We start from the raw sequence: 60,948 nt of genomic DNA on the forward strand, positions 1-60,948 counted from the left end.
TGTGCGGTAGAAAGGTTTTTAATAAAAATTCACGTCATCATTTTAGCAATTAATAGTTAATGACATAAACTATTCGGATTGATTAATGCCATTATAAAAGTAGACAGAGGATCAAATTATGTCAAATTAAAATATAAAGACTAAATCCTAAGTGTGAGCATAGTAGAGGGATCAAAATTGAAATTTTACCATTACCTTATAATGACTAAAATGATGGAAAAAAGAGTTATTTTATTAGTTAGTCCAAAACATTCTTAATGATTTATATAACTGACAATTTTATCATTATAAGACAAAAAGTGCCATCAATTAGCCCAAAAGTGGAAAAATTAAATTTTTAGTTAATTATATACTATTATAATTTTTATCAAATAGATTTATTATTATTTTACATCTATTTTTTTTATAAATTATTGTTCTTTTAGTCACGTGAACAGAGAGAGTGAAGTAATTCAAATTTGGTGTGCGAAATTGCAAAGACTTGGTGTTTAAGTAATTAATAAAGAAAATTAAAAAGAATAATAATATTTATTATTTAAATAACTACAAATAATGAAAAATAAAAATATAAAATGTACATTAATAAGTTTAATTTGCTCATGCGAGTTGAAAAACAGCTTCACATGACTCGTGGAATACATCCCAAGGAGGCCTTTGTCGCTGTGCTGAAGAGATTGGGTCTACATCTCAAAGGCTTTAACAGGCTCCAACGATGACCTCTCTTGCCACCGGCATTGCAACCGTCACCGGTGTCCACCACCGCCATATCACCGTTGGCCATGGGTGGAAACATGGGTAATGGGTGGTTTCTTCTGCTTTGTCTTTTCTTCATATCACTTAACTCCATCTTTGGTTCTATCTTTGTTATCCCTATTAAAGCCTTGTGTTTTCTTAAACAAGAATAGCTTTGAGACCTAAAACCTTTGGTTGGTAAACAAGAATTTGGCTTTGAATTCAATAAATAAAAAGAACCCAAATCATTTTTGTTGTTGAATTTCTTGGTTGAAGAAGATAAATGGAAAAGATACCTGCTTTGATCACCATCACCATCACCACCAACAAACTCCTTCTCCTTGATCAGTTTACCACCAAAAACTATGTCGTTTGCTTTGTTGTTGTTGTTGTTTAAGGGAGTGTTTGGGATGAAGGGAAACTCAAAAATATCATGGCCATAAGAAGGAGAGTTTGGTGAGTGGTGAGAAGTATCATCAAGGTCTTGATCATTTTCAAGTGAAAGATCACAAAAGGAGAGAGTTTCTTCAAGCTCTTCTTGGTTGATGTTATAAGTATTCTTCCTATCCATTTTTTCTCTGGGGAGGGGGGGGGGGGTTTGAGAGTAAAATGATGGGTTTTTCTTTGAGAAAGAAATATGGGTGGTGTACTTTTGTAGAGTTTGGCAGGTCAATTTAGGTTTATATACATGTATGGTTTGGCATCTAGATGGGGTGAGGTGGATAAAAATAAGGGGTTGCATAGTTTATTATAATTGCTTTCAAAGGAAGGCTTCTAGAGGGACAAAAGATCAAATCTAGACGTAGTAGTGGCAGAAGACTTACTGGATTGAATGGTAATAAGCAATGAAAAGGAGAAGTATTGACTAAAAGTTGCTAGAATACAACAATACAAATTACAAATAATAGTATAAAATCAAAAGGGTAAATTACATTCATGGTAACTAAACTATTAGTAAATTTTCACTTTTATCACTCAACTTTAAAAAGTTACAAAATGGTAACTAAACTATTCAAAAGATTTTATTTAAGTTACTGAGCTGTTAAAATTATCACTATATGACCTTCTTCGTTCTCATCTTTGGCTCCAAGCAAAAGGGTAAACTTTCCCTTCTATTCTACAGATTAGTTTTTTTATGAAACAACTTCAAACATCATAAATTTGTGAATTAAAATCCGAATAGTTTTCTTCTTCAATCTACAACACCAACCATCGAATTAAACTTGGATCTAAGGAATGTTTTTCTATTTGTCTATGGGTATTGTTCTATCGTACTAATCGTCGAATCATCTCTCAAAGCTCGCCAACCGAATACTAAAAAAAGACTTAACAATCTAATGATTTAAATGAAAACATTAGAATAGTTCAGTTACTATTTTAGAATTTTTTAAAGTTGAAAGACCAAAATCTAAATTTATGTAGTTCACCTAAATCAAAACTTATTTAGGAAGAAAGATAAAGGTAAGGCTGACAATGGAGTGGGGCGGCGACAAATATTGCTAAAATCCATCACCGCTCCATCTGCCTCACTCTACTATGAATGTATAATTTTAAAAACCACTAACATCTCATTAATAGATGTTGGGTATTTGCCCCACCCTACTCCGCTTCAATTTAAATTTTACCACTCATTTTTAATATTAAAAAAATATTTTTTCTATATTATGTAATTACATTTTTACCATTTTAATAAATTATACATATATAGCCGCTCAATACTTACCATCAAAATTGAGGGATTCAAATCATTAGGACAGCAGCCAAATAAGAAGTCAACAAAATAAAATGATCGCATACGCGCGCGTATGTCACACTCGATCCATACTAAAATTTTCTTGTGGTTGAATTAAATATCGCTACCCTTTTTGCCAGTAGAAACCATTTGGATTAATATACATAACTTGATTTTAAGGTTTAAGTTAAGTATGTAAAGCTTTATTTTGGTCCAATTAAGTGTTTGAATTTAGTTTTAAGATTTAATTTAGTATTCGAATTTAGTTTATTGATTTAAATTAATAATTGAACTTAGTTTTTCGATTCAATTAGTCTAAATAGTTAATATCGATAATTTTTAATTAAAATATTACATGATTATATATAAATTAAATATCCTAAGAGTCTTAGAAATAACACGGCTTCTCATTTTTTTAGGTTTTTTTATATTGAAAGACAATAATCAAATTTCAATTTTGGTCCATATACTACTAAAACTTGAGATTTAATCATATGCTTTAAATTTTGTCGTAATTTGGTCTCTCTACTTTTATAATGTTACTAGTTAGTCTAAACAATTAATATTGTTAACCATTTCAATCAAAACTTGAAATTTTAAATATGAGAAGTAGAGGGATTAAATTCTTCAAAATAAAAGTAAGGGACTAACTTCCAAACGTGCGAAGTATATAGGAACTTAGAGCATACTTTAACCATAATTTGACAAAAACAAATAATCAACTCAAACACTAAATTGAGTTGGAAATCATAGTAGTTTTAATTTATACTATGGTACAAAAATTGGGTTTTAGGTTTAACTACGTTCAAGGTCACTAAGCTATTAGTAAGTTTACGTTTTGGTCACTCAATTTTAAAAAATTACAAAATGGTCATTAAATTATTCAAAAGCTTTCATTTAAGTCACCGAACTATTCGAAAGTTTTTATTTAAGTAACTGAGTTGCTTTCCTTGTTAGAAAAAATTAGTTCGGCCAGTGAGCTCCAAACGACGATTTAACGATTAGTACGGTGAATTAATATCCATCGATGAGTAAAAGACATACCTTTGTTCTTTTAGTCACGTGGAAGGGAGTGAAATAATTCAAATTTGGTGTGCAAAATTGCAAAGAAGAGATTAGTAAAAAATTTAAAAATAATAATATCACAATAACTACAAATAATAAAACATACACATATATAAAATGTGATTAGTTTGCTCGTACGAGCAAGAAGACAACTTCACACGCGTGGAATGCATCTCAAAGAGGTCTTTGCCAATGCACTGAAGAGATTAGGTCTACCCCTCAAACACCTCAACAGATTCCAACGACGGCCTCTTTTCTCTCCGGAATCCGAAACGTCATTGGCTTCCACTATCGCCATATCACCGGTGGCCATCGGAGGAAACATGGGTAATGGGTGGTTTCTTCTACTTTGTCTTTTCTTCATATCACCCAACTCCATCTTTGGTTCTATCTTTGTTATCCCTATTAAAGCCTTGTGTTTTCTTAAACCAGAATAGCTTTGAGACCTAAAACCTTTGGTTGATAAACAAGAAATTGGCTTCGAATTCAATAAATAAAAAGAACCCAAATCCTTTTCGTTGTTGTTGAATTGCCTGACTGAAGATAAACGGAAAACAGACCTGCTTTGATCACCATCACCATCACCATCAACAAACCCTTGATCATTGATGAGTTTACCACAAAAAGCGAAGCCGTTTGCTTTGTTGATGTTTAAGGGAGTGTTTGGAACGATGGGAAACTCAAAATGTTGATGATCATGAGAAGGAGAACTTAGTGAGTGGTGAGAAATATCATCAATGTCTTGGTAATCTTCAAGTGAAAGATCACAAAAGGAGAGAGTTTCTTCAAGATCCTCATGACTGATCTTGTAAGTATTCTTTGTATCCATTTTTCTTTTTTGAGAGTAAAGAAATGGGCTTTTTGAGAAAGAAATATGGGAGGGTATGGTTTTGAAAAGTTCGGTAAGGTAATTTTGGTTTATATACATGTATGGTTTGGGGTTCTAGAGGGTGAGATGGCTAAAATTGCTTTGAAAGGAAGGCTTGTGGTGAGGGAGAGGGACAGAAGGTCAAATATAAATAAAGTAGTGGGAGAAGACTTACTAGAATCAATGTTTATTCATGAAGACTTACTAGGAAACAGATATTTTTGACTAATTGTTACTAGGAATGCAAATATAGGCTTGCACGTATTTGAGGAGCCCCCTGAGTTGGTGCGGTCTATCATCCTTCTAGATATCACTGGAGCCCATCTCCAAGAAGGTGTTACATAAGTTCTTTTATTTCCAAATAAAAAATCAAAATTAATCTAGAAAGAAAGATGAAGAGGAGACTTCATTCTTCATATCTTCACCATTACTAAAAGAATAACAGTATGTTGCTTCCGTGCATATATATTTGGGTTGCATCATCTGACACCAACAGCAGCTATGCATATGCATATGCCTATGTCACACTCAATCTATAATCAAATTTTTTTGTCTACAATACACATCCTATCTGCCACATGGCCGAAACGTGTAAGCATTTGTATAATCAAAAGAATCCACATGTCAAACATATATTTTGATGGGAGACAACGGAAGTACTTGAATATTCATCTGCAAAAGCAGTAGTAGTTTACAGATAACCAAGCACTGTCTTCCACACTAAAACTAGGTTTAGAGTAGAAACTAAAAAGATGCAGTCAATGATGGAAGCAGTAGCCGATGCGGGGAAGGCCTCCATACAGGAAAAGGTTTCATAATCATTTCATGCCATTTTGCATTGATCATATATTAAGATTTTTCTTTCTCTAAAATGCATGATTAGTAACTAGTATGTTGCTTATTAAAACATGATGTAAATTAATGAAGTGGAAATGGTTATTCAATTAGGTGAAGAAGAGCAGAGAACCTACTGAGAAAGAGATGGGGAGAGAGAGGAAAGAAGAGACCCTCAATCAAAAGGCAACTGCTTGGCAAGCGGGTTTTGCTGCAGGTGGTCTCGACGGAGGCGACGTCAACCGTGAGAAGACTGGGTAAATTCACAGTTATCACAGTTAATCTATAATCAAACTTTCTGGGACGATCTGCTTTTTCTTTTTTTTTAGAATGTATAAAATTATTCATAACTCATTCCTAATTCTTCTTAAGATAATGTGATTCGATGAACTCGAATCTAATTCTTTTTTCACCGAAAACAATACTGAATCTAAACGAGCAAAGAATCGCATTTGTTATACTAATATCTTAAATAAGAATCTAATTCATATACGATGTAAATCCTTTAAATTTGTTGAGAGTGAATTTTAAGGGGGCTTTCCAGTAACAGCTGCTTCAGTCAATTTTGGTTCTATTACAAGAGACTCAGATGGTAGAGTACTGGGCTCCTGTTTAATGAAAGAATACTCGCATACCAAATGCTTTAGCTGCGAAAGCCATGGTTGCGGTTTAGGCTTTTCGATTTGCGGAGGACTTGAGATTTTTTCAGATCGAACTAGAAGGGGATTCAAAAACTGTCATGACAAAGCTCTCCTGCAAATCACAAGAGGTAATTGTATTTAAGTTGTTCGATCGAATCTGACCAGAAAGAAGAAACAAATAAATTTAAAAAGCAAGAAAGCAAAGATTCAAAATATAGATAAATAAAGTTGGAAATGATAGTGGAAGAAAGATGAATAAACCTATGCGTATGATAAATAGATTTCATTATTGATGGTGTCTTAGCTCAAGTGACATGGTATTCTTGCCAATGCAAGAGGGCGTCGGTTTGAATGTGTTAAATCGAATTATTCTTTTATTTGTGAGTTGAGGAGCGGCTATGGATAATTTTAGTTATTGTGTTAAAAAGAACATATATGATTAGAACTTGTAATGAGATTATTCAAGAAAAAAAAGAAAGAAAGAATAGATTCAGTTAAATTAAAAACTTTATTAATGAATAATCAATTGATGCCTTTAATAAACAATTAAGAGATGTTTATGTAAGCAGGCTAATACCATCGAAATCCTAATTAAGAGAAGTTTTAGTAAAACTGAACTTTCTTGTTGATTAAGAAACATAAAATTCTGAAACAACTTTAAATACTTAAAATTATCTTAAAATTCAGAATAAATAAATAATAAATAAAACCTAATAAGTATAATATTGGGCTCATATGTGTTCAAATAATTTGTTACCTTATTAATTGTGTCGGATAGAGTCAAATATATTTGGTATGTCATAAGATTAGTGTACGAGAATTACTTTGAATTATAGTGATGAGGCACAGAGTGCAATTTATACTTTAGACGTTTCGATGAGGCGTGGAGCACACATTACTTCGATTTATACCAATGAGGCACAAAACACAATTTATACTTTAAACATTCTCATGAGGCATTGGGTGCCAAATATATTGGTGCGTTGGTTGGATAATCTGTGTATCCGTCTTGTGTCCATGTCCAATTAATAGCCAATTAATAGGGATAATAAAACATAGATTTTGCCTAATGACATATGATATGTGAAACTAATAGCTAATAATGGTGAGATTTGCATCTATGTGACAAAAGATAGCATGTGAAAGATCATGTGAACCGATTTAAAATGAGCCTTGAGGGTCGATATGGATATGAAACGAATCAATAAATTCGAGAAAAAAATGAGATAAAGAAATGAATAAGTGATACGTTATGAAATAAAAGTGAATGTGATATGATGATAGAAAACAGAGTATGATATATTCATATGTGGTTATCAAATGAGATATGGCATAAATTTTGATGCATGAGACATGAATGGTAAATTGAATTGTTGAAAACTAATCATATTTTGATTGTATTTGTGACATGCTATGTTTATTATATTATTAATTTAAATCATGAAAGTATCACTGAATCCTATCGCTCATCGTACAATTTATTTATCTCGTGCGTAGGTGTCAATAGATCTCGAGGATTTGAGGAGTGAATCAATATTCAGAACTCAACTGACGACTTAGCAAACTTAAGCATTTTGTTATGTTATTAGTAGATAGCTTTTGCCTATGGTTGAGTTAGAATTTTAAGCTCAAATTGTTTTTTGATATATATGATGAAATGGGTATATTTTGGGTGTGATCAAATATGTCGATGATAAGTATGTAGGAACATTTAGTGAGTAATGTCCAATTGCCATTAAGTCAGGTTGCATTCATGATTGAATTGTCTCTTGTTAGCTAAGTAACTTAATAAAATACGTTCCTGAAATATGGATAGATGTTTGATTCATTAGGGATGTTAATACGACATTTGAACTAATGCCTAAATTGCACTGCTACTTAGTTTCTAGGTCACTTAGATCATTTGGTATTAAGATCTGGTAGATTGAATTGATTGATGCAAAGATCGGGGATAATTGCCTTCGAAGTCGCAAAACTACCCCTTTTAATGTCGCGACATCGAGCTTTTGTCTTTAAAGTCGTGATTCTCCCTTGTTGCGGTCGTGCATTGAATCCCCCAGTCCTCCAGGTCACAACGTCCCCTATTGAAGTTGCGATGTCAATCTCTTGTCTTCAAGGTCGCGACTCATCTTGATCGAAGTCGTGATGTCGAGCTTCTACCTTCAATGTCGCGACATGATTTCTCTCATGGTCGTGACGTGAAAATTTTACAGTTTAGTCCGTCAATCATTATCATATTTATATAAGAACTTTCGTAAGCTTGTTTAAACCTTGAATTGAATAAATAATGTATTTCATTAAGTTTTGCTGATCTATTTTCTTGTATGAATAGTTGATCAGATATTGAAATGAAATCAAAGTTGCTTTGGTAACGAATATGACATCTCACATTTCGAATCTGGCGATCGGGTCAGCTGTGGGGTGTTAAACCCTCCACTGTCGATTGAAAATTGCTATTGAAGTTCTAAACAATCCATTCAGGTAAGGATAAGGAAAAGAAAAGAAAACAAACCTCGTGGGGAACAATTATGTATCGAATTCTCTTTGGAAAGTAATACTCTCGTTACATTGAACCTACTCTCCTATGAAACCCCACATTGAGCGCAGTGACTTCCCTCTGTCATCCCATACTGTTGTTGCTCACCATTAATTAGTTAGTAATCTATCATGAATAATACTTGTGTTTTATACGAAGTGGTTAAGTCGATCTTGGCTTCTAACTGATTGACTGTCTTCTCTTTCCTTGAATCCCGAATTGTCTAAAGTGTAGGCTCGAACAATGTAAATCAAATCAGAAGATGAAAACGTTTAATTAAATTCAATAAAAAATTTAATTTCTCTCTATAACGGTAATTACATGTGTTAAAAAATAGAATTTACTCTGTGAAATAAATTTTCACTATATTCTAACAAATTACAACGTTTAAGTGTTCTAAATTGTTTAACCGGTAATTCCTATTTATAGAGAAAAGTATAAGAGTTATTTTTAAATATTTTAATAGAAAATGCAATTCTAGATTTCTACTATAATTTAATGTAATGTCAAAGAGATGATATCATTTACTCTAATTGAGCTATGAATTTCATTGTTGTAGAAGTCATATAACTAAGGCACTAACTTTCGGTTCCTTATTTATTTTAACTCAGATTTTCATTTACATTAAATTATACAAGTCAAGTATACATAGTTCATCATCCACTCAGAATTAAGATATGTCACACTTTGAACATGATAAGTGAATAGATCCATAAACATATGTAAAATCTATTCTACTTGAATCCTATCTGATGTACTGTAAATTCAGTCAGTCATATCTATGTCTTTATCTCTAGAGGTCATCCGCTCTGATATTTAAGATAATATATCTCCCTAATTAGATTTGATAGATGACATATTAGATTTTCGATCGATTTGCTCAATTTCGATTAGACTAAGGACGTGTTTAGATTATCTATTAATATAAGTTGTCTTTCTGTATTACGATCTGATCACGTTATATCGCTTCAAATGCAAAAACAATTGAAGATAATATACGAAGATATCAATGAAATTGATGATTATTTTGTTCGAAAAATACAAATACATATAAATTAAAAAGCTTTAATATTTTACTACCAGTCGTTTCCTATTTTCTTTATTACTTTTAAAGTGTTATTTAATTCTCTTGATAATTTTTTAAAGTTGATACCCTGTAGACCTGTTCATGGGCCGGGCGGCCCGGCCCGACCCGACGGCTCGCCCGAAATATAGGAGGATTCGGGTAAAAATATAGGCCCGAAATATGGGCTTGGGCAAAAAAATGAGGCCCGTTTAAAAAATGGGCCGGGCCTCGGGCACCACTTTTTTGGCCTAGGCCCGGCCCGAATATAATAAATATATATTTTTTATTTTTATTTTTTAATTTTAAAATATTTTTAAAATATTTTTAAAATATTTTTAAAATAATTTTTTAATATTTATTAAAAATGAGCAGAGCCGGGCCGGGCTCGGGCTTATGATATTTTTCCCGGGCCGGGCCTGGAAAAAAATTTTAGGCCCATATTTTGGGCCGGGCCCGGGCTTAGGATGCGGGCCAAAAAATTTTTCCAGGCCCGTCTCGGCCCATGGACAGGTCTAATACCCTGTTACTATAAATTATATTAATTTAATATAAAAAATTTTATTTAATAAATGATATTAAAGATCTTTTGGATATTTGCCGCCAGTGCGGGCTCTAAACCGATCAACATGTTCCTATCTCGAAGGATTGGCATTGAGAAAAGGGATTCAACAGTCTACAGGTAATTATTACATCATACTAATCATACCCATCAAGGTCCAGCCATGGCATAGCTGTTTGACGTTGCAAGCCAACCATATTACGTAGACATTCATTCTTGGAATATCATGTCTTGAAGGCACAACAATCAGGGACCATTTACAACCATATCCCAATCTTTTTCTATTTTACTCTTTCAAATTGACCATAACAAAATTTAACAATTTAAGCTCATTAAACTTAAAAAATAACCGAATAAAAAAATAGTCCAATTCAAAAAATTTACTAACAAACTCAAAGATGGCCCGACCCAAAGGCCCGCTCGAATAGTAAGAGGGTTTGGATAAAAATATAAGCCTTAAGAATAGACTTGGACAGAAAAAATAAGACCTGTTTAGAAAACGAGTCGGGCCTCGAGTAGGACTTTTTGGCCCGAGCTTGGCCCAACCGGCAAAAAAAACTACTGCTTTTTTTTTACTGTTCCTGTTGTTTTTGTTTTGCTATTTTCTTATTATTTTTTTTCCACTATTTTGCTACCATTTCACTACTATGTTGCTACTATTTTGTTGTTATTGTTTGGATATTGTATAACTTTTGTTTTATTGTTAATTTTGTTACTATTTTAGAAACATTTGCTCGTTAAATTGCACCTATCTTAGTGTTATTTAAGTGTACATATTGTTTTTAATTTATTTTCAATTTGCTGAGAAACATTTATTTTTAATGTTTTTAGTATTTTTGATGTATTACATTTTTTTTAAAAAAATTATATAAAAAATGAATATTGTCGGGCCCGAGTTTCAACATTTTTATCTGGGATGGGCTTAGACAAAATTTTAGGCCCATTTTTCAGATCAGGCCTGGGCTTAGCAAACATGCCTAAAATTTTAGTTGGGCCCGGCCTATGGACACCTCTACTAAAATCCCTAAACTTATAATTAAACGAAAGTAAAAGATTAGGGTAAGCTATACCATTATTCATTAAACTATGGGTAAATTTCGTTTTGGTCACAACTATTTAAAATTTTTTATTTAAGTCAGTGGACTATTAAAATCTATATTATTGTTTAGATTGACAATACATTTGATAAGACCCAAATTGAATTAATCCTAGATTTGTTTATTAATTCACTCACTTGTGACATTCATAGTGTGACTTATCTAAATCCCAAGTACCTAAATGACCATGTTTGTGTAACTCATGTGCTTTGATATAGTGAAAATATGCGCTGATGATAGTGGATTGGAAGTTGGTATGTTAGGTACATTACTTATGCATGATATAGAGTCACTCACAATAGTGGAATCATGGCTTGTTAAATGAGTAAATAATATCCTCTCACTAGTATTGTATGAATTATGAAAATAGAACCTGGCCATAGGTCATTTGTTTAGGACACCTAATTTCTTCATTAATAAATTGTGTAATGATCATTTTTATTGTGAAAGATACAATGGTGACCTTATGGGTGTAACTATGTGCTTTGATATATTGAAAACATTTGCTCTAATGATAGTGGACCGGAATTTGGTATGTTGGGTACATGACTTATACATGATATGGCTTCACTCACCGTAGTGGAATCATAGCTCGATAAAAGAGTAAATGGTATAGTCTTACTGACATTGTATGGATTATAAAAATAGAACCTAGTTACGGGTAATTTGTCTGGGACAAATGATTTCATCATTACTAATTTGAGTAATGACCATTTTCTTTGTAACAGATACAATGGTGACCATGAGATAATATTGGTCGAATTAAGTGAATAGATTTAACTTAAAGGGATCATGGATATTCTATGAGGGTAACACACATATGATGAGGTCATTGGACTAAAACTTGAATTCAATAGCTTTCGTAATGATATATAATAAGGAGTTTAGTTGTGGTGTTATAGTGGAATGTCTCTATGAATAAATAACTTTGTAATTAATAGAAACATAGTCAAAACTTAATTAAAATTATTTAAACCCGATTATATATGTCCAATCAATTCTTTCACTAGCTCAACAAAACTCTTTAATGAATTGCATTTTATATGAATATCTGCATAGAACCACAAACGATTGAAGGAGAAATAGTACATTGGGTTTACTCATTAGAGTAAAACGTGTTTTCTCAATTTAATGATGAGAATGATATACGGTTAAATTAATCATTTGAGATATCTATTTAATTAGATTAAATGAAGAATCCAAAGTGGAGCTAACTTAAGTGATCATCTTATACAATTATTTTGAATGGAACGAAATTAATTAAATAAATTTATGCATGCTTTTTAATATGGTAAAGTTGTCATGATTTTAACGAGATTAAAATAGAGTTTGTGTAAATTATTTAATTGGGTAATTAATTTTAGTTTCTTTACTGAAATTAATTAAGAGTCCAAAATATGTATTTGGGTCTGAAGGTGGTCCAAATAGGGTCGAAGTAAGGCCAATGCATATGGGGAATGGTGAATGGTGAATGGCATAGGGAGTCTATGATAGACTCCATTTGCCGCCCATAGAGTTGTTTCAGCCTAAGACTCTTATTATTATTATTGGTAGTTCCAAGTAATTAGATTTCTAGTAAGTTCTCTATAAATATCACACATTTTCTAAAGAGAAATGATTGATGAAAATCAACAAATTGATGAGAATTAGAAAACCTTAGTTATCAATTCACTCATTCGACTAAAAAGAGAGTGTTTGTTTGGAATCTTTTTTCTTTATGGAGTTCCAAGTTTTTACATATGTTTGTGCCATGAGTTAGAGAACAGTGGAGAAGATCTGATTAGTTGAAAGCAAATATTGAAGTTATGTTAGAATAAAAAACCAATATTGTAGGATTCCATAGGGTCAACTTTAACTATACATTTTTAGATGGTCCAACTAATTTTTGCGATGATTTTAGTGCCTAAACCATAGATCATTTAGTTATCCTCGAGATATTTTATGAATCACCTAATTTCGTGTTTCTATAGGAATTTCGAGAGTAGTTGTTGGGTTTCACAAATTGGACTAGACCTTCTAACCATCTTTTGGGGCGGTTCTACTGTCCAAATAGTATATCTTCAAGTTCTCCTCATAATGATTTTTGAATAACCAAAGTTTGAGTGCTACAGCCCAAGATATGGTTATTTTCGTAAAACAGTGCAATTCCCTACGAGAAGTCCCAGATTAATCGTGGGTTTCACAAGAGTAACTTCAACTAGATTTTATTAGACCTTCTGGGGTGACTTTTGTGCCCAAATTGTAGATATTTGAGTCATTTTTGCATTACCAAATTTCGAGTTATACAGCTTGTGGTATGGACGTTTCCATAAAAGAGTACAATTCTCTACGAGCAATTCAAGTTCAATTGCAAATCTACTCTTCTCCAACTTGTGAAAACGGATCAAAACACATCCAAATACTAGATTATGGATTATGTATTGTTCTTAACTATCAAAGTTGGTTTTGGATGTATTAACAATTTTAAAACTTTGTTGTACACACTTTCCATGTTTTTCTAAAGCATTAGAGCCATCTTGATTTAGTTATTAACATAAATCAAATAATCTAAAACTCTATTCTCTCTATGTATGAATTCAGTTGATAAAAAGTGGCATTGTAGGATCTTTTGCTTGCTATTAAAACATATGCGAATGGATGTTGGTGAATTACATAATTTTTGTTATGCAATTTTGACAAGGTTGTGGTTCCTAAGATTAGAATGACTGTACATAGGTTTCCTCATTTTACCTAAATTTGAAACTGTATTTAACTTTGTGACTTCAATGTGTGTTGAATTTTCTAGAAAACTACTAAGGTAGACTTCTTTTGGATTTGAACTAAAAAAAAAATAGATTTTGACGAAACCATATGTTAGGGTTTCTAAAATCGATTCTTAAGGTCTTTTGGAACCCAAAAGTTGACTTATTAGGGTAATCTTGCCTTATTCATCTTTCAATTATTTTTTAGAGGCAAGTTTTGATGGAGATTAGACGAGTTCATGTGATTGAATGATGGCATGGTTAACTATCTAGAGAAGTTGAAGACTCAAAGAATGCTTTCGTGTAAACTTTAAAATCTACTTGCAATTTTTTCTCTTTCTCAGGATAGAATCATGAAAACCTTTAGATGATTAGAATCGATTTTATTTTCAATTGTTAGATAAATATTATTGATATAGTATGACTAATGTATGACATGAAATTGATTAAGCATGTCATGCTATATTGCTACTTAGACTAGGGAAAATGCCACTTGGTTATATATGCATTTGATCATACATGGAAACTAAAATATTACCTTTTCGGTTATTGGTTTTATTGCACATTAAGGGTTTGTTCAATGTTTAATCAAATTCACTTATTTAACTAACCTTGCAATTTATTCATGCCCACTACAAAGGGACTTTAATAGTAAGCGGGCATGAATGGGCCTGCTCCTGGGGAGCTAGTTTGGGGATAATAAGATATGATGAGATGCGATAGGAAGTGTCTCACTATGCATCTCTTTGTGATCTAGAGCGAGCCACATAGCTTAAGAGGCGAAATCTTATTTAAGCGGACGCCTTAACTTTAGCCTTTATTCGAATATGCTTCCTCTAGGTAACCCCTACTCTAAGCAAGATGAATAATTACGTATAAAAAATTCAACTCGAATTGAGTCAATCGAGAAAGGTTTTTAAATAATTAGAATTGCAAAATAAAACACGTTTATTGAGAGTACTTTAATTTCAACTCTTAACCCAATAAAGCTCGTCTCGATTGTCATATGACTTACGAACACTTTGATTTTACGCACACACAAAAAGAAAAATCATTACTTTTTGTTTTTCCATATAGGGTTTCATAACCATAGTAATAAATGATGAATTTACTCATTTAAAAACATTTTTTTGAACATTAATCTCATTACAAGTTCTTAACGCAATGCTTAGGCTACCCATAGTCCCTCCAAACCCTTAAATAGGAGGATAATGCACTTCAACGCACTCGAACTCACCTCCTCCTATAGTGGCAACAATATGTTGCATAAGAAAAATATAAATATATAATTAATCAATACAATCTAAAACGAGAAAATATTTGTTACATTGGCAGTTAAGTTTTTAGACTTTTCAAGTAAGATTAAAGAGTTGACAAGTGTATAATAAAATATTTAAAATATACATATAACAATTTTTGACGTCACTTGTGGAATAAAAAATTTATTGTTAATGTACCAAAAACTAATCCATCTAAAAATATAAGTTTATTAAATTTTTTACTTAGCTTATGTATTTTTAAAAAATATCAATTTATGATTTTGATCCCTCAATTATGCTAAAATTTAATATATACTTTATTTACTTTGTGATCATCTTACTTTTATGACTTAAAGTCATTGGTTGACATGTAATCTTTTTATTGGATTAAATTGTTTAATTGAACTTCTTAAGTATTAAGTATTTGGGTGTCATGTAAGTTCTCTTTGAAAATTTTTACCTGAGCACTTCTATAAGAATAGTTAAAAATGTTAATAATTTAGATTAGTTGATAATGTTATAAAAGTAGAAGGATGAAATTATGTTAAATTGAAGTATAAAAATCAAAGCTCACATTTTAATATAGTGGAAGGGTCGAAACTGCAATTTGACCATAAACATATGAATAGAAATGAAGTAAAGATATAATTAAGCAAAGGAGAGAAAACAGAAAGAGTAGGCTTGACGATCCAGCCAACAAGAGATCGATGGCATGGCATGTCATGTCTCTCATTAGGACCTTCAATAATAATACACACATGGAGTTGTCCCACACATGGTTCAATGTATGTATATAATATTTAAATTCTTGGAATGATTTAACTGTAATTAAAGAAATTGAGAATGAAAAAGTAATATTAATGGTGGTGATGTTTACTCCACGTATAACAAATATGGTTACAGATTTTATGGCAGCATTAGGAAAAAATGTTCCTATTGGTTTGAAAATTTACGATGTTTCTCCCAAGATAATCGAGATAGAGATTCTACAAGATAATGTTGGTGTTAGATATAGTTCCTGTTATGGTTAAATGTATTTGACTTTTTTAACTGCTCAAAAATGTTAATTTTAAAATAAAATAAAATGTTACGACTTTAGTTATGCTTCATAAATGCCCCCAACCCAACCCAATCCAACTCAGCATATCAACATCCATCCTTCAGAACTTATTGCTGTGTGGATGTGACAAATATAAATATATCAAAATATATAATTTAATGGAAATTCAAATAAATTACCAATAATTTTCTTATAAAGGACCCCATGAGCATCTACTCAAATGCAAGCATATTTTTGGTGCTTGAAAAACTACCAATTTCCATGAAGCTGATTGTCATCAAATGGAAACCCATCTCTATTGTTTTGCTGCTGCTTCTCATGCTTTCCATGCCTTGTTTTTTTGCAGGTAAATTTTTGTAAAAGTTTTAATTGTTCTTTTTATTTTAAAATCAATTAATTGGTTTTTTTTTTATAAAGGGAGCTTTGATGTTTCGGATAGAGAAATCTATGAGATTGATTATAGAGGCCCGAAGACACACTCTTCAATCCCTCCACCCGATAATTCTCGTCATCGCCGGCATTCGATTCATCGGGAAACCAATACTTTGTCACCCCATGAAAGAAGAAATGTAAGTTTCTATTATGGTTAACTCAACAAATTACATCTTCAAACTTTGCTTTGCTTATCCAATTTTAGATTCTTAAATACAAACAATTCTTTTTTTCCTTTTATTGGTATTCTTTTGCAGGTCAGGAAAATCCATGGGTGATTATTTGGAAAGAAGTAGAATGTTCATGCTAGGTTTTGGCTATTTGTTGGTTGCTTTCTCTTCTTAGATGTGAAGACTTTATGTGAGAATTGAGAAATATTGGTTAATTTAGGTTTTTAAATTGTAATAGTCAACCTCTATTTTGCAAAAAAAAATATTTTGTTTTAGGATTTTTATAAAGTATGAGTGATTAAAAGTATTGATTTACGATTGATATATTGAATTATTCTTTTTCTTTTTTCATTAAAAATAAAAGAAAACGTGTTGATTGAGTTTTAATTCGATTGGCATGAGAATCATTGCCAATGCAGAATGACATGAGTTCGAGTGTGTTTAAGCGTATCATCCTTTTATTTATGAAAAAAATTGCCAATAAAAGAGGACATGAGTTTAAAAGAAAAAAAAACGTCTTTATTTCATTTCATTACGCTACTACCGACATTTGAAAATCTGTCGGTATGCATTCTAAATTCGTCACGGGAATACAACATACATTTAACTACGTACGATTGATTAGTTGAACTGTAATGAATTATTAATTTACAAATAATGGACAATTCATGAATTCTTAATTGGTCATGAATCCCGACAATAATAAATAAGATATTGTCGGAAACTGTTGTTGTTTGTTACATTTTATGTTTCAACAGTAAATAGAATAACAATTCTGGTGTAGTTAAAGTTTTCTTTTAGCATATTTAATTATTACACGGGTTTTGATTGTATCTTATTAAACTAATAAACGAGGAGAATTTTGTGTGCTAGTGTCATGGATTGCATAAAGGAGCTCGTGATCAAGGTATACTTTGAATTCCTGTTTGTTCATTGGAGGTCATTCGGGTCGACAGGAGTGACCCATTATTTTGAAAAGATTCAAGGCCTGTTTATTTGAATTCCGATTAAATTGTAAATTGTATTTTTACTAAGATAATTATTGTAAATATTAAAGGATAAAGTTTCTTAGGACTCTCTTATTTTAAATGGGAACTAATCTCAGCCATTGATGTAATTCGATTTGTACCGTTGGATCTAGGAAAACTCAACTATAAGTAGAGTCCTCCCCCTTCATTTGTATTAATTCCATTCTTGAGTTAAAAATACTTTTGAGGACATTTACTCAAACACTTGGCGGGTTATTCTTTTCTTGTGGTTATTTTGTTCGTTCGTGGCTTCTTTCTCTTTTCGAGTTGCTTCCGCTTTATTTTCAGTGCCTAAGAGAATTTTCGGGAGAATTCTCACTTTTTGAGAGTTAATTGCTGACTTAGGCAGATTTGAAGCAAAGAAATCGCCTAAGGCCGCACAGTTTGCTGGACTTAAGTTCTAATCCCGTGACACTAGAATATGTTTCATTTACATCTCTGTAAATGGATGTTAATTAAAACCATTTATAAAATAGGTTACATACTATTAACCAATTTTTAACATCATTTGTTATAGTCGAATTTTGAATAACATGTCCGTAACCACATTTTCACAAACATGTGAACAATATTATACACTAACATTCTAAAATCAATAACAATAAGTCAATTAAAATTAACATAATTTCAAGGTAAAAATTTTAATCTATTTTTCCATATCTTACAGTCATTTTGGTACTTTAGACTTGTATCGGCACTTGTCAACTTAAAGTAGGACTTTGTACTTTGACATGTATTTTTACCATAATGTCTTATCTAATCTTTCCATAATAGTGGCATGGTTCATACGTGTCCACCTATATTTCCATGACAACCCAAAATTCTCACATCATAAATTTAATTGATAAAGCACTTCATAGCTATATAATTACAACTTCACATTTTAATGTGTTATTTCATATCTAGTGTCATGGAATTTCACACTAATATTAGCACCATTAAACACTGAATTATAAAATTAATTACATAAACCCCTTACCAATTTATAGGAGAAAAATGAGTATCCATGATACTTACCTTAATGAGAGATTTTGTAGTGGGAATTTTGTGAGAAATTGACTAAATAAGCAAGACAATGGAAGAATGGGAAGTTTCCATGCTTTTTTGTTGCTGTCATTGGAGAAGAAGAGAATGAGCCGAGGTTTCTTTCCCATTTTCAAAATACCAACAAATGGGCTTTGGGCACATATTTACATGTTTTAAGTCCATTTTATGTCAATTTGAAGCTCATTTCCAAAATAAATTTTAGATACCAAATATCATATTTAAATATTATTTTCATCATCGAAATCTCAAGAATTGACCAAATTACGTTTTTAGGAAAATTACCATTTTGCCTCTTTTAGTGATATCTTCTCCAAAATTCAATACTTAGACCAATTTAAGTTCATGATTTATCATAAATCTTTACTATAACTCCATGAGTAATAAAAATCAAACTTTGGCTCTTTTCCCAATAAAATATAAAAATTACAATTTAGTCCATATACTATTTAATTTTCCCAATGTAGTCTCAAAAGTGATTTTCATCGCCAAATCACATTCCAATCCATTTCATGTCAAACAATACATAATAATTAATATTCTTCATATTCGGATAATTTTACACATTAGTCTTTATATTTTTCAAATTTTAGAATTTAGTTCATTTTGACATATTCTCACTTTTATAACTCTTTTCACACATTTCCATTTCGAATATCAAATTCCTCTTATAAAAATTTCTTAACCGAATTGCTCCTTGAATTTTTCTCATAATTCCTTAATATTCGAGCCTAAAATTATGTGATGTGTCATATTGAAAATTTTGGAGCACTACAAGTAATTTTAACTTAAGGGTACCAGACTCTTTTGGCAAAGGGTGTGATACCAAGTAGGCAGTAAGCATGTTGGCACAAGGGTACCGAACCCCCTTTACTTTTGTACCACACCCAAGCCTCTTTTTTGGTGGATCTCAAAACCCAGGTACCAGACCCTTACTCAAGAGCCAGACCCCTGATGATGAGGTACAAAACCTTTCCTAATTGTGGTGCGATACTTGTGGCTCAATAGTCAAATTTTGAAGAAAAGAACTAGACCTCAAAGGCTAAGGTATTGATACCTCTAGCTTTGCAAGTGCATTTAATGCCCATATTAATGACTCCAACAGCTCAATCCATTCTCTATCAACATCAAACTTACAAAAGTCAAGAGCAAAAATCTAATCATTTCTCTTTGTTATTCTTATTTTCACTTGTACACACTTGTGGGTTTATTTGTGATTGTGGCTCAATAGTCAAATTTTGAAGAAAAGAACTAGACCTCAAAGGCTAAGGTATTGATACCTCTAGCTTTGCAAGTGCATTTAATGCCCATATTAATGACTCCAATAGCTCAATCCATTCTCTATCAACACCAAACTTACAAAAGTCAAGAGCAAAAATCTAATCATTTCTCTTTGTTATTCTTATTTTCACTTGTACACACTTGTGGGTTTATTTGTGATCCATTCTTCCAAGTGTTGTCTTGTATTGTGCGAGAGCTTAATTATTGTATGTATACATTCTAGAGGTGATTATTCATTCACAACCTTATTTCTCATTTTTGTGAGGGTTTACATGGTTTTGGGTAAAAAAAACTTTAAGGGAAAGTGGTTCTATCTTGCATACTTAAAAGAAAGTGATTTTAAAGGTTAAAGCTTATCATTGAAAGGTTCAAATTAGTGAATTTGGGAAATCTTTAGTTGTGGTAAGCTAAGGTAGTGGAGGTAGACGATTGAGGCCGAATCACTCTGAATTCGCATGTCTTTCTTGAATATGTTATATTGAATCTCAACTAGTTTGTCCACTTCATGCTTACTATTTACATGATAATTGAAATCTCAATCTAAAATTTCAAATTCAAGTTGTTGAATGGAGGGATTAATGTTATAAAATTCTATTTTCTTTAAATATGTTTTGAAAAAGACAAGCATATACAATCGTAACATTTTTTATCTATGTTAGTTATTGGATAAGGTAACACGTGTTATATCAGGGGCATACTATTTAATGGGCCTAAAAAGCCTTTAGCTTAAAATGAATCTTGTTAAAATTAAAAAAATACCAATAATGTATAAAATTAATTATAAATTTATAAGATTTTTCAAAAGAGTCCCCAAACAATATTTTCTATAAAATGATTAAAGAAAAGTTTAAAAACCAAAATGAAGAAAAGGAAAGAAACAATTTGGAACAAACTGAAAGTCTCAAACAAAATCAAAATAAATAGAAAAGCAGAAATCATCTCTCCCATTGTCTTTTCCCTTTCATTATCAGTTTACGCTTTTACAGCTTCAAGGCCTGAGAAGAAACACTCTCTTTCAATCCTACACCTCATATCTGCCACCGTCCATTCCGTTGACTTTTTTCTTACACCAAAATAGTCAAACCTCTTAAACCACCTCAAATCAAAAGTTATAAAAGAAGGAAAAAAAGAAGTTTACAAAAGATCATTGAAACTGAAAATTTCCTGATCCCACAGCCATTGAAGAACAAAAAAGGAAATAAAGAAAGTTGGGCTTTTGTTTATGTGTCTTAGGAAATAAGAAATTTTCAATATTGAGAAGATAAAGAAGAAGAAGAAGAAGAAGAAGAAAAGGTACCCTGGACTGTCATGATCAGGTGTTATCGGGTGTATTATAAGAGACAAGATGATCAACACAGCCAACGGTATGATTTCGACACCGTCTTCATCGGCGAACGCTCAATCGCCGGGTTTGAAGACTTATTTTAAAACTCCAGAAGGTCGATATAAGCTTCACTATGAAAAGACTTACCCTTCTGGCCTTCTTCACCATTCTCATGGCAAAACTGTTACTCAGGTAAAAAGACTATTTTCGGATTTTAATCATTTTATATCACTTCAAATTGGTCTACTTTTTTTAGTATGGGATTTATTTTTGGTGTTTTTCTAACTTAAATTTCATAATAAGTGAGCATTTCCAATTTATTAGTAAAAAAGGGTTTTCAAGAAATACCCATATGTTGGAAGCACTGAATGAACATATTTTATTTAGTTATTTTATATATTGATCATTGTGGTCGAAATATTGAATTTTAAGGACTTTAAGTCAGTGCTCATATTTCTAAAGTTAATTTTCAGTTTCAGTATTGGTTTTCTTGGATTGTATTTGATTAAGTTTGATTGGCAGGTTACCTTAGCGCATCTGAAAGAGAAGCCAGCTCCATCAACTCCAACAGCTTCATCTTCTAGTTTCACCGCCAGCAGTGGGGTAAAATCAGCAGCAGCGAGGTGGCTAGGTGCGGGGAATGGGAGCCGTGCACTCAGCTTTGTTGGAGGGAATGGTAGTAGTAAAAGTGTTAGCAGTGCTGGCAGAATTGGATCATTGGGTTCTTCGAGTCCGAGTAATTCAATGACTAATACAAATTTTGATGGGAAAGGAACTTATTTAATCTTCAATGTCAGTGATTCTATTTTTATTAGTGATTTGAATTCGCAGGATAAGGTAATTTAGCATTTCTCTGTTAAGGTTTTTGATGAATGGGAAGGATTGGCTATGGTGGTATTTTAAGAATCATGGTGTTTATTGTAGGATCCAATAAAATCTATCCATTTCAGTAATTCAAACCCTGTCTGCCATGCCTTTGATCAGGATGCCAAGAATGGGCATGATTTGCTTATTGGGTTGACTTCCGGTGATGGTAATGCTCTTTAGCTTGTTATAGTTTGCAATTTTACTTTCAATGTTTAAATGCCCAAATTTATGGGTTCTATGTTCATTATTGTAGTTTATTCAGTGTCATTGAGACAGCAGTTGCAAGATGTTGGAAAGAAGCTTGTTGGGGCACAGCACTACAATAAAGATGGTTCTGTAAATAACAGGCAAGATTTAGATTACTACATCCTTTCTGCATGTTCTTATTTTCTAGAAGTATGACTTTCTGAACCTTTATTCATCATTGGAGTTTTCTTTTCTAAACTTACGTGCAAGCTGTTTTGTTTTAGGTTGTTACATGGGTGACTCTTTTAGATTTATACGTTCTAGTTCTTGGATGCTGTAAAGATAGATTGTAAACCCATTTGCTCGGAGCAGGATAATTTTCTATGACATCTTATGAATATGTAGCTTAATTTTCTTCCAAATAGTGCTTGTTCAGCTTAGTCCTTTTAATCATTATGAAAATGTTTTTTTTTCTGGATTTTATTTTGTTGTTTTACAGGGTATTGCCACCTTGAGACCTTGTTGTAGAGTGCTTCTTTTGTTTTCTCTGACCTTTTAATATTTCAACTGTAATTTTAGGCTATCAATACTAGAAATATGCTATCGGCAGCTGGCTTCGTCTTTCACTAAGTTGATTGTTAACCCTGTTACCAATATTGGACTTGTAATTGGTCTTTCTAGAATTTGCTTCCCTCTTGGGCTTCCCCTGAGGATAATTAAAGGACCAATGAATTTTGTGACTAATAGTGGTTTATCTTGAATCGATGTTTTTAACTGTGTCAACTCATGAAAAAAAATATTTTATGTTGGCTCCATCTCCTATCTGATTAAAATTTGTTGTCTCCAGCAGTCGATGTACCAGTATTGCATGGATCCCCGGAGGTGATGGTGCTTTTGTGGTTGCCCATGCTGATGGAAATATGTACATATATGAAAAGGCAAGTTTCTAATAATTAAAGAAGGCTTTTTCTGCTTCTGGGAGTTCAACTTACAAGTTTCTTGATGTTCTATGCAGTAAGTTATTTAAGTTATTATTATTTCTTTTCTTTTCTTTTCATTTCATTTTTTGCTCTCTAGAACAAGGATGGTGCTGGTGATTCTTCATTCCCTGTTATCAAAGACCAAACTCAATTTTCTGTTGCGCATGCACGATACAGTAAGGTACTCGGCAATGTTTATTTTTGCATGCCTCCTGAAAATTTGTAGTCTTTACCTTAAAACTATCATCTAAAGCTAGAGGCCATTAATGATCCTATCATTTGTATATTTATAGTAGGTGCTGCATAGCTTATAGCTTACTTTTCATATTATGTATTTCTAGGTCTTAGCTAGATAACGCTCTCTTTAAATTATGATGCATTTGTTCCTTCTGGATTATACCTGTCTTTTTATTACATTACAGTAAATGCCATGATAGTCTTGATATCGGGCATGATAGGACCTGCCTTGGCACCATAATTGGTATCAGTCTGGCTGTTGTTTGAAATCATTGAAGAAGCTGCATAAGTTTTCTTCATATCTTTCCATTTAACGTTTTTGTTTGTTGACTTGCCATTATTTACTTGCAGAGCAACCCAATTGCGAGATGGCATGTATGTCAAGGTTCAATTAATAGCATTGCTTTCTCCTCTGATGGGGCCTGCTTAGCAACCGTTGGAAGAGATGGTATCAAGTCAATTTGACACCATTTGGATTTTATGGCTGTTTCCTTTTCTAGGTTGTTTGAACTTCAGTTTTTTTCTCTTTTCACATATTGAGTGCAGGTTATCTGCGAGTTTTTGACTATTCAAAAGAACAGCTAGTTTGTGGTGGCAAAAGCTATTATGGTGCTCTACTATGTTGTGCTTGGAGGTTCTCTATTTTTTTTTCTCTTTTTTCCCCCCAAAGAGAACTCTTTAAACTTGTCCATACTTCATTTTCAAGCTGTCACTTTGTATTCTTTTTTGTATACTATCTAAGCTATCACCTTTGGAGAAAGTAGAATTTGTTATTAACCACATACATTGAACAGTATGGATGGGAAATATATTCTGACTGGAGGTGAAGATGACTTGGTTCAAGTTTGGAGTATGGAAGATCAAAAGGTTGTGGCATGGGGTGAGGGGCACAACTCATGGGTAAGATTCTTATTTTGTAGCGAAGGCTTGTTTATTTGTTGCAGATGACAAATGGCTCTATATTCATTTCTTCTAAAATGGTGCCGGCAGGTTAGTGGAGTGGCATTCGATTCTTATTGGTCATCGCCTAATTCAGATGGCACAGGGGAGACTGTCATGTACCGCTTTGGTTCTGTTGGTCAGGTATGTAAATGCTGTGTGTCTGGTAAAAATAATGGCTGTCCTGAATTCTTGATGCCTTGTTTTTCCATAGTTATTTCCTGTCGTGTATTTCTGTGGGTTGTGGAATTAACTTTAGTTCCAGAAATGTCTAGCTTTCACAAGTTATTGATGCCTGACACTAACTTAATGTGGTTGAAGCAACATTTATAGAGCTAGCGGTTGCCTCTTTCTCTACTTATCATCTTGATGTCTGTTTTTAGGACGGAATAGTGGTGATCTATAGCACATGGAATGACTATTTAGATTGTAAGAAATGTTTAGAGGATTTTAACCATATGAAACTTAGGTCTGCTTCGGTTACTATACATTGTAATTAGGTTCTTGTTGAAACAGCATCTTGAACTGTTAATCTAATGAACATCATTTCTAGGTTAGGATACAAATGTGAAACATGAAAGCCAAGACATATTTCAAAGAATAAGGGAATACATCACTTGTACTCTCTGATGACTGTATTTATTTCATTTTTATCGAAAGCCGTATATTCATAGAAAAAAGTTTGGGTCAAAATGTGCTGTCAGTCCATGTACTTTCACAAAATTAGAGAATTAGCCCCTATACTTTAAAAGTTAAAAATAAAATCCTTACTGTTTTTATTTAAAAATCTTAATCCAATCCAACCATTAACACCGTTAGCATTGTCCATCAAATTTTGTCAACTTGGCATGTTTATTTTTTATCAATCATATGCCCGCTTCATAAGAGAGCAGCTTGATCAGCATGTCAAAATTGACAAATTTTGGTAAAAAAATACCGACGATATTAATGATGGTCATTGGATTAGGATTTTTAAACCGATAAAGTAAGAGACTTTTAATTTCTCAAAATTTACCCAAGTACAAGAACTGTGTCCACATTTTAACCAACATTTTGTAGTCAAAGAGCACGGCTGGGGAAAGGCAGAAAAAGGAGAAAAGCAAACACACACACCCCACACACAGGTAGGTCTTTCTTTTCCGTTGAGGGGAAAATACTAGATCTATCAATTTTGACCCTAACCCACAAACCAGACCTGATTAGCCCAAATCCAAACCCGAGCCAAGTGCCAACCCAGTTTGACCCTAAAAAGTCAACAACTCAAACCCAAATGACATGATCGAGACTATCTGACCCAAAAAGCCTGACCGGAAAACCCGAATGTCTTGAACCCAAAACAACCTAAACTTGAAACTGACCCAAACCTGAAAATTTTAAAACTTGAATTAAGCTGATTTAGATTGACCCGAACCAAAACCAATCCATCCTGCCCAATTGATAGGTCTAGGGAATACTAACTGCAGGTTTTAAGCATTAATACATTAGAATTTGGAATTTAGGAGGCTCCTTAATAAACTTGATGAACCTTTTGTATTATTCCTTCCTTAAAAGATATAAAAGGTGTCGTCCATCTGCAGTGTGTGCCCATCACATCTCATTACTGCCTCCATTGTAGGATACACAATTGTTATTGTGGGACCTGGAAATGGATGAAATTGTTGTGCCATTGCGTCGATGCCCTCCTGGTGGATCTCCCACTTTCAGCACTGGGAGTCAATCTTCCCACTGGGACAATGTATGCCCACTGGGTACCCTGCTACCTGCCCCAAGCATTCGAGATGTTCCGAAAATTTCACCACTGGTTGCTCATCGTGTTCATACTGAACCTCTCTCAGGCTTGATTTTTAACCCGGGATCCGTACTTACTGTTTGTCGACAGGGGCACATAAAAGTCTGGATGAGACCCAGTGGTGCAGAAAGCCAATCAAGCAACAGTGAAACTGTATCCAGTTCCAAGGATAAACCTTTAGTTTCCAACACACTTGGCAGTACTAGCCATAAACAATGACCAGCCATCAATAAAAGGATGGCAAAGAATAAAGTTCCGCCTTTGTAATGGAATTGCAATGAGGTTAACCAACTGAATCCATTGTATATTGAAGGACAAAAAAGCCATTGACAGAGCTAAATAGGTATGGAGGAATAAAGAACTTCCATTGTAAGTAGAAACGGCTACTTCTAGAAATATATTTAGGATACGATAGGAATCACATGAAGTTTGCTCCTTTAAGATTTGTAATATATCTTAGAGGTGCATTTGAGTGATTATTTATGATCGGTGATTCATCATCACCACTACAGTATGATTTTTGTTGGATCATAAGACCCTCCAAAAAAATAAAATAATAATACTGATGTTGAACATGCGGATAGCTTCATGAAAATGAAGTGGGTCAAATTTGTCCTGAAATCTTGGCAGATGATTTGGTTGAAACATAAGATTTTACTGTTATCATGAGTTTCCAAACGAGTAAAAATCTCTTACCTAGCTATATCTTTTGTTTCTCCTGATATAACCACAAAATTCAGTAGTTTCTTTTATTTGCATTGTATTGTCCAAAATAAACAGTCAACTGCTACATAAGGCTTCAACAGCAACACAGGACCCCATTTACAGTCTCGGTTTATAAAAATTCCAACATCTATAGTATCATCTCTATTTATTTTCTTTCCTATGTCTCTTCTGTACAATCTCTTTAATACTATTTACGCTAGAATCTTCACTGGTTTCTTTTATTTGCTCTTGAAAACATGGGTCTTATAAATTGGATAATCATTTTGTAATTGATACACTAGATTTAACATTATGGGCCATTTAAGTCTAGAGGCATGTACTCTGTTTCAATTTTCTGATTCTTTATACTTTGTTTATACTCCTAGAGGGCCGTAGACAAAGTTTGAATTAGGTTTAAGTACGATATTAATACACTTGACCTAAAATATGAGCTTAATATTTTACTCAAATCTACTTATATATGTAAGTAGATAATCCAACTTGTTTTTGGCTCGCCTATATTATTTTGAAAAAAAATAGTGATTTCAACTTTTTTAATGTTTAAATTATAGTATTATAGATTTAATTTTTATGGGTTATAAATTGCATAATGTATAAAAATAATATAATATAAATATTACAATCTTAAAAAAAGAAAGCTAAGCTGGGCTTGAGTTTTGAATGTTTAAGTCCAAGTTTGATCTATATTGTCTAATTTTCTTGTTTGAACCCTTTTTGGGTCTAATATTTTGATCCAAATATCCAAGTTTTGAGCAAGCTCATGATTCATGATAGCTTAAAAGAGGTTGGTTTTGGGCTTGATTAACCAATCGACCTCCATGATATTACTTGACTTCGATGATGAATGGAATGGACCTTCGTGGCTTTTGTTTAAAGAAAAAAGAATCTAACTTAATTCAACCATTAAAACAATTAAAAATGATCATAAAAATAAATGATTCAACCTAAAATGATCTGAAATGAAAATTTCAAAAATACCCAACTGAAAAGAAAATCCAATAAACAAGCTTGTTAGTTTGATGAAGGGCTGTCTTGGGACAATAAGACTGAAGGAGGAGGAAAGGCGTTTGTTAGTTTGAAATGCAGTGATGGGCAGCTACAAACAAGAAAGATCAAAGCTTGTTGCTGGGCCAAGCATATCGGAAGATGAAACAGGTTCAATGGACCGACAAAGGTGGATCCAATAAATCGTACCATGTCACTTGTCAGTCGCTCACTGCAATAAATAATAGAAAGTGCCGAAAAACATGTGGAAGGGGTCCCATAGCCCACGCGATTTGTCAGAAAAAAAAAAAAACAAATCATTTGTAAATTGTGATACACTTTCATAGTAGATTAGTGTGCCCCCTTCGATACAGATTAGAAACTTCCTATACCTGCCACGTAATCCCGACAACACGTCACCGGAGCATCTCTTGGTCGGTCCCACTCATTATCTTGCTGAGCTGCTAATCCCAGATCTATCACGTTTTTCATTGCTTCAGCTATTAAAGTCGGACCTGTTTCACACTTCACTTCATGAAGTACCAGCACCTTTCTTTGGAAAAGAAATCCCCACTCAAAGTTTTCGTTCTTTTTTTCTTTGTTTCAAATTTTCAATCAAAGGTTGACAACCCAGATTGAGATTGAAGCTAATTCATCAAAGGATGTCATGTAGCGTAGTTAAAGATTGAGTATTGGGGATGTTTCCAGGGGGGGAGTGAGGAAATATTGTTAGAAATGAAGTCAAGAAAAAGGGTTCCAATGAAGGTATGGTTAACTGCTCAAAGATCAACAGGTCTCCTTGTGGGTGGAAATCACACATCCTCCAGGTTTTGCACTCGCTAAATTTGGTTTCTTGCTATGTGTTGGCTTCAAATTTCTCTTGGTTTCTCATATTTTGATATTGGATCTTCCTTGCTACTACTTAAGAGTTTCAAAGTGTTAAAAAAGACAATGGATTTTAAGACCTTTAACTTGATGATATTTCATGGGTCTTTAGGGAGGCGTGTGCTTTTACGCGCTCTCATGGTTGCTGCTGCTTTGTCGGTTGTTCCTTTGCTGCAAATCATCTCTGGTGCCGGTCCAGATATATTGTATACCCTTTCTGCTTCGGCAAGCTGTGCCATTGGAACCGGTTCTCCAACCTCAACTATATTCTCTGGCAAATTTTTGTTCTCCAAAGTTTGGAGTTCATTTGGACCGGTTCAATGCGAGGAAAACAAGAACTTGACAACCAGCGTGGTTAAAGAGCTAATGGAAAAGCAAATTTTGAGTTACAATGCAAAAGCTCTTTGTGTGGGTGAAGGCTCAATGTCAGCTGTTAGGGCATTGAAAGACTTGGGATTCAGTGATGTTACTGGGGCCTATAGGCACCCTTGTTTCTCTCTGAAGCATAAGAAATTTGTTTATGAGCTTGATTATGAGGACAATTCTTATGATTTTGTGATATCTAGGGACTTAGATAAGGTTTCAGCCCCTGCTATGCTGGTGCTTGAGGTTGAACGTGTTCTTACTCCTGGTGGGATAGGGTCCATGCTTGTTGGTCGTAGTGGTAGCTTGATCAGGTCTGTAACTCCAGTTTCTTCCTTATTGAAAGCTTCCAGTGTTGTTCATGTTGATTATGTGAATGGCTTCGCATTGATCGTATTCAAGAAGAAACTCAAAAACGGCACTTACTTCGAGCAGTATCAGCTACCAGCCGATTGTCGGTCTATGGCAAACACCAAACCTATGTTGGATAACATTGAGCCTCTTTTGGAGAAGAGGCCAGTTGGATTTGAGAAAACTATTGCTTATTTGCCTGAATTTGTTAACATTTCTCATAAGCAACGTTTGGTGTATATTGATGTTGGGGCAAGTGAGCATTTGAACTCTAACGTTACAGATTGGTTCTTGCCATCTTATCCCGTGGATCGAAAAGCATTCCATGTGTATTTCATCGATCACAATACTTCAGTGATGCTATCCTATGTCAACAAGCCTGGTATCAACTTTGTTTATTATCCTAGCCTTGCTGGAAATAGAGCTACATCCAATTCTAAGGCTTTCATTGGTTCTGATGATTCCGATCCGTATGTTGAAGACGAAGGATTCGACTTCCTTCTTTGGATTAAAGAAACGGTGCAAAATGCAGACTTTGTGGTTCTGAAGATGAATGCAGGGGAAGTGGAGTTGAAAATTCTCTCAGATTTGTTTGAAAGTGGAACCATATGCTCCATTGATGAGTTATTCCTGCACTGTTCCAACCGAGCCGTGAACAGAGATTGGATGGATCTCTTCAAGTCCCTTAGAGGAACTGGTGTTTATGTCCATCAATGGTGGGGAGATCAGTGACCACCATTGCCATGGTGGGACTCTGTTTCAGATTAACTGTCTTGTTTGAGTCATGAGTCAGTCTATGTATCCTTATGGTGGTTGAGCATTATAGCTATAAAATCTCTACTTTCCTTAATAAAAAGGCTTATTGCTTAATTACCCTCTTTTGTTTTCTTCATGTTAGTTCCTTTCTTTTTTGTGTGTTGCATGTGGACTTTTTGCAGTAAAGTGCTATAACATAATTGCAGTACAAAGCCAAAGTGAAAAATGATTTAAGAGATGAAGATGACGTTAGGCAATATTACCAATATCCCATTTACACTTTCAACATAAAAGTTACAAAGCTTTTAAATATATATTTGATTTCCTTCTTTTATGGAAAGAGAATATATATATACAAAATTACAAGAAAAATATTATATACAAAATTTACAATTTACATTGCTGATTCAAGGAATGGTTTTTTTTTTTCTCAACCTCTCATGGATGAAGCAGTTCAATGGAACCACCATAGTTCTAACAAAAGTCAATGAAAGCATTCCTTAGATAGCTATGAAATCTAAAAAGAATTCAAATGGTATATTATGCAAGGTCATCATATTCCTCTGCAACATCTTCAAAAATGGTTTCCAAACCTGGAGAAGATGAAGGCTTTTCTGGGTAAATGATGGGAGCTGGTGCTACTTCCATCCAGGAACTCCTTTGCCTGCTTTCCTTAGCCATTGAAAGTCTTTAATGAAGGGTCAATTGATTAAAAGAAGGGTTAAAACAATGAAATACCTCTCTTCCTCCTAATCCAAAGAAGAAGAGAGATGTTAAAAAAATCTGGGGAAGACCTTCAAAAAATAAAAGACCCTTCTGATTTTTAAGGTTCTAAAGAGAGAACCAAGGGATCAATTGAGATTTGTGAAGAATGAAACAGCTTTAAATAGACAGCTTAAACAGAGTAGTTGAGTCATAGATCAAATATAGAAGAGTCCCCGAAAACCAAGGACATGTTGGAGAGCAATGAAATTATTTCACCAAAATTGGTATTCTACCAGATCAACAACAAACGCTGATTCCAAGGTAATTTTTAGCAGTCAAACCCCAAAAATAGAAAAAAAATTGACTTCAAGATGATCAATCTAGCTAGTTGAATTGCATGCTAGATGTCAATCTAAGCAAATACCACATTGAAACCAATGAAATAAACATCATCAATACCCCTTAGATTATCAATTTCTAAAAGAATTTATAGGTATTAATATCAAAAACAGAAGCAAGGTAAATGCAGTTGAAAAATGCATTCATCAAAATTGAAAATTTCATCCAAGTATGAAGTTCCACAATAAGCAAAATTCAGAACATAGGCTCACCAGCTAGACAATTTCCTTAATCATTAAACCCCCTAGGAAACTTAATCATTATCATCTTTTTAACAACTACCTAAAGAACTTATAAAACACAAACTTTTGAAAAGAAAACAATTAAGTAAAGCAGAAGAGAAAAACCCAGTTTCTTTCATTTGGTTTTACTCCAAGGGAACATCAATTTCCCCATCGGAGATCTCCTGCTGCAGATCTTTGGGGTCTTTCCCATCAACCGTACACCCAACGGAAACACAAGTTCCCAAAATCTCCTTCACGGTTCCTCTCAGGTCCTTAGCCATGGATCTAGGCTTCATGACTTTCGCGATCTCGATCACATCATCAAGGCTAATATTCCCATTATGCTTAATATTCTTCGTCTTCTTACGATCCCTTTCAGGCTCTTTCAAAGCCTTGATGACCAGAGCGGCGGCGGATGGGACTACAGTGACTTTAGCTTGCCGGTTCTGGACAGTAAGCTTGACGGTGACGCGTAAGCCCTTCCATTCCTTGGCGGTTTCCTTAGCGATGTCTTCACCAATTTTCTTGGGGGATAGACCCAAAGGACCGATTTTGGGTGCGAGTGAACTGGCTGCTCCGACTTCACCGCCGGTGACTCGCACGAATACGTCGACGACTTGGGTTGGGTCGAACTTCGGCGGCATGTTTAGGGGTCGGAATTTGAGAGGAGAGAAACTGGGCTTTCGGGGCGGCGGCGAAGAGGAAATGAGAAGAGTGTTGAGGGGTTTAAAGGAGTTGAAAATTAGGGCTTTAGGGTGTCAAAAAAGGTTGGGCCGTTGAAATATCGAAGAGTCTTTGACTTGTCTATTAGACCCAAAAACAAATGACATTGGTTTGGAGGTAATATTGACCTAATTAATTCGAGTTTTTAAGGTTGAATTTGGATCAATTTTAAATTCGAATCATTTTAGATTCAAAGTCGATTAGAGTGAGATACAAAAATGATTCGAACCCGAGCTAATTTTAATTTTAAATAGGTGAGCACCCAATGTATAAAAGGTACCATATTATCAGAGCCTATAAGACAATAATACTAGGTTGAGAGAAAAAGGGGGAAAACAAGTAATTTATAATTTCATGGTTGCTTTCCCTCAAAGATCCAAATATGGTACTTTAGAAATGGAGAAAAAAACATTAGCTTAGGAACCCTAGCAAAACTGATCTATTTACACTGCTGGTGCAATTGACAATACAACAGATTGAAAATGGCTGCACAATGCTATAACAAAGAAGTACAATCAATGGGATGCCAGTGACCAGAAATTCATTAGAAACGACGGAGATATGGCGAACCAGCTGATGAATGCCATTGCTGTGGCGGTCTCGAATCCAGTGCAGTGGTTCAAAGCACATTTATCGAGATCGTTGCCAATCAGAACTGTGATTCCAGCTGATGCACAAGCTGCAGCGAATGTAAGGGTCGACGTGATCTGCATCGAGACATCACTGGTTTTATTCAACTAGCAAATTAAGTTAACTAAACATTCCCACCCAGAAAAACCCCCAAAGCTAAACCACTAAAGATTGTAAAATGGCAAACCAGCATGTGCATTGAGAGCCTATAGCTTTGGACATGGGTACTTCAAGGAAAATGAATAGTAGAGATCGGAGTAACATAGGTAGCATGTGCATTGAGAACAATAAATGCGATCAACACTGTCAGATCATCAGTTCTACATAGCTATGTCGTGAATGCAGAGTAGATAATGTTTATGCCCATAGATGGAAGTTTCATTTGCAAAATCAGAATAACCATTGCTTAGTGAAATATACAGCAACGAGGCTTAATAAATTAATAGTATAAGGCCTCTTTCTTTAACGATTAAAATTTTTAGATCCTTTGTTCTCTATTAAAAGATATCTGTATGAACAGAAAAGGTAAAATGCAAGAGCGACCATCATGTCGAGCTTCAGTTTTAATAACTTTTACTCTAAAGAACACGAAGAGGTTTTGGGTGTATAAATTTGACTTGCATACTTAATGTAATCAAAGATTCCCAAGGGAAACATTGGTTAATGAAACCAAATCATAGCTCCCATCAAACTGAAACTAAACTTTAGGTAACAAGTGATGGCCTTATAAATTTATGAAAAGAGAGTTAAACCAGTGAATAAATGGCAAACAATAAAAAAGGGAATAATCTAATGATAAGTTTTGTTGCAGACCCTGTATGCTCGATTAAAAGTCTCTTACCCCATCACCAATGGTGAACAAGCGGATTGCTTTGTAGTTCCTCAGGCTCCGTTTCACCAAAAGGGCATATATATCAACAAATGCAAGAGACAAGCTCCACAAACTTTGCAAGCCAACAGCAAGAACAAGGTAGCTGATGCATTGGAATCATCAAATATTCATGTTACAAATAAGACTAAAAATCATGAAATTATCATCTCATCTAAAAGACACAACAGTTTCGTTGAAACTATCTCGTAATCTCAGATTGTAAACCAAAAAAACAGCATAGTTTTGTCACTAACTTAGGCATGGTACTAATCTATCACATTTTCGCTAACCTAACAGACACTTTAAACAAAGCTTAATATACACCCATGAAAGCAAGTAACTAACAGATGGAAACAGAAATCCAGAATTCATATGGCCAAAGAGACGAAAGCTATCCGTGTTTTATAGGGAAACAAACATATAATCGTTTAACCTGCAAAAAGAAAGAATGCTAAACTATAGCATCTTTTTACTAGTACCAAGCATCAAAGTAAAATCCGGAACTTCTTTGAAGGAAGCCTGTGGAAAATACCTAAATGATATACATTCAGCTCTAAATTGCCAATTTCTACCTCAACATCTTATACTATTATGTGCTCATAACAGTTTGATTTAATCCCAAAAGTAAGGGTATTCTTGATCCACAACTAAACTGATCATCAAAGTCTTAACATTAGTTCAAATGTGTTACAAACATCAGGTCAAAATATGTCATCAGTCCCCATACTTGAATGAAGTTTGAGATTTAGTTCATGTACTTAAAAAGTTCAATGCTCTTAATATTTTCATTTGAAAATCTCAGTCCAACAGCTGACATTATTGGCACTTTTTGTCAAAATTTACCATCGAAGATACAATCATACCAACTTCAAAAGCAAATCATTATGAACTCTATAAGCATACCTTACAGTAAGCAAATTTTGAAGGGCAATACTGCTGGTGTCCACGATTGGACTAGAACTTTTAAATTGGAAAAGTAAGAGGATTTAGTTTTTAACTTTCAATCTCAAACTTCGTTTACGTACAGAGAACCGGTAGCATATGTTGACCCAAAGATCATTATAAACATAACAATTTTCCCATATATCAGATTGAAAGATTAGAATTTTATAGAAAAACTTAAAAACTAAGGAATTCTAGTCGATTATAAAGCTAAAACTATAATCATAATAGGTTGGTGATGATCAAAGCAAATAAATTGAATGTCACTTTCGTTAGCTCAAGTTTACACTCTATTGGTAGAAACCGGAATTTACAATGTGAAAGATCAGAACACAAAATGAAACTAAAAAAGCCTCACTAATAAATTCAATACAACATAAAATGAAAAACCAAAGAAAGGGAAAAGATCGAAAGATTAGAATCGAAAAAAAAGGGGGTTAATTACCCAAAACCTAAGCATCAGAGTTCTATAGAAAAATTTAACTTAAAATTAGGAAGTATTGGTTGAGTATAAAGATAAAATGATAATTATAAAACTTTGGTGGTGATCAAGGCACTCTCATTAGCTCAAGTTTTGCACTCTATTGGTAGAAACTGGAATTCACAATGAAAAAGATCAGAACATAAATCAAGCTAGAAAAAAGGCTCACAAATAAATTCCATATAACATAATAGAAAACCCAAGGAAAGAGAAAGATTGAAACATTAGAATCTAAAAGGAAATGGGGTTAATTACCTAAAAGCTGTGGCGGAGCGGAAATCACTGGTGGTGGCCATTACGGAGACGGAAATAATGGCGAAAACGAACTGAGAAAGACGAAGAAAAAGGCCACCTTTAGTCCCGGGCATGCCTTGAACGTCCTTCATCCTCACTCTAGGACCATGCACCGCAGCCTCCGTCAACGGTGGAGCCTCCACCGGGTGCACCGCCGGACGGCTGACGCTCATTGCTTTTCCCCTTTTTTAAATTAAAGAAAATATAGGATTTTTAATGAAATGGAAGGAGCAAAGCTCTAATTTGTCATTGTGTTGTGAAAATGGAAGTTTTAGGGGGGGAAATGCGGGTTGAGCTCCCCGTGTCTTGAACGAACGAACCAACTGTGCTAACTAAGCTCTCACTTTAGCTGACTTTACTCATAAAAGTCAATGGGGGATTGTACGGTGTTGAATCTGAGCCGTTAGTTTGGTGAAGAGTGGGCCTAGTGTTTCGTTTACGGACCTGATCATGAAATCATTAAACCGGCATTCATTGTCTTACTTCTGGCCTGCAACTTGGAAATAGTCACCACTGGTTATCAACTCCAACTTTACAATCAACGTCCATTGGGAAAATTGTTTTTACGGGTAAAAATTTAATTTTTATAATAATAAAAATGTAATTTCACCAGTTAAATAGTTTATATCTTTATAATTTTTAAAAGAATAAACTAAATTTTATAACTTCAGATAATTTTAATATACTAAATAATATTATATTTTAACAATGTTATTATTAAAAGGAATAATATTAAATGTACTGGTAGTAGAGTTTTTAAACTTTACATACAAAGTGAAGTGGTTGACAAGTGTCTTAAAGCTATTTATGAAATAAATAAAGTACACTACTAATGTACCAAATACTAACTCTGATGCGATTTTTTGAGACTTTAGTATAATTCGGAAAATTGCTTATTTTGAAGGATTGTCTTGAATAGGTTTAAAGGTTAATGAAAATCGTGACCTGTAGCACTTGAATATTTTATGAAACCGGAGTTATAATCAAACTCGACCCGTGTAAATTTGACAAATGCTAAAACCTTGGTATAATGAAGACGCCACACTTCAGGGTAGTAAACAAAGTGATAAGTCAAAACAGTGAACGCTACAAACTCAAAAAGTTTAATAAGTTCGGTAAAGTCACTTAAGAACCTTGAAGAGAAAATTCTCACAAAATTGTTTTATATTAAAAAATGGTGCCACCCAAATATCCTTTTACAAAGCTATTTATAGATTCCTAGAATGACTACTCAAATTCGGCAGAATGATGTTCATACTATCACATAAAACGTTCACACACAAACATAAACTTGTTCACATTTGACATCAATATGTTCACACACTAGGAATTAAATTCGCTTCATGCTTGATGTTTGGTGCATGTTTTGGCCGAATAAATGTAGTGTCTCTTCACTTGGGCATTCATGCATGCTTAGTTTGGGAAGTATTCGTCCAATTCAATGTAGGTGCAGCCCTTTAATTCCCAAAAATCCCCCCTTGGCCGAATGGATTTTGCATGGCTCATGCATCACTTAAATTGAAGCTTTAATGTGCCTTGAATACATGAATGGACAACATAAATCTCTTAAATTCTTCCCCTATTTTGGTTAATGTATGTGCTGGTTCAATGGCCGATTTAACGAGGCACATTTCCCTTGTTTGTTCATGAACTCTTCCTCATTAAGGAATGCATGAAGGCATGAACTTGACCCTCTCATACGAACAGTCTCATGTATCTTCATAATGGCTGAATCTTGAACATTCTAGAAGCTCTCCTTGTGCATGTATTTGGAAAATAAATGGTCAATCTTGGGATATTATCAATCAGACACTTACAACAAATATAAATAGCCATCAAACTTTGTCATTCATTCCAAAATTCGACTAAGACAAAGAACTAAAGAATTAGACACTTGATCCTTGATCCCATACGCATGAAATTCAAGTTATGTATATGTGATGGACACAAACACATGCACACAACTAAAACATATAAAATGTCACAAACTAGACACCATGTGATAATTTACACATGCACACATGCTAAAGATAATTATAAACTTAGGAAACACAAAATACATATAAAAACATGCATGATAAGAATATGTGGAATTAAATTAAAAATGCAAGCCTATTAAAATGAACTTAGGTTCAATAGCCTTTAAAATTAGCATGATTAAATCAATCGGGCCCTTAAAGAATTCGTCCACAACTTGATTGATTTGAATTAGCATGGGAGTTGAGCTCGACCCAACTTGGACATGACTAATTTAAACTTGATTCCAATGTTTTTGCATAAGTCCACCGAAGCTTTCCATTAAACTTGGTCTTAGAATCACATCAAACTCATATTTAAATTAATCTTATTTTCAAACCAACCACCCAAAATACACAATTACATTAGCCTTCACTAATGGGTTGAAAATTGAAAGGTTAAAGGGTATTGGAATTTTGTGTGAGAGGGATTAATTTTATTTTGAATGGTTTAATTATTGGGTTTGTATTTAGTACATTTCTAATGTATTTTTTATTTCACAAATAGTCTTAAAATTATTATATTTTTCTTTTTTAAATACTTTTTGTACTCCTGTTGGACACTTGTAGGCCTGTCCATGAGTCAGGCCGCTCGAAAAGTGGAAGGGTTTGAGTAAAAATAAAAATTCGAAAAATGGGTTTGGACAAAAAATAAGGTCCGTTTAGAAAACGGGTTGGGCTTTGAGTAAAGCTTTTTTGGTTTGAGCCTGGCCCGACCCAAATATGCAAAAAAGAAAAAACTCCTAGTCTTCTTTACTATTTTCTTGCCTTTTTTACTATTTTATTGTTATTTTATTGTTCTTTTCTCACTATTTTGCTAACATTTCACTATTATGTTACTATTATTTTGTTGCTATTATTTGAATATTGTATAACTATTATTTTATTATTAATTTTGTTACTATTTTAGAGGCATTTGCTTGTTAAGTTGCACCTATCTTAGTGTTATTTAAGTATAGATATTTTTTTAATTTACTTTTAATTTGTTTGGAAACATTTATTTTAATGTTTTAGTATTTTTTATGTATTATATTTTTTTAAAATATATATAAAAATAATAATATAAAAAATTAATACGGGCAGGCCGAGCTCGACTTTTAGCACTTATATCCGGACCAAGTCTGAGCAAAATTTTAGATTCATTTTTTGGGCCGATCTGAGCCTGAGCCTAGCAAATAGGCTTAAAATTTTGATTGGTCCTAACCCGGCTCATGAACACTTCTAGACACTTAACTTACTTGTAAAGTCTAAATACTACAATGGAGTGTACCAAATATTATTCTTTAATCATTAACTCCAATCTTTTGTTTTACAAAAACAGAACAATCTCTACTATTTTGGTTTTACAACAATCAGTACTACTTTAATTTCACAATTTTTTTACTTTATAAAAAATTAAGAATTTATTCCGATTGATAAGATTGTTAAGCATTATCATTAATTATTTATATACAAGTAATTAGCAAAAATTAGTGGTTTAAATGAATTAACTTGTTGAAATATAAGAAAGTGAAAATGGATAGAAATGAATGATTTTAAATAAATGCGAGATAAAGAAGGAGACGAAAGTCAAGTGCTAACTCCTAAGGAAGCCAAATGGAACCACTTCCTTATATTTCTTCACGTCTTTGCTTTAGACTCGCCAACTTACTATTTTTCTTTTTTCCTTAATTATTTTCTTTCAAGTTGACAATGGTTCTTTATTCATTCTTGTGTCTCGTTTTTTTCTTCATGGTTTCAAGGTTGTCCATTTTAAGAAACTACAAACCATAATGGCAATTTTGAGGTTGGGTTCTAAGTCTGAAGCATTTCATCGTGAAGGTAATTCTTGGTAAGCATTTTTATATATAAAAGAAAGAAGTGGGTTTTTGCTATTTTATAAGTTTCTGCATTAAACACTGTTGACTTTTGGTGTGCAATTCTTTAAGGTTGTGTACTATGCATGCATTAATCGTATTCTTGATAGCATTGTAGATTTTAACATTTTATGATAAATAATTTGAATTTGACCTAAAATCCTAGACAAATCTTGGTCTGTGTCAGACTTGTTATAAGTAGAATGTCTTGTTAATGAGAGCCTTAGCTTCAAACATGGTGTGTTGGATTATGAACAATCATTGAACTAAAAGGCACAATGAGACGGTAAGAACGTACGGACTTACCGCAATGTTGGGATTCATGGATCTGGATTATGGTTATTTTCTTTTCAGGATCTGTACATCTGGACTTCCTAGTGATGTTAACATTAACATTGGTGAAATGTCTTTCCAGCTCCATAAGGTGTGTTATTTTATCTATATTTTGTCTTTGAAATGGATGCTAAGTTGATTCGATCTCGACACCAATTTGCAGTTTCCATTGCTTTCGAGAAGTAGATTACTAAGGAAGCTTATTGAAGAGTGTTCTAATGGTGATGGAGCAAGTTTTAGTCTGAGGCTTGATGATTTACCTGGTGGAGCCATAGCTTTTGAGCTTATATCCAAGTTTTGCTATGGTGTTAAGATAGAACTCAATGCACAAAACGTAGTTAGTGTTCGTTGTGCTGCAGAGTATCTCCATATGACCGATGAATATGGAAAAGGGAATCTCATATCGCAAACAGAGTCTTTCCTTAACGAAGTGCTTGGCAATTGGGCGGATTCAATACGAGCTCTTGAAGCATGTGAGGAAGTTATGGCACATGCTGAAGACCTTCACATTGTGTCCAGGTGCATTGATTCGTTGGCAACCAAGGCTTGTGCAGATCCAAGTTTATTTGGCTGGCCTTTGGCGGGACGCAAGAGCAATCAAAGTCCTGAAACCACCAGCTTATGGAACGGAATATCGACCATGACCAAGACGAAACCTACGAGTGACAACTGGTGGTACGAAGATGTAACGTTCCTTAGTTTACCACTATATAGAAGACTGATTTTAGCCATTGAATCAAGAGGAATGAGGCCTGAGAGCATTGCTGCATCAGTGGTATACTATGCTAGGAGGTATCTGCCCTTGATGAATCGACAATCGAGCTTCGACGATGCAAACCCCGGGCCAAATATTCTGAATCCTTCAGAATCCGGTCAAAGGGCTCTCTTGGAAGAGATTGTGGGGTTAATTCCTAACAAGAAGGGAGTCACATCAACCAAGTTTCTCATTAGACTCCTTCGTACGGCTATGGTACTGCATGCAAGTCCATCGTGCCGGGAAATTTTGGAGAAGAGGGTTGGATCACAGTTGGATCAAGCTTCACTTGTTGACTTGCTTATACCAAATATGGGTCATTCTGAGACCCTTTACGATATAGACTGTGTTCAGAGGATACTTGATCATTTCTTCTTAGAAGAGCAGGCTGCGGCTGTAGCAACTCCGGATAACATAGTTGAGGAGGGGCAATTAACGAATGAATCCAATTCAATGGCGCCAATGACAACGGTGGCTAGGCTGATAGACGGATTTTTAGCTGAAGTAGCACCGGATGTTAATTTCAAGCTTCCAAAGTTCGAGGCTCTTGCTTCTAGCATCCCGGATTATGCAAGACCGCTTGATGATGGCCTCTATCATGCCATTGATATGTATTTGAAGGTAATATTATCTCCCCTGGCTTCTATATTTCAATGTTGTTAATTCTTAAGGGGTCCAGTCCCTGATTCGTTTTACATATTTCGCATTTGCAGGCACATCCATGGATTACGGATCCCGAGAGAGAGCAACTATGTAGACTGATGAACTGTCAAAAGCTCTCATTGGATGCTAGTACACATGCAGCCCAGAACGAGAGGCTACCGCTTCGAGTAATTGTCCAAGTACTCTTCTTCGAACAACTACGACTTCGTAAGTCGATTTCTGGATGGTTCTTCGTCTCTGACAATCTTGAAAACTCAGCAAATCCCAGTGGAAACGTTGGACTCAAGAAAGATGGGTCTCATCATGCAACCGATGGGGAGGATGATGTGACGCATCGAGTTTCCGAGCTCGAAAAAGATTGTTCGGGTATGAAAGAGGAGCTCCGGAAGCTGGTGAAGTATAAGAGAAGTTGGAAGAATTTCACTAGAAGGTTAGGATTTAGTAAGTCACAATCTTGTTGCTCAAAAAGATCGAAGCCTTCGAATCTAAGAGCAATCCCCCCATCAACTGTAAACAGATAACAATTTTGTGAAAATATTGAGGTAGTGGCAACTGAAACTTTGAAGGTCAACTAATTGAAAAACTTCGTTTAATTTCTGGCATATAAATGCAACAATATCTTGATTGTTTTTGTTAGAACAATATATAAATGCAACAAAATTTCTTTCTACCATCTTTCGTATTTCAGTGAATTGTTTCCGTCCATGCAAAACGTAGAGCTGAACAGAGTCTTCAAGAAGATGACATTGATCCACACATTAAAAATTTTGTTAACTTTTTATAAGTTTATTTTATCCCCGCACCAACACTTTTTAAGAATTTTGCATTAGTTTTGTGGATCACTCAATCCTTTTTTTTTTCTCCCTTCTGTAGTCACTTGATTATTGGACAACCAGAGTAATCTAATGGAGAAAATGAAAGGACTATTATGGAGCCAGTGTATGAAAGCTTGATTGATGAAACTCGGTATCTCGTAAATGGGGAAAACAATCTCAAATAAGGCATTATGATCATGGGATATTTTGATCCCGAAAGAATAGCCTGGAACTGCACAAGGGGAGCAGTTTAGTTTAGAGGAAAAGAAGAAATAAATACATAAAATGTGTTCATCAAGAAAGAATTAATAATCGTTTTTTGCAATGTTCTAGCAAGGTGGAAGATCCATTGGTGGTGGTATAATAGACTCTTCCGGTGACTTCCCGTTCTCGACCACAAAGGCCATCTTTAGACCCCACATTGTATGCAGCTCCAAGTGACAATGCATAAACCAAACTCCTGCAAATTAGTCCAAAAAGCCTGAGTAAGTTCGATAAGCTCCAAAACTATTTATTGAAAGGGTCATATATGTGAGAAATTACCTGGATTATCAGCTCTGAATCTTATAGCTGTCCATCCTCCGGTTGGCACTCCAACTGTGTTTCTCTCCGGGGGATCGACGAGGTTGAACCTAGCAGGGTCTTTGGAGGGATTGAAGTTCCCAATACCACTTCCGACAACGAAAAAATTGAAACCGTGAAGATGGAATGGGTGTGACTCCACCGTGAGGAGGTTTGTATCCTGTAATACCAGCTCAACGGTGGAATTGAAAGCCACCTTGCTGAGCCTTGTTCCTAATGAAGTGCCAAGGTTTGATGTAAGTGGAGCACCAGTGTAGTTAAATGGGACCGGAGGTTGGTCGGGGAAGTCAGTTTTAAATACTCCTTTGATGTTGAAATAATGAGCCTGCAGAAGACCAACCTTTGGCATCACAAAGGTAATGTTGTTCAATGAAGCTGTGAGTTGTGTACCATTTTGACAACTTGAACACGGGTTTGCACCTAAACCAATTGTGTAAAATAGATGGCGGTCGACTTTTAGTGGGACTTTTGCCGGGAATTGTGGGGTATTTAGGCTTTTAAGTCTTTTGTTATAGCTCATGGCCACATTGGTGTTGTTTGGTGCAGGCAATTTGGGCATGGATGGAATAACAGTCTTCGGGATGTCTTTGTAATGTAGAATTGCTGTAACAGTTTTGTTATCCACGGGAACCGGTGCATCCATGAAAGGCCTGGCTGCCATGAAATACCGACTTGGAGATTGATCTGCTTTGATTAGAACATTGGTAGTTTGACCTGGCGCGATTAGGATGACCCTGGTTGTGAAGGGCTTGGTGTAGACAGCATCAATCTCTACCACAGTCATGTTATGACCCGCGATCGTGAAAAACAGTTCATCATTGAGTGCAGCGTTGATAATCCGTAACAAGTAAGTTTTGCCTGCCTCAACCTCCATCGAGAAGGTATCTAAAATTGAAACAAGTCACATTGCATTACGTTAGCATAATTCTTGAAGATGATCATTTCTTAAAAGTTGTTCTTTTTGGTCTAAACCATGAAGCTAAAACTTACGTTTCAACGAACATGGAAAGAGAGACCCTGGTTTCCCATTAATCGTATGAGCATCAGACGTTGGTGGTGGCAACCCCATCTTATTGGCTCGGTTTACAAGTGTTTCAACGTCTGAATTCCACCACTCCCCTGCATATAAAACTTAGGCTGTTAGATACTCCATTTCTCTATATCAAAGAACTTTGAAATATTAGTGACTTTAACCCCATTACAAACCTAGGATTATCTCAGTTTCTTTATGAGGTTTAGGGAATGGAAACATTGTTCCTTCTTTCGGCATAATGACAATGGCACCATAGACCGTAGCTCGTAGCCACAAAATATGTGCATGCCACCATAATGTTCTGTTGGAGAATAAAACGTGAGAAAGATAGAATAATATGTAGGAAAGTTGCTCTCTTATTAATGAATTCTGAATGAGTAAAAAACAAAGAATAAATGCCTATATTTATAGGCTTACATGAAAACTAATTTAAGATAAAAATAGCTAACAAATTATTTATTCAAACTAGAAAATCTGAAACTACCAAGATACTACCAAGATTTTCTAAACATCCCACCAATATTATTTTGAATTATTCTCAACACTCCCCCTTAATTCAAAGTTGCAAACACCAAGTAAACTTCTAAAATAGCAAAACTTCTCTTTTGATAATGCTTTTGTTAACATATCTGCCAGCTGCTCTTCAGTGTTGCAATATTCCAAAGATATCTCCTCTTTTGCTACCAAATCTCGAATGAAATGATAACGAATATCTATGTGCTTTGTTCTACTATGAAATGTTGGATTCTTTGTCATAGAGATAGTGGATTTGTTGTCACAAAATATGGTAGTTGCACATTTCTGCTCTTATTGGAGATCGGTTAACATTCTCCTTAGCCAAATGGCTTGACAAGTCATTGCGATTCTTTGCTACATATTCACCTCTGAGGTTGACAATCTTTGTTGTAGCTTGCTTCTTAGAACTCCATGTGATCACCCCAGAACCTAGAGTAAAAACAAATGCTGATACACTTCTTCTATCATCTAGAGAACTTGCCCAATCACTGTCTGTGAACCCACACAATCTGAAATCTAAAGTTTTTGAGTACCATATGCCATACTCCGAAGTTCCAGCAATGTATCGCAAGACTCGTTTTGCTGCTCCATAATGAACCTTTGAAGGTTGCTGCATAAACCTGGAAATAACACCAACAGGAAATGCAATATCGGGTCTAGTGTGAGTCAAATAGATTAAACCTCCAACCAAGCTTCTAAACCTCCTTGCATCTACCATTTCTTCTCCATCCTCTTGCTGCAATTTTTCATTGATATTCATGGGTGTAGCTGCAGGCTTGCAATTAAGCATACTAAATTTACTGAGAAGATCCTTGGCATATTTCCTTTGTGAGATAAAAATTCCATCATCAGCTTGATGAATTTCAAGACCGAGGAAATAATGCAATAAACCCATATCGGACATCTCAAATTCATTCATCATTTGAGACTTAAATTCATCAACAAGTAAGTTAGAGGAACTAGTATAAATGATATCATCAACGTAAAGACAAACAATGATGAAATCATTTTTACCTTCCTTTTTCACGTACAAGGTGGGCTCGTTCTCACTTCTCATGTACCCTTTCTTCTGAAAATACCCATCGATCTTGTTGTACCATGCTCGAGGGGCCTGCTTCAATCCGTACAACGCCTTTTTCAGCTTGTAAACTTTTGTTTCATTTCCCTTCTCTATGAAACCTTCTGGTTGTGTTACGTAAACTTCCTCTTGTAGATCTCCATTGAGAAACGCTGATTTGACATCAAACTGGTAAACAGGCCATTGCAATTGTGCAGCTATTGCTAGAACAAGCCTCACCGTTTCGAACCGAGCTACTGGAGAGAAAGTTTCTTCGAAATCAATACCATATTGCTGTGCATAACCTTTCGCTACAAGACGAGCTTTGTGCTTTTGGATGCTTCCATCTGCACCGAATTTTGTCTTGAACACCCACTTCAAACCAATTGCATTTTTATCTTCCGGCAAGTCGACCATCTCCCAAGTTCTATTCTTTTCGATGGATTGTATCTCCTCCATCATTGCCTTTTTCCATTCTTCCTTATCGCATGACTTCTTCATAATCTTGAGGATCCAAACGGCTAGGGCAAATTGGCAGGATGCATAAGTGTCATCAGCATATTTCGGATTTGGCTTTTTGACCCTTGTTGATCTCCTTAGTGGAATTGGCTCGTCAGAAGATTCTTCAAGTGTTGTAGATATTGCTGGTGCAGGCTCCTCCTTTTTATCTATAGAATCTTTGATGGGAAAAGAAATCTCCTGTTGTACCTGTTCTACACTCATATCCCAGCTTGCATTTTCATCAAACACTACATCTCTTCTACTTGTAAATTTTCCACTATGAGGGTTATACAATCTATATGCTTTGGATTGAGTACAATAACCAATGAAAATGCATTTTTCAGACTTTTCATCAAGCTTTTTACGAGCATGAGAATTTAATAAAGCGTATGCAACACACCCAAAAATTCTTAAATGACTTACATTAGGTTTCCTACCACACCAAGCTTCATATGGAGTTTTGTTCATGATGACCCTTGTTGGTGAGAGATTCATGATAGACAGATGTTGCCACGACTTCCTTCAAAAGCGATTTGAGAGTCCTTCGCTTGTAACATGCTTCTTGCCATCTCCACAACAGTTCGGTTCTTCCGCTCAATGACACTGCTCGCTTTCGAGTGTAAGGAATTGTTAACTCCTATGGATGCCACTGTCCTCACAAAACATATTAAACTCTTTGGACATGAACTCTCCACCTCGATCATGCGAAGAACTTTGATATGGCGCCACTTTGATTCTCCACCATAACCTTGAATTTCGGAACTTTTCAAAAGTTTCGACTTGTTTTCAAAAATACACCCACTCATGCGACTATAATCATCAAGAAATGAAGAAGTAATGTGGCTCCACCCAAGGACTCGGTTTGCATAGGACCACATAGATCGGCATGAATTAATTCTAAACATTCAAGAGCTCTCCATGCTTTTCCAACAGGAAATGGCTTCCTAGTTTGCTTTCCATAAATGCACCCCTCACATAAATCAAGAGAGACAATTTTCGGTAGTCCAAGAACCATACATTTATCACTCAGTAATTTCAGGCCTTTAATATTGAGATGACCATACCTCAAATGCCATAGCTTCGAGTCATCCTTTGTACTTGCAGCAAGAACAAAGTTCTCCATGTTTGAAACATCCAACGGAAACATCTTGTTTGGTGTCATGTTGACATGGACTCGTTTGCCTGATTTTTTGTTTTTGATGATACATGCATCATCATCAAATACGACAGCATATCCACCAGCCATTAGTTGTCCAACACTCAATAAATTGTATCCTAAATCAGGAACAAACTGAACATTGTCCAACATTTTTCCTTCTCCATGGCTATTAAAGATTTCCACAGTGCCTTTTCCTTCAACTTGCATCTCCCTTTTGTTTCCAAGTTGCACCTTTAGCTTTTGTGACTCGTCGAGCTCCTTGAATAAGGATTTGGTACCCGTCATGTGATTCGAACAACCGCTGTCCACAAACCACCAATCACTTGACTTATGGTTAGTATCAATACAAGCCATAAAAAGCTTGTTTTCTTCCTCACTTTCTGATGCAAAATTCATTTTTTGATCTTTATACCAACAATCAGCTTTTACATGCCCATATCTATTGCAATGGTAACATTGAATGCCATTTTTTGTGTTACCTTGCTCATTCGATTGCCTTTGTCCATCATACCTTCCTTTGCCTCTGCTTCTGCCATAGCCACCGCTACGACCTCTACGAAATCCTCCTCTTCCTCGTCCTCTATTTGTTGAACGGTTATTGTCACCTTTCACTTGAAATGCCTTCTCTTCACTCTTCTCTTCACTCCTTTCTGCTATCTATTGATTCTCGCCTCATGAGATTGAAGAGATCCCATCAGTTCATCAATGGAAAGAACTGACAGATCTTTGGACTCTTCTATAGCAGCCACAACATGATCAAATTTTGTCGTTAAGCTTCGCAAGACTTTTGCTACAATTGTCTCGTCTGAAATTTTCTCACCATAGGAGCGCAATTGACCGACTATTGTCCTTGTTCGTGACAAAAAATCAGCAATTGATTCACCATTCTTCATCATTAAGGTCTCAAAATCACGTCGTAGTGATTGTAATTTCACTACTATGACTCTTGAATCACCTTGATATTCTTTCTGCAAGATTGACCATGCTTCATTCGATGTGGTTGCTGCTGCAATTCGAGAGAAAATAGAGTCATGAACTGCTTGCTGGATAATGAACAATGCCTTAGCATCATTTTTCCTGACTTCTTTCAACCTCCTATCTTCTTCTTCATCAGGTTCAAGTATGTCAACGAACCCGTACTCCACCAAGTCCCATAGCTCTTGCGATTTGAGCAATGTCCTCACCTTGATGCTCCACCACTCATATTTCTCACCATTGAAAATGGATATGAGTGGTTGAGAGGAAGAAAAACCAGCTGATGCCATTCCAAAAACACTCACTCTTTTCTCTCGTGTTTCCCAAAGACCCTAATGGACCCAAACCTCACTTTCACTCAATTGCCTAAAGGATCCAACCTAGCTCCGATGCCAAAATTGTTGGAGAATAAAACGTGAGAAAGATAGAATAATATGTAGGAAAGTTGCTCTCTTATTAATGAATTCTGAATGAGTAAAAAACAAAGAATAAATGCCTATATTTATAGGTTTACATGAAAACTAACTTAAGATAAAAATAGCTAACAAATTATTTAGTCAAACTAGAAAATCTGAAACTACCAAGATACTACCAAGATTTTCTAAACATCCCACCAATATTATTTTGAATTATTCTCAACATGTTCCTCGTTGTCCTGTGACATTAAAGTCGTAGGTGTAACTATGTCCGGTCTTGATAGGGCATTGTGTTATGTATGCAGGTCCATCAGCCCAACCATTACGAAATTGCTTTAACCCATGCCTGGATATAGACATAAACAATAAGTTGATTCAACCATTTCCATATGTTGTGCATAAAGATTGATTAGAGATGGATGTAAAAAGACATACCAATGAATGGAAATGTTATATTTTGCATAGTTGGTTAGCTTGACGAGAACTCGATCGCCTTCTCGAGCATAAATGGTTGGTCCTGGAAATCTTCCATTCACCGTGACAATTGGTTTTGCATGGCAAAGCCTGCTTCCATTCTTGACTCTTATCTGAACCCAGAAGTACAAACAAAGAGTTAGATAAAGCCCTTAACCCTTCCGAAAATTATAATAATAAAAAATAGAACACCCACATCAAATTGATACTTCCTCACTGCAGCTTCAGCTGGAAAAGTCAGAAACCAAGCAAAGCAGAAAATGCAGAGAAAAAATGACCCAAAGCAACTATCAAGCTGCATTGCCATTTTTTTGTAAATGCTTATGATTTTTTTTTTTTTTGTGTCTCTGTGTGTGTGTGCTGGAACTGAAAGAATCACATTGATACTTATAGTGTTAGAAACATAAGGTTGGTTAATAATAAAGTGTTGGTAGTTCAGTGTTTACATATACCTTGGAAGCAACCATTGTAAGAAGTTGAGATATCCATGTATTGTTCGTTAACTATATGCATAAAAGGATAAATAATACAAATATGGAAATCTCCAAGAAGCTAACATGATTTTAATAATCTATTATTATAAGGATTATGCTTAACAGCAAGGCCTAGCAGTCACCAAAAACTATTGCTTTGCCTTGCAATCTTGATTGCTTGGCTGCTGGTTTTGCCTACTGGAGGTTAAGGACGGTAGAGATGGATTGGTGGGTGATAGATAGCGACCAGCCGTTGTATGATGAAGTTACTGTGATTTTGTAACATAACCATTAAGCTGGTTCCTCCTCAAGGATTAAACTGCATATTTAATATGATGCAAAAGGGGTTTGAATCCCAATTTTGGGTACAAAAATGTAATTTTCCTCACAATATACTCTTAACTAGAATCTATAAAATGAGATTAGGCTCGATTTTTTTGTAAAATTTTTTGAACCATTCATAATAATTTACTTTGGTTCAAATAATCACTGGTTTTTATTACATAAATGGTTCAAATACTTCAATTTGATATAGATTAATTTTAATTTCTCGATTTTTTTGCTAACCTAAAATGAGGGATTAAATTGTGAGAAGTGGATAATTACTTAAATATCCCATTTGTATTTATGTAATTGCATTATTGCAACATTTCCTTACTTAACTAAGTTCGTGTATTTTAACATTTGTTTAAAATTAATTCATAATATTACCTTCATCAATAGTTTTATTATAAACTATGTTTTTAAGAGAAAATATTTGATACATTATTAACGGAAATTTTGAACTTTACAAGTAAGATGAGAGATTGATTGGTGTTTTATAAGGTTTAATAAAATATTAATATAATTGATGTGATATATTTTTTTAAACTAGGGCAAATTACCAAAAAAAACCCTTTTTTTCAAAATTTACCGAAATTGGCCCTTTATGTAATTATTTATAGGAATGGTGCATTTTCATGAAAGCGCGTCCACGTCGACGATGTCGAGTCGCACGAAAATCACGTCCACGTAAGCGCGATTTGCTGACGTGGACACAAATCGCGCCCCCTAGGACGCGATTTGCGATGATAATATGAAACGGTTTATGTTTTTAGCTTGAAAACTTTGAAAGGCCATAACTTTTAAACTCGGTTGTCAATTGAGGCAATTTCTTTTGATTTGAATAACTTTTCGAGATCTCGCGCTAACAAACAGTAGAAGGCGGTTTGCCGATTTTCATCGAAAAAGATCTTTTTGCCCTAAATTTTGATTTTTTCGGTTTAAAATTGAATTTTGAAACATTCAAATCATTATTTTCCTTATTTAAACCGAAAAATCAAAATTTAGGGCAAAAGGATCTTTTCGATAAAATCGACAAACCACCTTCTAAGACGTAGATCTCAAAAGTTATTCAAATCAAAAAATTCGCCTCAATCGACAACCGAGCGAAAAGTTATGACCTTTCAAAGTTTTCAAGCTAAAAACATAAACTGTTCATGCTATCGTCACAAATCGCGTCTAGGGAGCGCGATTAAATCACGCCAACAAATCGCGCTTACGTGACGCGATTTGGCGCGTACTCGACATCGCTGACGACGTGACGCCATTTCGCAAAACGACCATTCCGGTAAATAATTACATAAAGGGCCCATTTCGGTAAATTTTGAAAAAAAAAGAACTTTTTTTTGGTAATTTGCCCTTTCATTTCACTCAATTCAATTTAAAAAAAATTAAATCAAATTAAGAAATATCCAAATATTTTTATCTCAATTCCCTAAAAAAACAAAGGATGAGTTTGGATGGGCGATGCGTTTACTTGCGGTTAGTGTAAAAATAGCGGTGGCGGTAAGATTAGACACTGTAGCGTGAGACAAAAAGTAAACTAAACGCACCGCACCACATTCAATCGCCCATCCAAACCCACCTAAAGTCAATTTTCTGAAAATGCAAAATTTGGTGGATAATGGGCTAAGGCCCATCGTGATATTAAAAAAGAACACGAAGTGGAATTTTTTAATTGATTACTCTTATTGTTTTAATCTCCAAATTCCAAATCTAATAATTTTCAAATGTTTTTCCGATTTCAACCAAGCAAAAGTGAGGAAGGAAGAAGGGACACGACCTCTCTCGAGTTGAGTAAAATATTAGAAATGAACTGTGATAAGAATACCGCACAACAATAAGTAATTCACCGAGAAAAACAAAAGCTCGAAGAACATGGCTGAGTCGGCTGAGTCCAGCAAGGTTACTTCTATTTTTCTTCTTCTTTTCCTTTTATTTTCTTCTGTTCCCTCTTCCTTTCATCGTAGTTCTAAGATCTTTTTTCCTCTTTTTGTTTCATATCGTTTTTCTTTTTTAAATTTTTACTTTTCTATTTCTTGTGTTCTGTTTTACCTTTTTAAAAAGTAGCCTGCTCTACTTATAACGCCATTTTTATTATTATTTAGTCTTGTGTTTATGTAATTAAGTTGGATGATAAATAGGATTTTTTTTTTGTTGTTGATGTGATGAAGGAATTTTAGTTTTGCTTGAATGTTTATCGGTATATTTCATTAGTAGTAGGCTTTTGATTTTATTTCATAGTAATTTGCACACAAATTTTGCTTGAAAACTAATTGAATTATGAGGTAGTTGAATTAATTTTGTTAAAAAAACTTAGTTGTTAAAATTAAGTTTGAATTGTTCAATCAAATTGCGTGTGTTTCTTGCAGTCTGGAAAGGGAAAATTAGCTTGCTCAATTTATAATGTTACTTTTGTTATTATTTATTATTATTAGTTTTGTGTAGATATAATTAAGCTATATAAGTAGGATGTTTTATTTGCTTACTTTTTATTTATTTTTGGTGATGAAGTTATGGTTAAATGTTAAACAGTATATTTAATTTGTAGTTGTATGTTGCTTTATTTCATAGTAATTCCACATAAAAACTTAGTTATTAAAATTAAGTTTGAATTGCACAATGCAAATTGTGCGTTTCCTGTAATCTAGGAAGGAAAAACAATCAAAGCTCAAACCCTAAAAAAGAAGGGGAAAAAAACTTGAAAAAGACAAGTAGATATTATTCCTCCTAGAAATTCAGTGAAATTCAGTGGTCATGGTATAACTGTACAACATAGCAGACTACCAAGTAGATATTATTCCTCCTAGAAATTCAGTGAAATTCAGTGGTCATGGTATAACTGTACAACATAGCAGACTACCTTAGTAAAATAAACATAAACTACCACTAAATTTCTACCTAGTATAGTTAAGAACCCTAATCTAAGAATCCTTGATGAATCCATTTAAAATAAAGGAAAATGAAACTATCACCAGCATATTGCCCTTCTAGATGGTATAGCATTTCATGCTCTATTTCCTGTTCTGACAATTGAAATTTATCTGCATTCTAAGTAATCTCTAGGACTTTTTCAGGCATTCTGAAATGAAGGGGTTGGTAGGATTTGGTTTATTTTACCTTTTTTTTCTACAAAAACATGTAGAGAACTTCAATCTTGCTCTTGCTTATGCTTTTTACATTTATTTGCGGAACATCAAACAAGTCCTATCTGCTGAGCTGTTTTATCAGATAATTTATTAAATTTAAACTAAAATTAATGATAGAAGTAAAACGTTTGAAGTTTTTCCCTGTCATTTCTTTGATATGCTATTTTCCTGTAAAAGATTGAAGGAAATAAAGAAAAGATTTAAAGATATAAAAAGTCAGATTTTATTTAGGAAAAGAAAGTGCAAAGTGAATGATTAAAAAATGCAACATGAAATGTAAAAACCACTTCGAATATGTAACTATATGATCTTGTTTTCTATGGCGATTGAGCAGTTGTGGATTTGATTGATAACATTTATGAAAAACCATTTGATGGAATCCTAAAGGGAAAAAATGTGAGGAAGAAAATAAATTATGTTATTATACTGAAAGTGGAGCATAAGTGAGTGGTTGTGTGTCACTTCCAATCTCCAAATATAGAGGTTGAGATTGATATAAAAATTGTATAAAAAAGCAGATTGAGATTGAGTGTTTTGTGTGTCACTTCCAATCTCCAAATATAGAGGTTGAGACAGGTATAAAAATTGTATCTCTTGAAATTTGTATTTTTATGGGCAAGTACAATGAAAAAATGGATTTCCTTAATCGGGTGACTGAAGAATACTAAACAGTTTTCGACTTTTGTAGGATTATTTCGTAACAACAGTCAATGAGGATCGTGCAACTATATGCTGGGGTTGTGGATTGCGTCTCCTCCTTCCAACTCATGCACCTGTTTTCAAGTGTGGTTGGTGTGGAGCCATTACAAGTCAAAATGTAAATAAACCCGAAACCAAGTGTCTTTGGGGGAGGCGCTGGCAAGACCGTTGCTTTGTTACGATTCTCTCCGTATTTATGCTCTTTTTGATATGTATGCTCTTTCTCTCTCTCTTCCATTGTGGTTTATATAATAGTTGAAACTCTCCACTTAAAAGGCACATATTCAGTGTGACTTGAGGTTTAAGTAGTTTTAGGAAATTACAATTGATACCCTGAAGCTCTGCACTTAGTTTTCAAATCATCCCTTGTATTTGTTTTTGCTCAATCTCAACCTCAGAATTTCTGGACTTGACTATTTTAACTTTCCAAATTCACTGTTCAATTTACAAAAATAGTTATTCCAAAATGGAGCTGTCAAGATTAACATTGGAAAATCATCTGCTTATAAGTTTTCATGGGTGACTTTGAAGTGAAAAATAAATGTTTAAGAATTTTGACAGTTGTTTACGAAAAAGATTGTGGAAACTTTTGTGTAGTTAGATTCATAGTTAGATCTCAGATGTTTAAGAAATATTTTATCATGTATATCCACGTAGTCGATTCTTTTGCTGCTGCTGAATTTAATTGTATCCTTCTTTTAATAGGACGACATCCAGCTTGTTACTAACTGCACTAATAATGTTTCATGAATTTTTATATTTCTGATCATAATATGTTGACATGAAATTGCAGGTGGGGGAGTATGGGCGGTGCATTGGTTTGTTTTCTCTGTCAGCTATACCTTTGGGATATTTCATTACATCTTAACAGCGATTTTGGCTGCAACTACTGTTTCAACCTTCAGCTTATCTGCATTCCGATGTGCCGGCACACCTCCAACCGTGTTGTGGGGTAGCTATCCAGTTGTAGGGAAAGGTGACCTCGAAAATTATACCTTCTGCCACTATTGTGTGAAACCGAAATCACCAAGAGCACATCACTGCCGTTCGTGTGGAACATGTGTTCTAGACATGGATCATCACTGTCCTTTTGTAAGTATTAAGCATATTCTGAAAGTGTAGATGCAAAATGTACGGTAAACAAGAAGGTTTCTCAGAGTATTCAATATTAATTTTTGAAGTCGGGATTGATTTTTGTTGCATACAGATAGGGAACTGCGTTGGTGCAGCAAATCATCGGCATTTCATCGCCTTCCTTTTTTCAGCTGTTTTCAGTACAATCTACATTTCATTCTTATCCGCGTATGCCGGGTTACATATCTGGCCACCAGTAAAGTACAGATCCCTCGGGCACTTGAATGGTTCCGGCAGAGATTTGGCAATTCGAGCATTCAAGGAAGTTATGCTTGCTTTGGTGAGCTCAGCGGTCCAACTTTCAGCCAGGGGTCTTATTCTTGTTTATCTATTTGTTTCGAGTGTTTCGTTGCAGATCGGTTTAAGTGTTCTGCTGTGGCAGCAGCTATGTTATATATACGAAGGCAAAACTTACCTCAGCCATTTAAGCTCACAGGGTAGTGGAGGTGATCACATTGAAGAAAAAGGTTGCCAAAATATTTTCAGGTTTTTTGGCTGTCCATATTCTATTTTCAGATATCTGCCTACCCTACGAAATTCACCTAAAAGACACACCAAGTGATATATATATATATATATATATATATATATACACACACTCACACGAAAGAGATTGAAAGCTTCCGACTTTTTAGATATACTTCATTCATGACGATGATGTGACGGCTTCAGTGATTGATGAATTTCATTGTAGTTTTTTGTATTGGCAGATAATAACAGTCTGTTAAAAAGGATAAACCGTGTAAGAGCGCCATTTCCTCTTTTACATCTTTTTGTGCGTTGCAGAGGATCCGATTATCGCTCGCTCTGCCCATCTCACTTCTGCAAAGAAGTTTCCAAATAATTCATTTAATCCAGGGTTAATTTGATTAGACAGGATTTAATCTTTAAATTTATTTCTAAATTTTAAGTGAATATTAAAATATTAATATTGTAACAATTGAATTTTAAAATTAATTTAGATATAATTTGGTGATTAAATTTTAAACAATCACGTTAGACTTATCTAAAACATGTGTATCAAATAATGTTGAAAAGAGTAACTAATTGAATGAACAATTAGGATATCTAAGCTAACAACTATTTAATTGATATAAATATTAATATTTCACTCAATTTTAAAATTTTAAGACTAACTTAAAATTTAAACTGAAAAACAAAAAGAAATGTTTCCTTTAATTTATCTTCAAAATGATGGAATTTAAATTATTAGTTTTACTATAAATTTTATCACATGAATATGGGTGAAAATCATATCTTTAGAACATGGAGATATGTTTAAAATAACATACAACAAATAATGAACGTTTGGAACTAATTAATAATAACACATGAAATATATATTATATTAAAATGAAAAAAAGATTAGATTGTGAGTAAAATGCAATTTAAATATAAAAATATATCAGATTAAAAATAGAGTTATTTTTCATTGTGCTGTCATCAATCCAATGTTAATATCGAGTTATTTTGTGACACCAACTCAACCAATCATATTATTAATATATATATACAAATTTATATAATAAATATATTTATTAAAATTTATATAAAAATAAAAAATCGAGTTCAAATGGTAAAAACATAATGTTTTTGGTTCAAATCGATAAAATTTTAATTTTTACTAAAGTATAAAAAAAAACCATATAGTCATATAATTTATTTTACAAATAAAATAAATTTTTAATAATTCCCTAATTGAATTGTACTCCGTAATAGTGAAAGCATGTTGGTGCGCGAGAACCAACGAACCAGCAATAGCAATTTTTTGTTGAAAGGTAATGTTGTAGTGATAGAAGCAGCCGCAGCCAAATATGAGAGCTAAAAACAGAAGCCTCTCGTTATCATAAGTCTATCCATAATAGCTAAACTAAAGCCATAAATCATTCCACAACAACCACTGCTTAAACCTATCCCATAACATCAGTTCCGACCCCACATAATACCATCGCTGAAAGCAAATACTAAATTAAAGAGACAACAAAGACAATGCAAAGATTCACATAACTTCTACCAAACTCCCCCATGCTTACTAATCAGCCTCTGCATACGCAGTTTCAAGGTGGGCTTGTTCCGCTTCTTGGACCTCTTTTTCGGTCTTCCTTCCTTTCTTGGATTTGTAGTACACACTCATGAACGTTCCCACAGCTCCGTACTTCCTACGCACATGCTCGTACAGGTCAGCATCGAACATCCTCCAGAAATCCTTCTCGTTGAGCTCCGACACTGCATACTGTGGCTGGAAACTGTGGTTTTTGATCAGCCATTGCTCCAAATTACGAACTGCCTCTGCACCATCAAATACTTCACCCCTCAATACAGGGCCTGGAGCATAATACACCCCAACATCGGTGAACATCTGAGCGTATGGTGTGTCGCCTTGTCTGCGATGCTGCTCAAAGCCTGGTTCAGGATACACCATTGTCTTAACAGGAAGCTTGAACAGTCGGTGCGGGCAGAGCCAAATGGGATAGATCTGGAGAATCCACATTTTATACAAGCATCATTAAGATCTTAAGTTACAAATTTAAATGGGTTCAATCAGGAAATTATCCATGATGACATTCCAATCTTTCTTGTGTTTTCACAATCAAGGTAACCCACAAAACAGTCATTTCATCATAAGAAAAACATTAAGAGTGAGAGATGGAATAATTGTAACATAAAATAATAATGAGGTAATGAAAGGAAAAACAAGGCAATAACATAAAATTTACCTCCATCTCATGGTGGACCCACTCAAGGGCATCCCCAACCTTGTAAAGAGGAACAAGCATGTCTTGAATCACATGCATCTCATGGTAATAGTTTCTTATAGATTCACCTTGAGTAGCCTTGAGCAAGGAAACCTTGGGTGGCATCAACCAGCCCAAGAGAAACCTAAACCACCATTGATCTCCGAATGGAAGGATGAGCTTCCCCTCCCAATACAAACATCTTGTGTGCCTGTGGTAATATTCTCTTGTAGGAATGTACTCTACAAACTCTCCCTTCTTTAAGGCCGTTTGCGCATGTTGGTAGAACCAGGGTTTAAACCACCAACCTACATTGTTAATTTTATTCCCCTTCTTCTTGGCCTCTTCTTTAGAGGCATATCTCCCAGTCATGAACACACCTTCAGTGGGTGAGTAGACCATGCCTTCTACAAAATCGGGAACTTTCTCTGGATTATCCTGATCACCATCTCTGGGTGCAAAAGAGTCCATATAACCTTGAGCAAGGTCCTGCAAATTCCCCACTACAGGCGTGTATGTCAGTCTCATGTATTCTTTAACAGGTATAAGCTTGATTTCGGCAGCAACAAGAAATCCAAGAGTTCCTTGAGACCATGGGATAGCATAGAAAAGATCAGAATATTCATTGTCCTTGGTAGCTCTAACAACACGGCCATCAGCCAAAACTATCTCATAAGCTACAACAGTATCAGAAAACAGGCCATAGATGTGTGAGCTTCCTTCAATCCCGTAGCCATTGATGAGACCACCTACTGTAAGATCGTCGAGCTCTGCAACCACAGCAAGGGAAAGATTCATTGGAACTGTGACACGTGTTATCTGCCCCATGTTTACAAGTGGCTCAACCCTTGCAATCATTCTCTGTTTATCAATTTCAAGAATGTTACGGAAAGCAGACAAATCAACTTCATAATGGCGAGCTCTCTTATAGTCTACATTCCGCATCCCCACCGCAATCCATGGTTTACGGGCTGTGCATACAAGACCATCCTTTTTTGGATTCCTCTGTTTGAGACGCTTCACTACTTTCAAAACATTTTCATCATGTTCCTTCTGACGCTGCTTGTAGGACTTCATCTCGGATCTGACATCTCCAAGATATATGAGAAAGTAATACAGAGTTGAAAAAGGAAGGACAAAAAATATAACAAAAATCCAACGAAACTGGACCAAAAAGTCCACCAAGCCCTTCTTCCTCTTTGGGCGAAGGGGTGCTTGAAGATCTGACATTTTGGGAGTGAAAGAATGCCTCTTCCTCTGCAACAACAATGACAGTAGTTTTAAATAAATATAAACACTCCATACAGCATTTACATTTCAGGGTTTTCAGACTTCTAAAAGTAACAGATTAGCTTCTCATGATAAAATGAGATAAACTACTAAACCAGACACTTTACTTGCTGATTTAGAAAGTGAAACCTTCACAGGAACCCAAGAAAATTATCATTTAAGGATTAAGAATGCCAAAAACTCATTCATTGTCAACCTAGGAGATTAAAGTTTACATGCACCAATAAGTGAGAGTATAGTGATAAGGCACATTGCACTCAAAAGGAAAGAACTCAAGTTCAAACCTTACAAACAACATTGTTCGAGGAGGCAACAACAAACCCCAAAAGGTTTAATTTTCATGGACCCGTAATTCTACCAAACTATATATACATCCAAAAATATGCACAGGACAAACATTTAGCACAAAAGGATCAGATTGACGTTCACAAAATAAGTGGCAAAACTAAAAGACCTAGAGATGCATGTCAAGGGTTCGATCTCTTACACATAGGAAGCAAAGCAAAGATCAAATCCTCTGAAGAAAAAAGCTCCTTAAATCACATACTGATCAGTATATTATTCAAGCAGGAGAAAATAGCAAATTGCAAAGGCATTTTCAATAGCATCAAAGATGCATCAGTTACATGAGAATTCTAAAATTGACTTGTTTCAAGCTGACAAGCAATCAGTACCAAATTGCACATCAACACATTAGATTTTCATCCATTTACTATTCACGAAAACAGAAAGTTAAGCTTCAAACAACAAATGCAAACCTCCTAAAGCAGGTTTCTGCTTCTTTTTTTGGATTAATAAACATTTTACTTACAAAAAGAAGAAAAAAAACTCCTAAAACAGAAGAAAAAAAACTCCTAAAACAAGTCTAGTATGGCTAACTGGTTATGTTTCATTCCCTCAAAATCCACATCAGAAACATTCAGCAAGACACAGTCTTGCCAGCATCATAAAAACCACGCATGAAAATATTATATTTAGAGTATTAGATTAATCCAGTTAGCTCAGGACATCAGATCTTTCCATGGTTTCACTTTTTGTCTTCCAAAATAACCCAAAAGCCGAACCGGCTCAACCATTTCTATGACGAAAACACATAAAAAATTCCTTCTCTATGTACATAAAACAATTACTTCTCTAATAATCTAATAAACACATAAGACAAAAAAATTCCTTCTCTATGTACAGTCAACAGTTAACCAAGACATGCTTAGCTAGCAACTTGCACTTAGAGGAGGAGAAAAATAAAAGATAACAAATAGACCATCAATCGCTGTTAAAGCTGCAGATCTACTTTTTTTTTTTAAAAACTAAGTGATACTTTTGTTTCCAAGAAAATAGTAAAAATTACGGAAGAAATCAAAAGTACTTTCAAAATTTATGAACATAAAACAAAGCATTATAAGGTAGCAGTAACAATATTTACTTCATTTTTCCTCATTTTCCACTGGAACTGAGCAGAGATCTAACACAAGTAACAACGACAGCAAAAAAAAGGCTAAAACGAGAAGAGAAAATCCGAAACAAACAAAGACTAACACGAAAAACACTATTCAAATGTTGAAATTGAAAGGTAGATATATAAAGGGAAAAAAATAACAGTTTCCTCCATTTTTCTTGGTAACCAAACAGATAAAAGAAAATTTCAAACCGAAAGACAAGCGAAGAGAGAAATGATAAGACCTTAAGCTCCAAAGAACCGCCGACAAGGTGGAATCATGAAGAGCTAAGGGAAGTTGAGTATAAATATAGTGAGCTCAGCTTCACTGTACTGTGAGAGTGTCGCTAATGGTTGCGGATATATTATTATCTTATTTTATTTTATTTACATTAGACATAATTATAAATTAATTAAAATAATTAATTTTTTGAAAAAATCGAAGACAGATCATATAAATTTTGAAAAGTGGATGGGCCAATAGATTCGCTGGCGTTGACAGTTTCACAAGGCCAAAATCATGTGACAACCTGACGTATCAAAATGTGATTTCCTTTCTTAATAAAGTATTAGTGATTATCTTTAAAACAAAAAAATTTGTATTAGTGAGCAATTAGTGGGAAAATTATATTTTTTATGTATTTAATTATTTATGCGTAACGTGCCTTTAGTTAATAACGACAAAATTTTGACGGAGTTTCTTATGTTACTGATTTTTTTTTCAAAAAAAATCCACACGAATCTTGCATGAAGCTTGTTAAA

The 60,948-nt window shown here is 34.5% G+C and overlaps 9 protein-coding genes and 1 long non-coding RNA gene across 13 annotated transcripts; 6 read left to right on the forward strand and 4 right to left on the reverse strand.

The window, feature by feature from the left end:
* The first annotated feature begins 4,502 nt into the window (after positions 1–4,502).
* LOC128035981 (uncharacterized) lies at positions 4,503–8,140 on the forward strand. Its single transcript, XR_008192692.1, has 3 exons — positions 4,503–5,206; positions 5,346–5,488; positions 7,370–8,140. It is a non-coding gene; the product is annotated as an uncharacterized LOC128035981 (long non-coding RNA).
* An 8,215-nt stretch (positions 8,141–16,355) lies between these two features.
* LOC105783364 (uncharacterized) lies at positions 16,356–17,116 on the forward strand. The gene is made up of 3 exons (XM_012608769.2): positions 16,356–16,536; positions 16,608–16,759; positions 16,880–17,116. The coding sequence occupies exons 1-3, from the start codon at positions 16,395–16,397 to the stop codon at positions 16,898–16,900; spliced, it is 315 nt and encodes a 104-aa protein (XP_012464223.1). The 5' UTR covers positions 16,356–16,394; the 3' UTR covers positions 16,901–17,116.
* A 3,922-nt stretch (positions 17,117–21,038) lies between these two features.
* Positions 21,039–27,088, forward strand: LOC105783363 (probable catabolite repression protein creC). Of its 3 annotated transcripts, XM_052626648.1 has the most exons (12): positions 21,039–21,661; positions 21,992–22,306; positions 22,394–22,502; positions 22,590–22,683; positions 23,370–23,460; positions 23,600–23,683; positions 24,091–24,187; positions 24,286–24,373; positions 24,534–24,639; positions 24,730–24,822; positions 25,738–25,802; positions 26,294–26,669. In XM_052626648.1, exons 1-12 carry the CDS (start codon positions 21,491–21,493, stop codon positions 26,517–26,519), a joined length of 1,539 nt encoding a protein of 512 aa, XP_052482608.1. In that variant the 5' UTR covers positions 21,039–21,490; the 3' UTR covers positions 26,520–26,669. The 3 variants fall into 3 exon arrangements, with proteins under 3 accessions (XP_052482608.1, XP_012464221.1, XP_012464222.1); XM_012608767.2 differs by lacking the exon at positions 25,738–25,802 and having other exon boundaries at positions 21,045–21,661; positions 26,294–27,088; XM_012608768.2 differs by lacking the exon at positions 25,738–25,802 and having other exon boundaries at positions 21,045–21,661; positions 23,373–23,460; positions 26,294–27,088.
* Positions 27,089–28,697: 1,609 nt separating this feature from the next.
* On the forward strand, positions 28,698–30,646 carry LOC105782446 (uncharacterized). The gene is made up of 2 exons (XM_012607187.2): positions 28,698–29,004; positions 29,175–30,646. Exon 2 carries the CDS (start codon positions 29,201–29,203, stop codon positions 30,506–30,508), a length of 1,308 nt encoding a protein of 435 aa, XP_012462641.1. The 5' UTR covers positions 28,698–29,004; positions 29,175–29,200; the 3' UTR covers positions 30,509–30,646.
* A 1,115-nt stretch (positions 30,647–31,761) lies between these two features.
* LOC105782448 (60S ribosomal protein L12-3) lies at positions 31,762–32,586 on the reverse strand. Its single transcript, XM_012607190.2, has one exon. The coding sequence runs from the start codon at positions 32,502–32,504 to the stop codon at positions 32,004–32,006; it is 501 nt and encodes a 166-aa protein (XP_012462644.1). The 5' UTR covers positions 32,505–32,586; the 3' UTR covers positions 31,762–32,003.
* Positions 32,587–32,898: 312 nt separating this feature from the next.
* LOC105782447 (CASP-like protein 5A1) lies at positions 32,899–36,218 on the reverse strand. Its single transcript, XM_012607189.2, has 3 exons — positions 35,763–36,218; positions 34,055–34,187; positions 32,899–33,290 (listed from the first exon to the last, which is right to left on the reverse strand). Exons 1-3 carry the CDS (start codon positions 35,972–35,974, stop codon positions 33,099–33,101), a joined length of 537 nt encoding a protein of 178 aa, XP_012462643.1. The 5' UTR covers positions 35,975–36,218; the 3' UTR covers positions 32,899–33,098.
* Positions 36,219–40,145: 3,927 nt separating this feature from the next.
* On the forward strand, positions 40,146–41,994 carry LOC105781218 (BTB/POZ domain-containing protein At5g03250). Its single transcript, XM_012605767.2, has 2 exons — positions 40,146–41,380; positions 41,473–41,994. The coding sequence occupies exons 1-2, from the start codon at positions 40,376–40,378 to the stop codon at positions 41,941–41,943; spliced, it is 1,476 nt and encodes a 491-aa protein (XP_012461221.2). The 5' UTR covers positions 40,146–40,375; the 3' UTR covers positions 41,944–41,994.
* Positions 41,995–42,566: 572 nt separating this feature from the next.
* LOC105784467 (laccase-11) lies at positions 42,567–49,286 on the reverse strand. Of its 2 annotated transcripts, none has more exons than XM_012610356.2 (7): positions 49,147–49,286; positions 48,912–49,063; positions 48,703–48,822; positions 44,026–44,150; positions 43,810–43,938; positions 42,781–43,704; positions 42,567–42,697 (listed from the first exon to the last, which is right to left on the reverse strand). In XM_012610356.2, the coding sequence occupies exons 1-7, from the start codon at positions 49,255–49,257 to the stop codon at positions 42,567–42,569; spliced, it is 1,692 nt and encodes a 563-aa protein (XP_012465810.1). In that variant the 5' UTR covers positions 49,258–49,286. The 2 variants fall into 2 exon arrangements, with proteins under 2 accessions (XP_012465810.1, XP_052482812.1); XM_052626852.1 differs by having other exon boundaries at positions 48,912–49,056; positions 49,143–49,286.
* Positions 49,287–51,443: 2,157 nt separating this feature from the next.
* On the forward strand, positions 51,444–55,494 carry LOC105782453 (protein S-acyltransferase 11). The gene is made up of 4 exons (XM_012607196.2): positions 51,444–51,649; positions 53,582–53,804; positions 54,386–54,684; positions 54,800–55,494. Exons 1-4 carry the CDS (start codon positions 51,623–51,625, stop codon positions 55,286–55,288), a joined length of 1,038 nt encoding a protein of 345 aa, XP_012462650.1. The 5' UTR covers positions 51,444–51,622; the 3' UTR covers positions 55,289–55,494.
* A 1,047-nt stretch (positions 55,495–56,541) lies between these two features.
* LOC105782452 (delta(24)-sterol reductase) lies at positions 56,542–60,583 on the reverse strand. Its single transcript, XM_012607195.2, has 3 exons — positions 60,432–60,583; positions 57,444–58,718; positions 56,542–57,202 (listed from the first exon to the last, which is right to left on the reverse strand). Exons 2-3 carry the CDS (start codon positions 58,689–58,691, stop codon positions 56,759–56,761), a joined length of 1,692 nt encoding a protein of 563 aa, XP_012462649.1. The 5' UTR covers positions 58,692–58,718; positions 60,432–60,583; the 3' UTR covers positions 56,542–56,758.
* Between the last annotated feature and the right edge of the window lie 365 nt (positions 60,584–60,948).

Source organism: Gossypium raimondii, chromosome 13, assembly GCF_025698545.1.
Source record: "Gossypium raimondii isolate GPD5lz chromosome 13, ASM2569854v1, whole genome shotgun sequence".
Taxonomy (NCBI): domain Eukaryota; kingdom Viridiplantae; phylum Streptophyta; class Magnoliopsida; order Malvales; family Malvaceae; genus Gossypium; species Gossypium raimondii.

Bases quoted from the DNA above. Each gene is read 5' to 3' on its own strand.
- LOC105783363 (XM_012608767.2), top strand. From the start codon at position 21,491: ATGATCAACACAGCCAACGGTATGATTTCGACACCGTCTTCATCGGCG. The intron at 24,374-24,533 runs GTTCTCTATTTT...TACATTGAACAG, and splicing joins CTACTATGTTGTGCTTGGAG to TATGGATGGGAAATATATTC. The intron at 24,823-26,293 runs GTATGTAAATGC...CCTCCATTGTAG, and splicing joins GCTTTGGTTCTGTTGGTCAG to GATACACAATTGTTATTGTG.
- LOC105782452 (XM_012607195.2), bottom strand. From the start codon at position 58,691: ATGTCAGATCTTCAAGCACCCCTTCGCCCAAAGAGGAAGAAGGGCTTG. The intron at 57,203-57,443 runs GTAAATTTTATG...TGGATTCTCCAG, and splicing joins GGGTCCACCATGAGATGGAG to ATCTATCCCATTTGGCTCTG.
- LOC105782448 (XM_012607190.2), bottom strand. From the start codon at position 32,504: ATGCCGCCGAAGTTCGACCCAACCCAAGTCGTCGACGTATTCGTGCGA.
- LOC105784467 (XM_012610356.2), bottom strand. From the start codon at position 49,257: ATGGCAATGCAGCTTGATAGTTGCTTTGGGTCATTTTTTCTCTGCATT. The intron at 48,823-48,911 runs GTATGTCTTTTT...GTCTATATCCAG, and splicing joins TATAACATTTCCATTCATTG to GCATGGGTTAAAGCAATTTC. The intron at 42,698-42,780 runs GTAATTTCTCAC...ACTAATTTGCAG, and splicing joins ATTCAGAGCTGATAATCCAG to GAGTTTGGTTTATGCATTGT.
- LOC105783364 (XM_012608769.2), top strand. From the start codon at position 16,395: ATGAGCATCTACTCAAATGCAAGCATATTTTTGGTGCTTGAAAAACTA. The intron at 16,537-16,607 runs GTAAATTTTTGT...TTTTTTATAAAG, and splicing joins CATGCCTTGTTTTTTTGCAG to GGAGCTTTGATGTTTCGGAT. The intron at 16,760-16,879 runs GTAAGTTTCTAT...ATTCTTTTGCAG, and splicing joins CACCCCATGAAAGAAGAAAT to GTCAGGAAAATCCATGGGTG.
- LOC105781218 (XM_012605767.2), top strand. From the start codon at position 40,376: ATGACCGATGAATATGGAAAAGGGAATCTCATATCGCAAACAGAGTCT. The intron at 41,381-41,472 runs GTAATATTATCT...TCGCATTTGCAG, and splicing joins CCATTGATATGTATTTGAAG to GCACATCCATGGATTACGGA.
- LOC105782446 (XM_012607187.2), top strand. From the start codon at position 29,201: ATGGTTGCTGCTGCTTTGTCGGTTGTTCCTTTGCTGCAAATCATCTCT.
- LOC105782453 (XM_012607196.2), top strand. From the start codon at position 51,623: ATGGCTGAGTCGGCTGAGTCCAGCAAG. The intron at 53,805-54,385 runs GTATGCTCTTTC...ATGAAATTGCAG, and splicing joins ATTTATGCTCTTTTTGATAT to GTGGGGGAGTATGGGCGGTG. The intron at 54,685-54,799 runs GTAAGTATTAAG...TGTTGCATACAG, and splicing joins TGGATCATCACTGTCCTTTT to ATAGGGAACTGCGTTGGTGC.
- LOC105782447 (XM_012607189.2), bottom strand. From the start codon at position 35,974: ATGAGCGTCAGCCGTCCGGCGGTGCACCCGGTGGAGGCTCCACCGTTG. The intron at 34,188-35,762 runs GTAATTAACCCC...CCAATGCATCAG, and splicing joins CGCTCCGCCACAGCTTTTAG to CTACCTTGTTCTTGCTGTTG. The intron at 33,291-34,054 runs GTAAGAGACTTT...GTCTCGATGCAG, and splicing joins TGTTCACCATTGGTGATGGG to ATCACGTCGACCCTTACATT.